This window comes from Amblyomma americanum, chromosome 5 (genome assembly GCF_052857255.1).
Source record: "Amblyomma americanum isolate KBUSLIRL-KWMA chromosome 5, ASM5285725v1, whole genome shotgun sequence".
In the NCBI taxonomy this organism is placed as follows: Eukaryota; Metazoa; Arthropoda; class Arachnida; order Ixodida; family Ixodidae; genus Amblyomma; species Amblyomma americanum.
Window position 1 is genome coordinate 135,790,620 of NC_135501.1, and position 60,948 is coordinate 135,851,567.

At 47.6% G+C, this 60,948-nt stretch overlaps 3 protein-coding genes across 3 annotated transcripts; 2 read left to right on the plus strand and 1 right to left on the minus strand.

Annotated features, from left to right (window-relative positions):
• Nucleotides 1–2,627: 2,627 nt before the first annotated feature.
• On the plus strand, nucleotides 2,628–6,415 carry LOC144132713 (uncharacterized). Its single transcript, XM_077665315.1, has 2 exons — nucleotides 2,628–2,749; nucleotides 5,083–6,415. The coding sequence occupies exons 1-2, from the start codon at nucleotides 2,724–2,726 to the stop codon at nucleotides 5,486–5,488; spliced, it is 432 nt and encodes a 143-aa protein (XP_077521441.1). The 5' UTR covers nucleotides 2,628–2,723; the 3' UTR covers nucleotides 5,489–6,415.
• Nucleotides 6,416–7,172: 757 nt separating this feature from the next.
• On the plus strand, nucleotides 7,173–21,958 carry LOC144134221 (solute carrier family 2, facilitated glucose transporter member 8-like). Its single transcript, XM_077667181.1, has 4 exons — nucleotides 7,173–7,421; nucleotides 8,041–8,319; nucleotides 9,871–10,310; nucleotides 19,419–21,958. The coding sequence occupies exons 1-4, from the start codon at nucleotides 7,173–7,175 to the stop codon at nucleotides 19,771–19,773; spliced, it is 1,323 nt and encodes a 440-aa protein (XP_077523307.1). The 3' UTR covers nucleotides 19,774–21,958.
• A 23,178-nt stretch (nucleotides 21,959–45,136) lies between these two features.
• LOC144134222 (uncharacterized) lies at nucleotides 45,137–58,241 on the minus strand. The gene is made up of 5 exons (XM_077667182.1): nucleotides 58,202–58,241; nucleotides 56,272–56,384; nucleotides 55,506–55,673; nucleotides 51,752–51,841; nucleotides 45,137–45,363 (listed from the first exon to the last, which is right to left on the minus strand). The coding sequence occupies exons 1-5, from the start codon at nucleotides 58,239–58,241 to the stop codon at nucleotides 45,268–45,270; spliced, it is 507 nt and encodes a 168-aa protein (XP_077523308.1). The 3' UTR covers nucleotides 45,137–45,267.
• Nucleotides 58,242–60,948: the final 2,707 nt, after the last annotated feature.

A 60,948-nucleotide genomic window follows, 5' to 3' on the forward strand; every position in this document is an offset into this window, starting at 1 on the left:
CATCGCGCAGTACACGGGCTTCTAGCATTTCGCGTCCATCGAAATGCGACCGCCGCGGCCAAGATCGAACCCGCGTCTTTCGGGTCAGCAGCTAAGCACATGACCACTGAGCCACCGCAGTGGTTCATCGTTGTATGTCAGGCAGTGAAAACGTGGAGGAAACGTTCACTATTTTTTTCTTTTCACTGAAGAAACAGATTTATTAAATGAATAATTCTTCTTGTGCAGTTAAAAAATAGGTAGATCAATTTCCGAACTTCCTCATGCAGTGCAGTTCCGTACTCCATTTCCATCCAAATTAATCGCTTGTTGTTGATGTGCAGTATATTGATATGGATTGCATATACATATGTCCGCAGAAGTTTTAGTTTATTCGTCCAGAAACGTTATCAGTTCTGTTTAGCGAGTGACTTTATAAAACGCCTCATGCGTCTCCGGCAGCTGACGCTGATTTTGCCTCATGGATAGGTTAAAAAAATGAATTTCCGTAATATTGGAGAGGATTGATTTATTTACGCGAAACGTCGATAACTATTAAACTTTAATAAATTGTCTGCGTCCTACGAGATATTCGGGGCAAAACCAGTCTTGTACAAGTTAGAGAAAATGGGTCTTTGACCCCACCGTGAGTACAAGAAAAAACCATGTGCCATGGCGCTCTTTGACCACAGGTGCCCTTGCGCCACAAAAAAGTCATCATCATCATGTAGTTGTGGACATTGATTCTGCCTGATTCTACAGAAAAAGCAAGGGTGGCAGCTTCAAAAGCTACATCACCCTATCCACTTGTGCAAAAGCAAGAACAATTCGCCAGGAGCCCGTTTATAACTTAACGACTGAACGTTTTTTGCACGATTCACGACGCTTTGTCGCGCGCAGGAGACCGCCATCGAGTATATCGGTAACGCTCTGACGTTTAAGAGGGCTTCCAAAGACCTAGAGATGCTGTGAAAGATTCTTCGTAGCCGTGAACCGCAAGATTACACCACTTCTCAGCAGCTACCTTGGCAGCGGCATGGTGGGAACGAATGGCGAAGGCAGTGAAGGAAAGATTGCGGAAAGCCCTCGGACACCAAAGCGTCTCGTTCGAGAAGCCTATACAGTGCTTGCGGACGCGGCGGCAACGAGAAATTCCCGGACATTGGCATAAGCCTACGCAGACCCAGAGGAACCATCGTTCCTGACGCTCTCCCATCTCATCATCAGCTGCAAATGGCTGATCGCTCTTGCCGCAGCAAGGGCAGCACCCATCCTTGGGCGCTGTACTTGCAAACCGGCAAACGATCATGATTTCGTCTTGGAGGCGATGGTTGAAGGAGTTGTGCCTGCCCCCCCTTTCACCTCTTCAAGATCTGCGAGTGCCATCGGCGTAGACGGCCTAGTGATTGCGCACAAAGAAAATGCATAAGACCACCGGTACAGCTCCTGTATCCATTGGAAACAAGCGCGAAGGAGCTATACTCAATTTTTTTTTTGGGGGGGGGGGGGGGGCGGAGAGGATGTAAAGGACCATAGACAGTAAGAGCGTATAAAAAAGCAGAAACAGCAAACGCCGAAGCTGATCGTTAGAGATTTTCTCCCCATATGATTTATCCACGATTATTCGAACCCGAAAGTTTATAGTAGTAGTATGGCTAAATTCAAAAACCACTGCACTGTGGCCACTGGTCGTTGCCCATGTCGCCCACGTGTTGGACGATATGACCTCCGACTTGATACGACGACTTGGACTAGGGTCGGGAAATAAATGTTTCCTTTCTATCGCCATACGGAGAGTAGCGCTACTGCTTTGATGCCCCGTAGAAAGTAATAGAAGAGATAAAGTGGGCCCTATGTGACAGCTTGTGGTGTGTTTAATTGCACAGATCGTCTCTCAGCTCCTGCGTAGGGCCGAGCTTTGCGTGCTTGGAAATAGCAGAAAGGCTTCAAGAACGTTTGGCTTCCACAAATCTACCGCATGACGTGACGATACCTATTTTTTCCCTCCACAACTCAACCTAATAACACGGCAGTGTTCCATTTCAACTGGTCGCGAGGTGATCGAGTAATTTCAAAGTAATTAAATGTTCTGTACTATAGCGGGTCAAACGAATGGAACCTTGGCGGGCCTTGCACTATGTTAGCCTGGAAATGGGCCTTTGAACAAGGTGGAGGCGCATGCAGTATAAACTGCCGGTGTCATTTCTTCGGCCCGAAAAAAGGCGAAATTAATAGGAGTGACTAACTTTGTGCGCTCCGCAAGGAACGTGGAAAGAAAGAAAAATATTTCCGCTTGAAAACGCTACGTTCTGCAGCACATGTAGCTTAGTTTGTATAATGCGGTCTCATTGATAACCGCTAAGCTATGGTTATGCAATCGTTTTGGACAGCGTATGTCTAACAATGGTGTAAGGCAGGTCTTCCTGAAACAAGTTGCTCGTCACTTCTTGGCCAGCGCCAACAGCTCTGACGCTGACCGACTTCGCGCATGGCTGCGCCATGCTGTTATAGAAGAGGATAAGGCCTATATATCCCGCTGGGCGCTAAAATTTTGTCGTGATCTCCTATCGAAATTTCCTTGTTTATGCCACTACATCTTGGCCAATCTCCCCATGTGGGTATGTGCCATGCCTTAAGAGGACGACGAAGAAGAAGAATCCCGTGTGCAGCCGCGCGAGAGCTCATGCAAGAAGACAACGTTGGAATCGAGACGTGGGCGTTACCGCTCCTTCTCAGCGTAATCCATGGACCAACGGAAGAAATCATATGCGTACGTAGAAACTTCCCTATTCTACTTTACAGAACGCTACTCTGAGCAATAGCCATGATCTCGACTTAAGGCGTCGAACGTGTTCTTGCTTCTGTGCCGCGAATGATAGGCCTAATTGTGAGGCATGCTATCGCCACATGCACCGCAAAACGTTCGTCTTCAAATGAAAATTGGTTGTGAGGAAAGGAAAGGACGCAGTGATTGTCTCACATATCTCTGTGGACACCCGAACCGCGCCGTAAGGTAAGGGATAAAGGAGGGACTGGGAGAAGAAAGGAAGAGGTGCCGTAGTGGAATAATTTCAATCACCTAGGGATCTTTCACGTGCACACTGGCATCGCACAGCACACGGGCGCCTTTTTGCGTTTCGCTTCCATCGAAACGCGGCCGCCGCGGTCGGAATCGAATCCGGGTACTCCGGATTAGTAGATGATGTCTAAATGCCGCCTTGAGAATATTTCGTACTTAGCTTGGCGGAACAAATCAAGCTAATTAATTCACTTATTAGATGCGAAAGCCGAGGAAGCGACAATGAAGGAAGCCTTAGGAGACATCTCCGGAATATTTTTACCTCCTGCGATTTCTTAATGCGTTAAAATTCGAGTGCGCGACAGCTTGTGCATTTGATCTGCGTCAAAATGCGGCCGGCACCAAAGCCCGCCCTCCTGCCGAGTAGCGGAATATCGTCACAAAGCCACAGTGGCGGAATAGGTTTGGGTAATCAGCTTTGCCTTGGACTAAAATTGAGGAATATGATCGCATTTGTTCTACAATGTCGTAATCGCTACGGCGGCCTAGAAATGGCACCGTTCGGTCAAGATAGCTATGCCCAACAAATTTGTACAAAAGAGCAGGAAACCTTCATGAACGCATTTTTTTGTTTCAAATAATGTAAGACTTCTCTATAACAACCAATACATCCGCACATCAACCGAGAGTAGTCTTGATTTTTTTCTATTACCGTTTTTGCTATCGTCAAAAGCGTTTCCCGTTAGTTTTCTATGGCAGTCTTAACTGTTGGATACGATCGATGGAAACAAAAGATTTTCCTACATATGAGAAGAATGGCCCATTACCTTGAATGTTTCGATAAGAGGACATCACAATTTTCAAATTCTTGGCCCGACAATGTTGGAGATGAGCATCGCACAGCACATGGGCCTGTAGAATTTCACCTCCATCGAAATTCGATCGCTGCGGCCGGGTCGATCCGCGTCTTTGGGGTCAGCAGCCGAGCACCATAACCACTGATCAGCCGCGGCGGCTAAAAAGATAACACCTTCACTATAGTTTGTCACTCTGGTGGGAACGAAATACATAGCGTAGAAAACAGGCAACAACGATCTTTTCAGATCACAAACAGCATTTCTGTAACATTTTTAGTACGCTAGCACTAAGAGTGGCCATTCCCAGCATTTGTTTCGTGTGTTTTTCTGTCTCAGTTTGAAGCCACATTTGACACGGTGGGAAGGCTGCTCTTGCTCACCTGCCCCCCACTCGGTGTGTAGGTGAGCATGAGCAGCCTACCCACCGTGTCAGGCGGCAGCACAATTAATCGTGAGAGGATGCTCGCAAAAGCAACCTAGATCGCAACCCGATCCAAGCAATCCAAGTTCCCCTATAGAGTCCTGCATCGCTTGAACGGTGCACCACTGTGCCAGGAAGAACCCCATGAATCTATGAATGTCAATTCCCTATTCCGCATATATCGACATTAACACATTATCGCTACTGGAACAACTGCAATCCGTGAACACTGGGTCTGAACACCGGAACCGAAATGAAAACCAAACTGCTTGTGCACCTAATTCGCATTTCGCCTAACTATGCAGATCAACCACTGGAGACAGCTCGTGCCCTGCTTTCAGCATAGTATTTCTTAGATACAGCGGACAACGCCCAGCGGTGCTAATGTCGGTGGAAGACGCGCGCCCGAGCATTCGTGTTAAGCGTGCTGACGGCGATACAGCTTTTTTGTTGGAAACCCCAGATACCACGCCATACAATACCGTGACACAAGGTGCTATACCATACCATAGGGAAGCTGCACGTTTGTAAGAAACCAGCGCGAAAGAACGGGACGGAAGCAAGGGAACTTGTAGGCCATTGCTTGTCCGTGTTCCCTTGCTTCCGTGGCGTTCTTCTTTTGCGTAGTTTTTTTTTTACAAACATGGATCGCCTCCAACTTACCCAGTTCAGCATCCTTGTGCATACCGAAGCAGGCAGTTAAGCATTTTTAACAGTACCGTGATGTCGGCAATGCGGTTAGAACAGCTTCCCCTCTGTGTTCAATTCCTCTGGTGGACGTTTTCATGCGCGACCTCGCTGCCCAGGGCACAGCACACCGTGCCATCCCTCGATGGGGGAACAGCGCACGGCGCAGTGTCCGAGCTCAGCGAGAACGCGCAGTCGGCGGGCAACGCGGCCATGGAGGAGCTCCGCAACCTGCAGGCCCCGGCCAAAGGTGGCACGCCGGTCACCGACACCGACAGCACCATGGTGCGGGGCATCCACGTGCATGGCATGCTGGCCGCCTGCCTGGGCTCCTGCGCCGCCGGCACCACGCTGGGCTTCGCGTCGGCCGCCATGGCTACCATCGAGCGAGAGTCCTGGTACAACCCGGCGACGGGGGACCGCTGGCTGGCTGACGCGCTGCTTCTAGGGGCCGCCGGGGGAGCGCTCTTGTCAGGTGCCGTACCAAGCGGGGCGTGCGGACTAAGGTGTTCCGGAAGATTATGAAGGGAATGCGTGTGCCGTTTTGGTTGCGACGTCTTCGTTCAGTAGTCTCCCCAACCCGGCTGTGCTCGGAGGAAGGGAAACTGCGCCATTTTAGCGCGAAAGCGCTGCTTCACTAGCAAAGCTGAAAAGCGCGAGGTATGTGTGAAGCCTCTACGTTTGACGGGCCGCCAGCGGTGGAGACCTTGCGCAGGTGATCTGTTTATAAAAAATTAAAATTGTTTCTAAAAAAATTGTTTCTAACATTGCTTCTTTTAAAAAACGCTCTAACACAAAAACTCAACGACAGCGTGTTTTCCTAGCACCGAGCCGGGGTGGAAAGGAATGTGTCCACGTTTGAAGTGTTTTTTGTAGTTTTCCTAGTTTTGTGCACGATACTAGGATGTGGTTCACTGTCAGTTCATCTCCACATGCCTCGCATATAGGTTTGTCCTGTTTGATAAGCATGACGTGGCGATGATCATGATGTACTTTTATGGCGCAAGGGCACCTGCGGCCAAAGAGCGCCATGACACAAGGCATTTCCGCCTCTTTAACTTAGGGTCAATGTCCTATTATTCAAGCACTTCACCCTAATTAAACCGGAAAGCCGGCCAGGGTAAAGCTTGTACCCATTGTAGCACCGGTGGGAACATGACGGCACTGGGGAATAAGTATGGAGTTGCGTTCGAGAGGTGTGCGTCCTGTAACAAGCCAACACACTACTTGAGTAAAGCGTTCTTGATTACAACTATCTTCTATTCCTGAATGATCGGTTTTACTAGTGTCACATATAATAAGGAGTCTAAAATAAAATTATGAAGGAAAGAAGTGTGAAGAAGAAGACGTGGATTAACCGAAGACTAAAGAACATGAAGAAGCAGCATTCGGTGAGGTGAAGAGAAGACGACGACAAGGCTTACGTGGACTAACGCCAAGGCTACAAAAGGGCGAGGGAGAGCGAGGCACGGGGGGGGGGGGAACAGAGAAGCGGAGGCTCCGGCGGGTCAGGGACGCTTCGGCTGGAAGAGAGCGACGCCTGCTACTGTTCCGGTGAGCTCGCGTTCTACGGCTTCGCATCGTGGACTTCCTGCCGTTCCTGAGCCTGTTCCGTGGAGTCAACGGAGGACGCGACCACCTGCTACGGCCAGGGATGTCTCTAGCGCTGTTGCCACCCAGCCGGATGGTGCCCCCAACGCCAACACCGGCATCACCTCCACGGGCGCTTGGACCGGGAGCTTGTACAACGCAGCCAGCGACGCCAGCCGTAGCACGTCGAACGCCATCTCGACGCCGGCTACTGGACCCATACAACGCCGCAGCCGCACCGAACCAGCCGTGAGCACGAACGCCGACCGCTAACAGTAGGACGCTAGTAGTAGACGCTTGTAGCAGTGTTCCCGGGTCGTGTGTATTTATAGTCCGTGTTTTGTGTTAGCTTTGTGTGCTAGTGTGTGTGTGTGTGTGTGACACGTAGGGTGTATTAAATGTGCGTCTGTGTGGGTACACCTGTCGCCTAGTCCATTCTTTCGGTCCGAGTGTTCTCCGGGGAGATCCGTGACAACTAGGTGCAATTTGTTGTTCAGGTTGTTGTCCCATGAGGCCTGCCATCTCGCTCTGTTTCTTATGTATAAGCAAACCGGACATTGCCTGGTTAACTTCCTTGCATTTCCGTTCTGCGTTTCGCGTGAGCTGCCTGCCGGAAGTGATGATAAACGGCATCATCTCCGCAGGCTTTCCGCTCTGGGCGCTGGGCAGCCGGACGACGATGCTGCTGTGCGCCGTGGGCCTGACGGCTTCGTGGCTTCTGCTAGCGTCCTCCACCGAGTTGGTGGCGCTCTACGCGGCCAGGGTGTCGTGCGGGGCGTGGCTCGGCCTCACAACCATCGGCGTCAGCCTGTACGTGGCCGAGGTGGCGCCCCCAGAGAAAAGAGCCTTCTACACGGGACTCACCGAGGTCGGTGCTTTCTTCTACGGCAGCGCTATGCAAGAATACTAGACAGCTTTAGAATACCGTGTACAGTGTTCACGTTACCTAAGTAGCGGAGGACGCGCGTCGTCAGTGCGCATGCGCACTGACAACGCGCCGGGTGCCAGACGGTGCCAGGCACCCGGCAACTGCGCGAGCGCTTGCCTCGTCGGGATCAATCAGAGGGGGTGCACTGGCGATGGGCAGGCTCCTGGTATTTCGGTAACCGTTAGCGTAATATGGTACACGGTTTACTAAACGTGCCTACTAATTCTCACTTGGCACGTTAAACGACTCTCCAAACGCCAAAGCCCGCCGCCTATTTGATAGGGAACAACCCATGAATGTTCGCTTGTCCTCAGTAAGGTAGCTTAATGATTCGGCAAGGTGTAGAACTGACTTTGTATAGGCTTGCACTGATCGGCAGAAAGAAAAGACAGGAAGGTGCTGGTGTTCTGCTCCAAGTTTATTCCGTAGCGAAATACAGGGATTGGACAGACGATAAATCAGCAGTTGCGCCCCAAAAAGTAATCGAAATCAGCAGCGCGGCCTCTATGACTCAGCAGTGCGAATGCGCCCTGAATGTGCTCGCGCGTTGCACACCCAGGTGGCTACCAGCACGGGGATCGTGGCGAGCTATGCGCTGGCCGGCTTCTCGTGGCGACAGCAAGCGACCGTGTGGTCCGTGGCTCCCCTGGGGCTGCTGGGCGCGCAGGGATTCCTAGTTGAGAGCCCCCGGTGGCTGCTCTTGCATGGCCGTCGCCACGATGCGGAGACGGCCGCTGCGCGCCTCTACGGGTACGACCTGCCGCCGGAGTTGAAGCGCTGCAAGAGCCCCGACGAAGGCGCCACGACTACAGTGCCGTACGCTGCACAAGCCAGGCCAGTAACATCCAGTCCAGGCTGGAACGACGAGCTAATTTTGTTACATTGATAGTTAGTTTATTCGGTTTAACGTCCCAAAGCGACCCAGCCTATGGGGGACTCCGTAGTGAAGGGCTCCGGAAATTTCGACCACCTGGGGTTCTTTAACGTGCACTGACATCGCACAGTACACGGGGCCCTACAATTTCGCCGCCATCGAAATTCAACCGCCGCGGCCGGGATCGAGCCCGCGTCTTTCGAAGTCAGCAGCCGAGCGCCATAACCAATGAGCCACCGCGGCGGCTTTAAGTTACATTGAGGAATAATTGAAGTTGGTCTGTGTTAATAGATTACTGTTGAAAAAGAGGCGTCTTATAACCAAGAATATATCAAAGAATGAAAGTCAGGTACCTGTACCTTTAAGCAATCCGTCTGCGACGTCAGATTTTCTGCGCGTGGATGCCTTAAGTTAGGCTGCACCTCAACTCACTTTCAAACAGTGATCACGGAGTCCTTCACGGATTTGGCGACACGAGCTTCAATCGAATGACGGGAAAAAATTATGCAATTTTTTAGCGAAAAATCAGTTTCTTGCCCCAGAATAAACATCATCGTAGTTACAAAGGGCGAAAAAAACGAGTCAAAGAGCAAAAAATTTGAGGCAGTTGTCCTCACTGTAGCTTTAATCAGCATTCTATAGCCAACTCAAAAATCTCCTATATACACGGTGACCAGGTAACGTTAACTGAATGTTTGAAAGGCATTAGTGGAGAGTGTGATTGAGGAACATGTTAATCACTTTCATACGGTCGGTTAAATACCATTGAAGGTGTCTTCATTCGTACAGGGTGATCCAGCTAGTGTGGGCGATATGTTTTAAAGGCAATGACAGGGACTGTGCAAACATCATTCTGTGGCCGATTTATGTAGCAGATTTTTCCGCTAATCTCTCATTTGAAATAAGCCACTGGAAAGAAGTACAAAGCTCTGTTAAACGATGAGGAGATCAAAGATTACTGTTGCCGGCTGAGCAAAGGCAGACTCATGAGTGTTGTGTATGTGCAGCTTTGTCTCGTGTCTCCGTCATTTAGCGACACATCTGAGCTCACTTCGTTTCCAATCAGAATCCCGGAGGGATGTAATGGTCATGTAGGCATGGTAGCAGGTACTGGTCAGAACGTACCAAATGAGACGCTGCAATCTAAGGCCTGTATTTCGAAACGCTCACGCGGGAATTGAGCAACTTCATGCACGCACCCACTTCTGCGCTGCCTATTGGCCGAAGAATGCAGCCTTCTGACAGAGAGCCATGAAAGTCTTCACCCTAGACGCGGCAGTTGGCATCGACGCATCCCGCTAATACACGAGTTATGGGACTTTGCAACTGCGATCATCAAATAGCTCTGAGCGGTCAAGTCCTACTTCACATTCTACCCTTCGCGGTTAATCAGTGGTTACGGCGTCAGGTCGCTGAGCATAAGGATGCGGGATAGAATTTGGGCTGCATTTCGATGGAGGTGAGATTCAAAAAGCGCCCATATGCATTGCGATGTCTGTGCACGTTGAATCCCAGGCAGTGGAAATTAATCCGAAGCGCTCCACTGCAGCACTTTTGCTTCCTTCTCTCACTCCCTCCTTCACATCTTCTCTTGAAGGCACGATTAGGGAGAGTGACATTTACTACGCCTTTCCTTTTCCTCATAACTTCATTACTTTTCGATACCACTCCAACGTATACAGGCGGCTGTCCGCGTGCCTGGTGCTCCACCTGGTGCAGGGCTCCACGTGCGCCCACCTGTTCCTTTACCGGGGCACCCAGGTCACGCAGGGCCTGGTGGCGCAGCTGGCCGCGCCCCTGGCGGCCGCCGCCATCACGGCCGTGCACGCGGCCTTCGTGGTCACGTTCGCCTTCTTGACACGCGCCGCGGGACGTCGCCTCCTGCTGTGCGTGTCCACGCTGCTTGTGGCCTTCTGCTTCTGCGTCTTCCCGCCCTTCGAACACCTCGTCTTCAGGTGCGCGCCGCCGAGCTGAAGGCATTCACGGAATTCTTAACTATAATTCGACCCATTTTTGTTCTTTTGTAAAAAAACAAATAGTTGACGTGTGTTTGCCAGCAAACGACTGCATTTATTGCTGTAAAGACTGCCGGATAAAACGGAACAACTCTGTTCAAAGCCACGACATTTATGACAAACAGGATTCCGCCAAATGCATGACGGTGTGCAGTAACATCAGAAGTAAGCAAAATAGAAAACAAGCATTAACTTCAACAGCGGTAGTTAATAGAAACGGCATGTAGTTGCGGCGTCCGTATTTTACTATGTCTTTTTCTGCCGTATAAATCTTCGTTTCAAGTGACAACAGCGATTAGAACGAGGTAATCTGCATAAGGCCAACTTGAATTTGTTCTCAACCATGCCTTCAAAGCATTTAGCACTCGGAACTCTGTCTCTGGTGTAAACGGCGTCGCCTTGATACGTCGTTAAAAGCCCCCGTCGTTCACTGCCTCGTTAGTAAGCGTTACCGAGGTGGCGCACAAGGTCAGTGTGTGAGTACTCGGCGCTCTCGTATTGCGCCACCCAGTGGTGACCTGGTCAATGTCTGCTTGCGAGTGAGCGGTACCGCAGGATGTAAGGCAGAGCTGTCGCCAGGGCAACATGAGCCGGGGCATAACTTCACATGTCATCAAGATGGCAGCTTCCGGGGAACATGTTCATTAGCAAAACGTAGCCACATTCCGAAATGGAAATTAGCTTTCGAGGATCCCCACATTACCCTAGATCCTGAAGACCGCAGCACACGTAGGCTGCCTGTGCAGTATAATAACCCTGATTCGGCGCGGTCTTGGCAATTTACCCGCCGCGGTGGCTCAGTGGTTAGGGCGCTCGACTACTGATCCGGAGTTCCCGGGTTCGAACCCGACCGCGGCGGCTGCGTTTTTATGGAGGAAAAAAATTGGAGGCTTATCAAGGTTAAGCCCAGTGGATGCGAAGCTGTCTCAGTCGTTCCTTTTCAAGTCGCTGTTGTCGCTCTTCGAGGTTTCCATGGCACGTCTCTGCCGTTTAGTGGCATTCCAGCGCTCCGAACTGGTAGAAATGCTGACGGAGTCGCCGATTCCGCTAGTTGAATCACTGGTTGAGGCTTCACTTACCCTCGGAGCGTTGTCGTCGAGACACACATTGAGCGCGCCGCTTGGCTAGGCGTTCTTCATCGGATTCCGTAGCACGCTGCAGCCTTCGTTTTGCATTCCTATTATTAACGTCCTTAGCGTTTGGAGGCATCTTGACCGCATACACGCCCGGCGCAAAGACGCTGGCGCGGTTGCGGGCACAGAGACTGACGCGACGGCGGGCGCGCGCCGCTTCATCCCTGGCGTGACGTCACATATCACGTGATGCAGCGATGGTGGCGCCGCCGCGTCGCGCGCGGTGGCGCGAACCGAAGCGTGGAGGCCTCCGCCGGGCGACGTCCGATGGCGCAATATGAGGCCCCATCTGCAGCCGGTGTGACGTCATCACGTGACGTCACATCATGTGATCTCACTTCAGGGTCAATGGTGGCCACCGCCGGGAGGCGACCGACAGCGCGGTATGAGGCCCCATCTGCAGCCGCTGTGACGTCATCACGTGACGTCATGTCACGTGACCCCACTTCAGGGTCAATGGTGGCCACCGCCGGGCGTCGCGCGAAGGCCCGAAACCTACGTTAATATGCTTCGCATAAAACGCTAAGGCGCCCGGGTGCAGTGCGATGTCAGTGCACGTTAAAGATCCCCAGGTGGTCGAAATTATTCCGGAGCCCTCCACTACGGCACCTGTTCTTCCTTTCACTCCCTCCTATATCCCTTCCCTTATGGCGCGGTTCAGGTGTCCAAAGATATATGACAGATACTGCGCCATTTCCTTTCCCCAAAAACCAATTATTATTATTATTATTATTATTATTAACAAGTGCCCAAGACGCACAAGCCTAGCGAAAATGTATAGCATAGGTAGCTGCAGTATCAAAGGGAACACTCAAAGTGCACAAAAGAACGAATTTTGCTCCAATTGCTGTTCTGAAATTTTGTCTCATGCCTGGAACCATATAGTCGGATGTAGCCCTAATTAGAAGCGGCAAACGTCCCTTAAAGGAGGCCCTCCAGCCAATGGCGTCGACTGATTCGAATGACGCCATGGCTAATCCCCTTAGACCTGCTTACCTGACACTGCAAGCGGTGGCGGATGGGAGGGATTTGACACCATTGGCTGTACGCCTTTCTTTGAGGGGTATTTTCTGTTTCGCTCTTGGGTTGTGTGCTGCTGTAGTGGAAAACATTAGAAAATTGAAAGCCTATAGTTTTTATTGTAACAAAGACAGTACAATTGATACTGAAGATTCAGAAACAGATCACAGAGTGAAAGGCTGATGAAGGGACGTCTTGTGATTAATAATAAAGAGCAAGCAAAGACAAAAAGCAGATGAAACATTAAAAAACGAAGTAAACAAATTAGCATTATTTTGCTCAAAATATGAAAGAAAAACTCATACACAATAAAATACCTTGACATTATTAAAGAGCAAGAAAAGAGCACAGATTATTTTTACACAGGTGCAGTGAGCAAGATAGAAATGAAATATTTTTCCGCCTAAAAAGTATATTCAGGCTTTAAGAAAGGCATTTTGCTAGTTTTCATGCGCAATTACTAGTGGTTGATTTTTAACTTAAGTGAAACAAGAACGCCAGCCAAAAATGTAATAGCACGACATTTCAGAATCTGCTCACTTCCTTCATCAGGCGTGACTACGGCTGAGTCGCAGTTTGCCTTCTTAAAGGGCCACAGAAAGGGGTGTTTGAGTTTGGCTTTAAAATGCTTGCACTATGTAGAGTACAGGGCACCGAGCACCCATGCCGCGTACGAGACCTCAAAAGCGAGCGGGAAAGTTACAACACATTTTTAAAAATTCCCACTTTCGCACCTCGCGGCGACGCGCGGTGCCGGGCTTTCGCGCGAAAACCTGGCATTCGACGTCACGTCGTACAAATGACGTCAGCAGCCGGAGGTTATCATTGGTTCACAGCGCCAAATTCAGACGTCACACGGTGGTGGTTGTTGCTATGAAGTGGGGGGAGGGGGATACTGGTCTCGACGTATGTTGGCCCTTAGGGCATCACTTGGGGACCAGGGTAGGGGATGAAGGGGGAGGGGAGAGGGGAGGGCTGCCGCAGTTTCCGTGGATGTCCTTAGCCGTTCTGGAGTCGCACCGCCGCAGCAAGGTCAGCGTCCAACATGGAGGGGAGCCTCGGTGCACTGGGAGTGTGTGCAAGCACCAGGCGGGGGGGAGGGGAGCCTCGGTGCACTGGGAAAGTGACGCTACCGCAGTTGCGGCCACTCCGCGCGCGCCGCTGCCGGCGGAGGTAGGAGAGGGGCCGAGTGAAGCCTGTACTCCATGTACGCGAAAACTCACGCGAACGCGACGGTGGCAAGCGACAAGCGACGCCGTCGCGCCAAGCAAAATGCATGTGTCGCTTGCCGTGTCGCTCGGATCTACACCCACAGAAAATTTCGCTCGTCGCCCGGTAGTTGCTTACGCGATTAGCCAATAGCAGCTAAGGCAGCGTACGTCACTGCCGATAATTTCGCGCGCTTTCTCGAAAGTGCTCCATTGTTGGCAAGTTTTTTCTAGTGCCCGTAGGTACACATTTGTGTTACCATGGCACACGCCCAAGCCTTCAATGAGAAGCTCATCGACGCCGTAGAGCGCGAGCGAGTCCTTTGGGACCTGCAACAAAAATCTACAAGGCTCGCAACGTAGCGGAAGCGGCGTGGCGCCGAGTAGCCGCAGCCGTCGGTGCAACAGGTGAGTGGTTTTGTAAATAAAGCACTCAGTCGGTGCCATTGACTACACTAAATGCTGACCGTACGCCGAGTGTCGCGCTTCGCGATTGCTGTTTTACGACGTGCAAGTTGTGTAACGTCGACCGATCTTTATCGTTCGCTAGAAAATGCACTCCGCCGGGCAGCACATTTGCATGACAAATCGATACAGGCTTTCACTTGATAGCCGATTTATTTTTGCGCTTTTCATGCCTCCGCAGTTCCTGATGTGAAGCACCGATGGAAAAATTGCGCGACACCTTCAGAAGGGTGTTTAAAGTGCTCACCCAAACGAAAAAGAGCGGGGCTGGGGCGGACGAGGTCGAAGAGACAGCAACCTGGCCTTTCTTTGAAAGGCTGTTCTTCCCGAGGGACACAATGGTCAGCAGACCGTAAGGTCATTTGGAGGTTATCATTACATTTCACTGAGTGTGTGCTGTCATGTGCAGTTTCGTGCCGCCGCGGTGGCCGAGTTGTTCTGGCGCTTGGCCGCTGATCCGAAAGAGACGCGGGTTCGATCCCAGCCACGGCGGTTGCATTTCGATGGAGGCGAAATGCTAGAGGCCCGTGTACTGTGTGATGTCAGTGCACGCACATAAAAACCCGAGGTGGTCGAAATTTCAAGAGCCCTTCACTGCGGCGTCCCTCAAAACAGCTGGGTCGCTTTCGGACGTTTTTAAACCCCCATAAACGAAACCATGTGCGGTTTCGGCAGTCCTCCATGATTTACAGTTTTGCACAGAACAAGAAAACCAAGGCCCAATGTCATTTCCTGCCTGCCATGTGAAAATTATTGTGGCAAATTATTTGTATTTGCTGCTTTTTAAATAATTCGAGCAGACCATTGTCTTCAAATGCATTAAACTTTCATTAAACTTTCAAGGGCCTCATTTCCCTGATTGAAATTGGAGGTACTTACTTATCTTTTACCTTACTGTAGGCCCTCGGGCAAGTTGGAAGCACTGCCGTATGGCCATGCGAAGCCTGTATATATTGTGCCCGAAGATAACTGCGACGACACGCCACAAGTGCGGAGGAGATTTTTCAACAAATGTACTCCAGTGAGTGTGCCTCGATCGTTACCGTCCAATCCTGGGGCAAGCTCAGCTCCAGCCTTAAATGCCAGTGACGAGCTTGTGGCTGGAATGCCTAGCACAGGTTCACATAAAAAAGAAGCAAAATAGATAAATATGATAGCCAAATAGATATGCTCGCAGAAATCCTCCAAAAAAAAACAGTTGGCCTTGACCATTTCAAAGCATACCTGATAGACAAAATGAGGCAAGTGCCAGAGAGGCTCCAGAATGAGATGTAGATGAAAGTGTTGCAGTGTGTCTTACAGTTTATACCAGAGAAGTGATTTAGTTGGGATATCCTGTGAACTACTGGAAGCAATATGAGGGGGAACACAGGAGCATGGGGCCTCTGTACTTTGCAAAGTGCAGCCACCAATAGACTACAACTGGTGGCATCAGGGTCATGCTCTGGAAGAGTAGGCGGCCATGCTTACTTTGGGTGCGCCTTACACTGACGATCCTCGCCTTCTGTCCTTGGCAGTACTTTGCAAAGCGAGGAGGCCAAACGCTCCCATGTTCCCTTTTATATTGCTTCTAGCTGTACATCATGCATGGAAAATCATATGAAGGAAGCTAACAGTCGCAGAAAGCAAGCAAAGCATAGGGAACTTGATGCATACACATTTCTTCATATTGCAGTATTGCTAATTGAGAAATTATTACTGTAATATTGTTATGCCGGAAAGATAACAGATTACAAATTCGAACAAAGACAAGCAATTGCCACCAGTGCGATCCGAACCCACAACCTCCACGTCGTGTACGGTCGCGAGTTTGGTTTCCATTGCTGGTATATGCATGTTTTTGATCCGATTTGTAATCAGTTACCTTTCAGGCATAACGAGATTACAGTACTAATTTCCAAGCGAGCAGTATCACAATACGAAGAAATGGAGAACAGTATATGTATACAAACTCCCTAAGCTTTCCTTGCTTTCGGTGACTGTTGGTGTCACTCGTTGTCAACTGCTTAGTATACCCTGTACTATCACACACAATTTTGCGCAATAATCAAGACATCAACACTGTGTATTCTCACAAGGCATTATAGTCAACTGCATCATTATACAGTGAACCCAGCATCACTTTGTGCAATTGTGATAGCCCCGCCGCGGTGGCTCAGTGGTTAGGGCGCTCGACTACGGATCCGGAGTTCCCGGGTTCGAACCCGACCGCGGCGGCTGCGTTTTTATGGAGGAAAAACGCTAAGGCGCCCGTGTGCTGTGCGATGTCAGTGCACGCTAAAGATCCCCAGGTGGTCGAAATTATTCCGGAGCCCTCCACTACGGACCTATTTGTTCCTCTCTTCTTTCACTCCCTCCTTTACCCCTTCCCTTACGGCGCGGTTCAGGTGTCCAACGATATATGAGACAGATACTGCGCCATTTCCTTTCCACCAAAAACCAACCAACCAATTGTGATAATTCTGCAATGGAACAGTCGCATTTCTGAGCAATGCTCATTGTTTCATGTTTCCCATTTCATCATCTTTGACATTATAGCGAGATAAAACTCAAAAGCTAAGCAGCAGGTGCCGCTGAAAGGAGGCCCCCAGCCATTGGCATCATTAGCCACTGATGCTGAAATGCATTTGCCGCTTTATTCTTGAGTTGTATCAAACTATAGCGATGCTGTGATAACTATGAATGCTACAGCTTCTATACATTTGCATAATCAAGCTTACGTTCCTGCATGTATTTCTTATTTACAGTAAACTCTGAAATTGCAGTTGTAATGATTGCTTCGATTACTTTTTTTTTAATTGGTTTTGGGGGGAAAGGAAATGGCGCAGTATCTGTCTCAAATATCGTTGGACACCTGAGCCGCGCTGTAAGGGAAGGGTAAAGGAGGGAGTGAAAGAAGAAAGGAAGAGAGAGGTGCCGTAGTGGAGGGCTCCGGAATAATTTCGACCACCTGGGGATCTTTAACGTGCACTGACATGCGCCTTAGCGTTTTTCCTCCATAAAAACGCAGCCGTCGCGGTCGGGTTCGAACCTGGGAACTCCGGATCAGTAGTCGAGCGCCCTAACCACTGAGCCACCGCGGCGGGGCTCGATTACTTAGGAGTCTGCATTTTTGTGAAGTAAGAGGTGGCTAAGTTTTCTCATTTTAGTGTGTGATTAGTAATACCCAACTAAAGTGATGCTGTGATAATTCTGAATCCTGCAGCGTTTACACTGTTGTGCAATATTCAATGTTACGTTCCTGTATGTATTTCTTATTTTAAAGTCAACTTTGAAATTGCAGTTGCAATGACTGCTCTGATTACTTAGGAGTCTGCATCTTTGTGAAGGAAGAGGTGTCCAAGTTTTCTCGTTTTAGTGTACGATTAGTAATACCCGACTATAGTGATGCTGTGATAACTCTGAATACTGCAGCTTTTACACTTTTGTGCAATAATCAAGGTTACGTCCGTTTATGCATTTTTTATTTACAGTCAGCTTTGCCACTGCAGACATTGCAGTTGCAGTAGTCATTTTCAATGCTTACATGTCTGCATTTCTGTGAAATAAAAGGCGTCTTTAAAGTTTCTCGTTTTAGTGTGTGAATACAGTGATCTGTTACAATCACAAAGAGAACAGGGTGCTTACAAATTCATTTCTTTCCAGCAGAAAAAGCTGCAGCAGCAGCTTGACTAGTCGTGGTGTCTAGAAGGTTACTGCTTTCGAACTCCCCGATTACTGAAGAGGTTGGAAAACATAATGAAACAAAGTACATGGAAATGTAAAGAATCAAGTGTGCAGAGCTTTTATGGTACAAAAATTAAATACACAAGGACATATTCATAAGATGTAAAGGTACATAATCTGAATGCAGAGGCTCACATGAAAAATAAAAGAAAGTCTTCAAACGCAACAAAAATTTCCGACATTTACACAAACACGCACTTGAGGCTGTAAATTATTGATATCCAACAAAGTTCGCTAGGCAAAACAGACAGACAATGTAATTCATAAAATGCAGATGGTCAAACATAATTGCGCTTGTGAACTGACCGAGGACAACACAGGAGCGACACAAACACGGGTGTGCAAACTGTCAACTGAAGTTTATTGCAGTTTGCACACATATGTAAGCTTTACATGTCAAAACATAAATCCAAAAACACATTTAAAGCAGCAACTTTCCTATCGTATCAACAAGCATCAAAAAAGGCTGTCCCAGCAGATCGGTTTACGTTTGATATTACTTTTCCAAGAATTGCTTTTTTTGTTTGGAAAGCAAACATGAAGGGTCACTTACACAAATACCCTCTTTTCCCGATTCCAAGCAGTCAAGCTTCCCACAGCTCCCTGATTGTCTTATCTCTGGTATTATGTTTGACCATGTTAACTACCAACTAGCCCAATTTGAAACCCTCTCAATGGAGGTGCATTGCTGCATGGTACTGGTACCCACCTTCTTCGGTGACTTCAGTTACCCTATTACCTTGTCCCTTTTGTCTGTCCAGTACATCAGCACAATCCAGGCAATTATTGAGCCTAGTACAGGATCACTACCATAAAAAGGCCCTCCTTTTGACATCAACTCCTGATAAAGTAAGAAGTATAAATCTAATCGTAAACACCAGAAATATCGCGCAAATAATTTATTCTTTAAAAGCGCGCACTACACTTGAAGTAGCGAACAAAATACGTTACCACTGGTGGCAAATATGCCTCCGCAAAATTGGCGGACGACGTGCTACCTCACCCTCTGCTTCGCGAACTCTTATTTATTGCGTTCAGTATATGAAATAAAAAACCTCAAAACAAAAAACTCGCTAAGTACAGCCCACACACAGAAAAAGCTGCGAGTTCACTTTGTATGCAATTGTGTGCATAGAATGTCAAAGGGTTAACTCAAACCAGAAGGGCATGTGAATGAAGCATATCGCAAAATGAAAATACCTCAACAGTTGTCACTCAGTCTCGTATTACATAGTAGCACCGTGCCTCATATTTTTTTTATTATATGAGAGGTCTACTACAACTGGTAGCATGCTCCGTTGTGACAACACAGTGCCAAGGACAAAGAGATAGCGAAGAGACCAAAAGCAAGTCGTCTTCCTCTCTCTTTGCGTCTTCTTTATGCAGTGTTGTCAAAATAGAGTCGCTGTTGTTGACATTGTTAAATTTAGCACACTGGTGGCACATGTCCACGGATTCACGTAGAACCTTCTCTGTTCTACACACACAATACACAGGCAGTGGTCGGCAGCTGCGACCCGCAATGACATCAGCTGGCACGCCGTGTACTCGGTGATCCTGCTGGTGCTCAGCTACTCTGTTGGCCTGTGCCACCTGCCGCCGCTGCTCACGGCTGAGCTATGCTCGGGACCCGGCTTACTGCACCACATGGGAGCCTCGGTTGCCTGGAGCTTTCGCTGGATGCTTGCCTTCCTACTGCTGCACTTCGATCGCGAGCTGCTGATGATCGGGCGCGCCGTTCACGCGCCGCTTATGCTGGCTGTGGCGCTGATGATGACCGTCGGTGGCTTGGTTGCCTTCTTGCCGGAGACGGAAGGGCGGACTCTGGGTGCCATCGAGAGCGGCGAATAAGAAACGCGCGTTCTTAGAAGGTTGGTCGTGACGTCAAGGACACGTCATCGTGCCGGAGGCCACTCATGGGCACACGGTCGTGCTTTATTTGCTCATTGGCATCAATATCGTTCAGCACGTTCTACTAGAAGAGGAGGAAGTCTCACGCGATCTGAAAACTGTGTGCAATGCTTGAGCACTTGTGGTAGATTGGGCGCTTTTTCGCGCGCAAAGTGGTCACGTGACTGCACTATTTCGTGCGTTTCCTGTTGACGCACCTTACAACGTTGAAGTCAGTATAAGCACATGAAAGTAATAAATCAATATTAAAGATTTTGAAATAAGTCTTGCCCTTCTTTACCTCACTTTGAGCTTCGCGTGATCTGAAAGCGGACGGCGATGACGAGTGAAAAGCATGTGAGCACCACGTCTTGCGTGAACAGAGAACACAATATTATAAACTTCAACGATACAGAAAAAAACATTTACAACAATGTAACACACTCCATCCACCTCACAACTACGAAAGCTGACTTAGCGCACCGCTCATATTCGTCTTCCCCTAAACCGGGGCATGTCCGCTTCCCTTCACAATGCCTAACTTGATCACACTCTTCATCTGTGCCATAACGCAAGCAGTTCACTTAGAGCCAGCAAGGCCTTCCTTAATCGTTTTTTCTTGGCGCTCGTTCTGATTCTGCACATTTCGCAGTTCCTCTAGGTACTCTCTGGTCCACCTACGCCAGAAAGCTTATGTGATCTGCTGGCGTCAGGTCCAGTCTCTGAAGGGATATGTTGATTTGATCAGCTTCGTTTTTTCTCACGCTAGGCAGCAACGTGAGGTGTCTTCCTGTCAAGAAGGAAGGAAGAACAAAGAGGTTCCGGTTCTTTCTGTCCATCGCATACGTGCGTTAAAGGTATGGCGTTCAAGACAGCTTCAAATTTGGCCACGGTCGTTGCTAGCTCGTCGAAGGACAGAGCCTTGAAGCGATAACTTTTTTGATAGCAAATTTTGTTGATCTCACGAGTCGCTCATAAAAGCCAGCCCACCATGAGGTGCGCTCTACTATGAACTTCCATTCGATTCGTGTCATTGAAAAGTAGTCAAGCACCTCTGGCTTCCGGATAGAGCTCTAGAGGTATAAAAGATCTCGGTTGGCTTTTTTGAAGGAAAGCACATTGTCACTGTAGATGACTCTGCGTGCACCTCTTTTTGAGGTTAAACACCTGAAGGTCATCAAGAGCGACTCCGCTCTCATGTTCCTCGCTGGCTCTAAGTGAACTGCTTGCGTTATGGCACAGATGAAGAGTGTGATATAGCGCTTGTACAGAGAGTTTTCTCCTTTCACCAGGAGTGGTCCTGCAAAGTCCACTCCTGTGACCTCAAAGGGTTGAGCCTGGGTCAATCGGTCACGTGGAAGTGGTGCAGTCACTTCAGTCACTGGATGTGCCTTGTAGCGTTGACAGGTAATCCGTACTCCTCCATGTAGCACTTGATGTGCTTGACTCACGAGCAATTCTGCTAGGTGATGTCGCCACACAGTTTCACTCTCAGCCAGTGATATGTGAAGGGCAATGGTGTGCATGCACTGCGAGTCAACTATCTTTACTTCTACTGGTCCCTGAATGCACCACCCAAAGGCAGTCTCCGACTGCTCCATCTAGCTGCTTGTTTTCCATCTAGCTGCTTGTTTCTTCCAGTTACAAGTTCCCAGTAAAGGTCTGACCCGGTGAGGAGGTCGATGCCACCTTTTTCGTTATCGCAGGTCCTGTTGGCTGCAGCCAAAGGTCCAAGTAGTTCCTTGATCCTGTGTTCAGGAATCGGGATACTTTGTTCACATATTATGGTTGTATCAAGAAGTTCAATCTGTTGGATCTTCTTGTTTTGCACGGTTAGCAACAGCAGCACTCTGTTAAAGTCTAGCTATGACTGGTTTCCACCAAACACGCCCACTTTCAACGTTTCTGTTCCAAGAACTCGACACCCGATGCTCGCTTCGTAATGAATGAACGTTGGCTACTGCCGTCAGAGAAAGCGTGTAAGTATAGCGCTTTCGTTTCACTGGCACACAACGCCGTTGCCGTTTGTAGCAGTAGTTCTCGTTGGCGAGTTTCTTTCAATGTAGATTGCAAATTCACTGGGACTGTTGTCACTTCGGTTGCATTCGCTTCGATTTTCGGATGGGTAAATTGTGATCGCACATTGTCGTCGCATGCCGCCCTGCACAGTAATCGCATTTAATGATGCTTCTGCACTCATTAGAGCGGTGATTTGGCTTCGTACAGCGGAAGCAGTGTCTTCCCGAACGTAGCATTTTCTTCTAATGAAATGCCAGCACGACAGGCGGACGGTTTCATGGTTATTCTTGCAACAAAATCTTGTTCCAGTGCTGTTCTTGTAACTCCCAGTTGGGTTTAACATCTTAAGCATTGATACCTGGTGCTTTCGTGCTTCTTGCTAGTACCTTGCTGAGCAACCAGGTTCTCTCAGCTTTGCACTTCAATCCTCAAAATGTCAATTACCTTCGAGAATAAAGAGAGAGTACCTTTTACAGCTGTTTTTGTTGGCTGTCCTGGAGCGTCGTCACTTCGCAGCAGATTCAGTTCATTCCGTGTCGGGGTCTGATTCCAGTACGCATTGGAGATGACTCCGCGTATCGCTCCGTCCGGTGGCGATATGTAAGCTTCGACTGCGAAGTCCTTGGCTTGGTGTGGGATCTGGGTTACGCGAACTAACACGAGTGCTCCAGGCCACGGAGGCGAGAGACGAGGGTACTGTATAACCATCAGAGGGACTGTATGTCTTCGGCGCTTTGCACAGGTTCAAGGTCCAAGAGCTTTCGCATGTGCGCTGGTACGATGGCGTCTTCACCGCCGAAGCATTTTTTTCAGCAGCAAGATGGCGTCGGCATAGCACTGCGATTTGGGCGGAAAGCCCTTGATCGTTCTTGCTGCTTCGCCAGTCACAACCGATTTTAAATACCCGACCTTGTCCAAGGTCGTCAGTCGAACGTTGTTGTGAATCATTTGCTCATACTGTTCCCAAAATTCTTGCCAGGACACACCTTTGCTGTCAAAAGTTACGAGCTCTAATTTTGGAAGCTTCACCTGGCAGGTCATGGTTGCTGCGCCTGCGTCGTTGCTTGGTGATAGCTCTTCTTTCAGCTGCCTCTTGCCTTCAACTTCTTTTATCTCAGCTTTGAGCTCCGCAATGTATGTAACGATCTTGTCGTCATACTCAATGGTTTGGGTATAGCCCTGCTCCGCTTCTTGCGCTGGCAGTAGATCCTCGACAGTGGCGTTAGCTTCGTTTAGACGGGTCTGCAGAGAGCTCTTTCTTTCCAAGAAAACACTGAGTTCGTGTTCGCTGCCCGTGCAGCTTTTCATGCAGGAGTCAATTTCCACAATGAGTCGCGTCATCTGTGACTGGAGGGTTGATCTCTTCGCTTTGTGTCTCTCCATGTCGCTGCACTCGGTAGCACTGGGTGGCGGCTTTGGAGTAGAAATTTGCTTTTTCTTCATTACTCGTCACCATCGCATCCAGGTAGTCGTCTTCGTTAGGTCTCGGGGTATATCTTGGGTTTTGGCACCAGTTTATATATATGTCGCTTTCATTAAAAATAGACAACTTCGTTGAGCGAGTACAGATGACATTCATTTATTTCAAGCTACATGACACAGTGGTGGTCTAACTGTGCCATTTTGCTACAATTCTACTTGTCTGCGCCTCGCTGCGCCCAATGAAGTGCAACTTGTGCCAAGTGCACCAATGCGCCACCTTTGCTTTGGTAACACAACTATAACACAACCGTAAAACGCTTATAGCTTCTATATGTTCTTGGTCTGGCAACCAGCACCAGGCACCCCGATCGGCTTTCTTGTCACCTGTCTGTCAGTTTCCTGCGCATTCGTCCAGCTTTGAGCAACGTGAAATTGCCTTCCAACACACGGTTCGGAGAATGACCAAATGCAAGTATGGTTTCTTCATTAGGCGCTTGCGTTGTTATAGCGTAAGCTGTTATCGCAAAGTTCAAACGAGCCGGTTATTACATTACAGCAGCCCAAGCAAGTTGGTGAATCGCATTGTGCAATCGCGTACTACCGCATTGGTACTGAAGTGACAGCGAAGCAAACGTCATGAAACGACATAGTCTGCGGCATATATAGCGTGAATGAGTAGAATTATAAAACAATGTCTTCGGCGTTACTTTCATGGGATTCGCACCGGGCAGGTCGGCATCTACGAGTGAAAACATTTCTGGTCTTGTTCGCTCGCAGCCGCTGATCGCTCGACATCGTCGCGGGGCCTTTTCCGGTTCACCTCAAAGCTAAAGCTGACGGCACTTTGGAGTTAATCACCGACGCTCACTAGCCGCAATATTTTTTTATCGTTGTTGTCGCTCATTGCATTAATTGTATACGAAGAAAATACGCATGTATCGGCGGCACCGTCAGCTGCGATGCGAGCACAGGGGGTTGCCTGCCGTCGGTAGCCGTGTACTCAGCTGAGGTTGAGAAGTCTCAGAGCTCTCGTTCGTGTTTATAAAGTTTGACAGTGGATATCGTTGTTCATAAAATGTACAATTTAGGCATCGCTTTATTTAGCGGAAATTATTTTGCTTTAAATAGAATCTGCAGCCGATGTTTGCGTTGCCGGCGGTGGACGCGCGCAAATTCGCGGTAGTCTGGAGTTACTCTATACATGGTTTGCATGTGACATCACGTCCGGCGGGGCGTGCTACGGCGGACATGTTGGTGCAGTCTGGCTGCGTCCCAATACTCTAGACGTCTAACAAGACGTCTAGTGTGACATCTAGGAAGCCGTCTACATGTCCATATATTGGAACTTGTCTGCTGCTCACGCCGCCTCGCAGCATAATATTGTAACTAAAGCTTATGAACAGTTGTCACATAAACAGACCTACAGCGTCCGCTGCTATAGCAAAGCTCTCAACTGCACGATTTTCTCCTGCGTGATTCACTGCTAGGAATTGCACGTCCACGAAGATTAATCAGCCACTAGTTTGCGCACCAAATAACGCAATTGATTGGCTCACATTTTTCCTTTCCTGAACTCCGGGTACATTCCGACACCCGCAAGAGCACGACTCGCTTACCCGCGTACATCAGCTCCGCCATCTTAGACGGAAAGTTAGCCTGCATCGATGTAGACTTGGCGAAGCATTCATCTTAGACGGCTTCGTGAGAAATGGAACGTGTCCTACGATGGTGGCTGTCTGGCTAGACGTCTAAGTAGCCGTCTACTCGGAGGTATTGGAACGCACCCTCTGTACGGATTTGACGGAGTGCGGTTCGCATGCGTTTCCTCGTGTTCGCTAGTGGTAACGCGTGCAATTTTGTTGCCTTTTGTGTGACATGCCGCCACTTCTCAGTAAGCAGCCTGTAGATGCTACCTACTACTTAAATCTTACAGGGTCTGAGCGCACTCAGTATGCGGGAAACGTGCGTCTCTGTGATAACATCGACCCCCTCATGCTGCGGCCGGGAATAGACACAACAAGCGATGTCGACATATTTCCGGAGATTTGTTATGGCGAAATCGTCAATTACCTTGTTTTCTCCACACACTTTCTTGCCCTTGAGGAAATGAAGGTGTTGAGGAAGTCCACCGAGGCGCATAATTATTTCACTTGCGGCTGGGTGAAGGGTCTGTCGGCAAAAGGGCTGCAAGAGGATAAGGTGCTTCTACTTGGAGAGGTAAGCCGCGGGACTATGATCTTTGTAAGGATTAGAGTAAAGAAATAACGTTTATTCAATCCACAAGTGACTGAGTGTAAGTACTCACTCAGTAAAGTTTTAAAAAGAACTGTTTGCAAACTGCCAGGCTAGTGATTCATTTCTTGGTATGTACTGTACCTGGAAGATTTCAGATTAAATCACGAATCATTCTATTTTTATGGGCATATGAAAGGAACCATTGCTGGTTTGCCTTAGTTTGGCAACCTAACAAGCTATTGCGCAAAAAAGAAACGGTCACACATAGAGAGATTGTTACCGCTCGCTACAGATTTGCCAACCAACAATTTAGGTGTCGCGTCGCGCAGTTTTTATGGCCTACCTTAACTGATCAACCTCATCGCTGTTGCTGTTTTCGACGGTCTGGTAGCGCGACAAGATCGACAGTTACGTGCGCCTGTGCAAAGATGTGCCCAATGCTAATTTGGACTGGCATATTTTCCTTGCAGGTGAACCATTCACAAAGGTTGCAAGACCAGCCTCTACGTGTATGTATTCTCTGTAAAAAAAAGTGGGGTTGTGCTCACACCCCACTCCACGTGTAAGGCAGGAACAGGACAGGCCTATTCTCATTTTGGAGCCCACCTTTATATAGTCGATATTGGTGTGAGAACGAAAAACGCCACCAGCTGCACCTCAAAGAGCAACGTCTGGCTTCCTGCCTAGGTCGAGAAGGAACAATTCAAGAGGCTCAAAGATATTAACTTCACTTCGTCAAGGGTGAAAAAGCGAAAGCTGGATAATGCAATCAGCAGCCGCATCTCAAATGAGACCAAAGCGAAGAAACGAATGGATGGATATCCCACCACTAACAGAAGAACTTGGAGAACTTTACAGCGCTTTCCAAAATACAAGTGTTGTACCTGCACTATTTTCTGTGCTTCCAGAATATTACGAGCGTTTTCAGGAGCCCGTACGGACACAACCTGCTCACTTAAGAAAGTTGTACTCAGGAGAACTTGGCTGATGATCTTGACATGCTTGTGGAGAAGGCCAACAACTTTCTGTCCACATTTTCAGTCAGAGAGGACACAGTAAAATCAGTTGAGGCTGCAACAAGGCAACAGAGCAACTCACCGGACTGGTTCCTTTACAGAGCTGGCAGTGACAGCTTCAGTTATGAAAAGGGTGTGTCACACAAGTTTGAGAGCCCCAGCGTGTCATTGTTGAAGTCGTTATGTTGCCCTGAACGAAACTCTGTCAATGTGCCTGCTGTTATGTGGGGTCTGAAACATGAGCAAGACGCTTTTGAGGCTTCTAAAGCTAAAGAAGCCATACAGCACCACGGCTTCCAATGCCGAAGATCAGAGCTGCACCTGAGCACTGCTTATCCATTTGTTGATGCATCACCAGATGCCATAGTGACATGCAGCTGCTGTGGTAGAGGTGTTGTGGAGTTGAAGTGTCCATTTTTGTTGAAATATGGTGAGGATGTCACCACCAAGAAATCGTGTTTGAGTAATATCAGTGGAACACTTAAGCTTGACACAAGTCATGCTTACTACTATCAAATCCAGACTCAGATGAAAGTGTGTCAGGTTGAATTCTGTGACTTCGTGGTGTGGGGACCGAATGTGCTACATATTGAGAGAGTAAGGTGTGATGAGCAGTTTTGCACTGACATATTTGCTCGTGCGAGGCAGTTTTCTCAGAGGGCAATTTTACCTGAACTGTACAGCCCCTATTACACAAGGCAACAAAACAGTCTAGAGGACAAGCCATCCGATCGTGTAGAAAACTGTTTCTGCCGTCGACCGGATACTGGCAGAATGGTTGCTTGTGACAGTGCGTCATGCCAGTACAAGTGGTTCCACTTCTTCTGTGTTGGACTGAAGCAAAAGCAGAGAGCAAAACAAGGGCTTTTGTCCTAAATGCAATGAAAACAAGACTGATTAGTCTTCTTTTTCTCTTTTTCTTAAGTGCAGTTCAGGCTTCCAGTTTCTCTGTTGCCAATACCAAGAAAATACAAAGGAATACAATACAAAGGAACCCTGCCTTCTTCAATCCCTCTGTGACATGACGCTGTGCATCTTTACACATTAGCATCAATGACAGCAATGAACAAAACATACAGCTGACAATTGCAGGAATACAAAAATGTGTTGAATGTGCATTGTAAAACCACTTTATTGGCATCCATCTACAACCCTAATCAAATAAGAAAAATGTATACATCTCAAGATGTTATAATATGTGTAGTGGTAAAGACATTAACAGATTCGTATGTGCAAGAGGTGTATATATTCAATGCAGGCCACAGAGTATGGCATACCTATGACAAAATAGGAAGAAGGGGACAATGTTGATTGTGCCCCTTTTCTTTATTGTTGATGGTTAACAGGAATATTTCATCTTTGCCATGCTGAGACTGCAAATGTACGCATCCAAAGAAAACAAATGGAGCAGAAACAATGCAACATTGACAAAAATCTGAGGGGCAACCACACTGACGGTACAAAGCTATGCAAGACACAGTGCCGTGGATAGCTTTGCACCTAAATAATCCGCAATTCGCTGATGACATTGCCTTGCTGAGTCACTCAGGAGGTGTGAACTGCATACCGCGAGGCAGAGCAAAATGGTGGGTCTAATAATTAGCATGCAGAAAACCGAAGTAATGTTCAACGGTCTATCAAGGGAACAGCTGTTCACATTTGGCAGCGAGGTGCTGGATGTCTACTTAGGGCAGGTAGTGATAGCTGATCTGGATCATGAGAAGGAAGTAACTAGAAGGATAAGAATGGGGTGGAGCGCATATGGCAGGCTCTCTCAGATCATAAATGGCAGTTTACCAATATCCCTCAAGAGAAAAGCATATAACAGCTTTATCTCACTGGTACTCACCTGCAGGGCAGGAACTCGAAGGCTAACGAAAAGGACTCAGCTTAAGGACAATGCAGCGAGCCATAGAAAAAAACATGATAGGTGTAACGTTAAGAGACCGGAAGCGGGCAGAGTGGGTTAGGGAACAAACACGAGTTAATGACATTCTAGTCGAAATGAAGAGGAAGAAATAGGCTTGGGCAGGGCATGCGATGCGAAGGCAAGATAACCTCTGGTCCTTAAGGGTAATGGAGTGAATTCCAAGAGAAGGTAATAGCAGCAGGGGGTGGCAGAAGGTTAGGTGGGCAGTTTTGTGATCGCGCTTCCTTCCTGCTGTGGAAATCGGTGAAGAGACGTGACTGCAGGACTGCCAGAGGGAACGACAATAGCGTCCTCACGTGTTCGAACAGGAATGCCGGAAGCAGCGACGATAGCGTCCCCATAGCAACGATAGTGTTCAACAAGAATGCCAGCGACGACCATAAGCGTATTCGTTCCGGTCACCAGTGCAGGATCTTTCGAAAACCCATAAGCGTATTCGTTCCGGTCACCAGTGCAGGATCTTTCGGCACCTGCGGTGAGACAGCCAGCATTCCTGTGTCATGCAGCTGCACTCCGGACGCACGTGCGCGGCCACCTGGAAGCCACGGGGACGACAACGTGACCGGGTCCTGTTCCCTTTCCCTCGACCGAGCTGCGAAGAAGCTTCAGGACCGCCCTGCCGTGGGTTGTACCATCAATGCCATCGTGTGATTGGACATCATTCTTCGAACTGTATTCCCCAGCTAGGGATCTGGAGAATACAAAGAGTATTTAAGGAGCTGCTGGTTTGATGCCAGAGAGAGCCCCCTTCTTGAGAGATACCAGAGACTCCTGACTCCTATGAAGCTCTTTACTGAGAAGCACTCTCAGTTGCCCATACTTGTACATAATGTAAATAGTCCTTGTATAAAGTTTTCCAAGTTTTCTTCTTCTGATCGTCCTCGTCTCTTCTCCTGCCCAGTCACGCTACCTGAATCCCAACTGGTGGCAGTGGTGGGATGCTGCTACCCGAATTCCAACAGCGGACAAAATTAAGTTTGCAGGCATAGGGTGGGCACAGCTGGCAAAGGACAGGGTTAATTGGAGACATGGGGGAGGCATTTGCCCTGTAGTGGGTGTAGTCAGGCTGATGATTACGAAAGGCTAATGCAGCACACTTAATTGAATCCACCCCTAAGGTGAAATTACATGTAAAAAAAAGTTTTTGGGTGGGATTTAAACCTAAAAGTTCCATTATCATTCCCCAGCCAAGAAAGGCACCTGGTCTTCATTGTACTGTAAGTGATGCTATTATTGAAGGACATAGGTTGGAAAGGGCACAGCAGACAGTCACAATCTTGTCGAGAGGTGTCAAATCATCTCCAGATCTGCAAACAACATAGTCAATGGGCAGTGTGGCTTTCAGAATAACATACTTATTTCTGATAAGCCCGATAACTCTCTCAACGTGGATCCTTACATTTGCTAGTTTCCTCGTGGTCAGAACGTCTGCTGCGGACAGTTGCTTTTTTCCCTTTGTGAATCTTGGTACATGAAGTTTAGCATAGTAAAACCCGACACTTTCGGACACATTGAACCCTCGGTCCGCAAACACTACATCACCTGGAAGCAAGTTATCTTAGAAGTCCACAGTGCTCAGTTATGTGCAGAGGGCTAGGAAAACGATAGGTAGAAGGAATTCGGCATGTAGACACACATCTGCAAGCCATTTAGACACAACATAAACAGTGACTTCTTATTTATTGGGGCAGCCATGCAGCCACTGCTGTTTGAAACAAATGAGGCAGATTTGTTAACACTGCATATATATGCTCGCTCATACAATAAACTGCACATCTCCAACCAAAAAAAGTTCATATCAGACCCAACGTTTCGAAGCTGGCTCGGCTCCTTCATCAGGGGTGACAAACAATTTAAGTTTTTGGTTGGAGATGTGCAGTTTATTATAAGTCTTCAAACCCAACCAGACAGGCAAGTCTGTCGAATGTTTAGTTTTCAATGCTCGCTGATTTATTTGACTCCTTTCACACAGAGAAGTCTAGTTATTAATTAAAATCTCATTACTTCTTCAGAGAGGCCTTCTGCGTGAACGGGGCAACCAACTTCTTTCTGCAGTCTACTTCTAGCCACTTCCAACACATCAAGAATACCTTCGGAATGCAATTCATTCCAGATAAATCATTCTATGAAGAAGTTTCCAAGTTTCAACATAAAGCCATAAAGCTGCGCCGATGGGTACAGCGCAGCCCTCCATGGCCACGGTATTTTGTCAGCCTCGCAAAGAAAGTTTTCATCGGGAGACTACATTGTAAGCAAGGTTATGCACATTTGGTAATTTCTCTTCAATACACACTTACGTGCAACATACCCTGCCAGGTAGAAAAAAAGTCTAGTCACTTTTAGCAACGTGCTCATCGTGGTCATGAAATGACATGCAATATGAATTCTGTTCTTGTTGGAAGGCCATGACACTGCATTTCAAGGCTGCTTATCTGGGCATGCTCCATATCACATCCGCCTGCAACGTCTAGCAGAGAATCTAGCACTGTCTCAGGATGATTATTTTGCGATACTCATCTTATGAGCCCATAAAATGAAAGGCAATTGCCTAGGATTAAACATTGGGTCAGTGTATGGTGCTGGTTGCATCTTCAAGACTGCCTTATGATTCCGAATAGATTATCAAGAGGATCTTGGCTAAGCTTTGAAGTCATCAGACATTTGTACTTCAGCTTTTCTGTCAGGTATGCCAACAGTTGAAGTGTGCTGAAAATATTCCAACGAAGAACAGCGGCTGTTGAGGTGCTCAGAAAACCACGACCACTTTTTACAAGCCTCTCCCAATTGTCAAGGAATGTTAAAAATGTCTTCATGCCTGAACGTCACCATACGTGAACAAAAACGTCAAGTGACCCTAAGAAGCGCGCAAACCAGCGCAAAACCGCACAACGGAACAACAACCAGACCCGCCACGGTGGCTCAATGGTTCAGGCGCTCAGCTACTGATCCGGAGTACATGGGTTCGAACCCGACCACAGCGGCCACATTTCGATGGAGGCGAAATGCAAAAGGCGCCCTTGTGCAATGCGACGTCGGTGCACATTAAAGATCCCCAGGTGGTCGAAATTATTCCAGAACCCTGCACTACGACACCTCTTTCTTCCTTCCTTCTTTCAGTCCCTCCTTTAACCCTCCCCTTTCGACCCCAGTTCAGGTGTCCGCCGATATGTGAGACAAATAATGCGCCATTTCCTTCTGGTAAAAAAATCATTTACTTTAATTCACAACAACGAGCCCGCAAGTACAAACGCGGCGCAACGACAGCGACAACAAATCCTACCATGAACTCTACTGTGGCGCCGCCTTGTGTCGGCAGAAGTCTGTCGACATTCGCGGGGCCACCCCTCCCCATTGAGCTGCCACTTAGTGAGCACACTACCCAATATTCTAGTTCACTGTAACAGTGCTGAGCATTTTTGTGCTTCCAAGATAATTGTGAGTGAGTGGAGATGGCACATTTCCAAATGAAGTAACAATAGGAATCGCTGGTAAGAGCATAGGTGAGAGAAGCATAGCAATTTCCATGGCTATGACTCTGCAATAAGGAGTGTTTGAAGGAAATTTTTTAGCATGTTCCGAGGTCGACGCCTGAAACCAGTGATACGCAACGGACATTCAATGAGAGTGTGATAAGGAGGATCCATGAACTCAATGGACCTTTAAATCACCATCAAAGAACCCTGGTTTCACACGACGGTCCGTTCACCTGTGCATCACGTGCTCATGTGTCACAACATTGGGAGGCACGCTGTCGGCTCACAGACTGGACAAGCAAGGAAGTTCAGGTGCCTCTCCTCTCGCATTAGCAGTGGTCCATGAAAATGTGGGTGCTAGCTCTGGCAACCACCGCTCTTCCCAATATTTCGGCTGCTGCATGTTGCTGAGTGACGTTGTGCCGGCGCAGTTTTGATAAGCTGCACTACATTCGCTAAAATGACCTCGTGGTCGGATGAAAGGATAATTTATTTTATTCCTCTTGTTAGAGAGTTTCCGACTCTGTGGGATACAAGCCAGGATGATTATTTAAACACACAGAAGAAGCAGGTGCTGTGGGCTCAAATACGGGACCAAATGAAGGAGACATGGCCTGCCTACACGCCACTGTTGGTCCGTATGCTTTTATTTTACTGTGTTTGCAGCATGAAACAGCTGCATTCTTCACTCAAATGTTGTGTCACTCATACATACTCTCGTTTTGTTTGTTTTATTAGCCGCTTCATTTTAAACACCTGCGTGGCTACCTCTCGTCGCTGACTTCTATATTTACACTGTTTGTCGTTGCCTTTCTCATACTAGCTCCGTTTTCTTTTTTTAACATTGGCTTGACTACTGAGGCGAGATGCGCAAGCTGAGAAAGCTCAAGTGAAATGCACAGTGGCACGGGATGAAATAAGAAATCACCACAGTTTCCACATCTCAGTGTGTAGCGGCACTCAAGTTTATTTTGTGTAATGCCAGTTTGCAAATTTACAAGTTTTTTCCTATTCATTAGAGAGGCCTTGAATGCCCAGTTTGCGAACAAGCGATGAACATACCGCAAAGGGAAAAATGTCCCAGTGAAAGAGCGGGCAGGGCCCCAAAGAGATGTACGTGGGGAGATGATTTTTTTGTACATTTCAGTTTTTGGACACTGTGCCCCCTCCCTCCCACCGTTCTTCCAGTGACGTGTGTGGACTGCCACAGAAAACGGTAAACGTGTCATTCCTTTCTTGCACAGAAGGTTGCTTGAAAGCCAACGCACGTGCTCATCGCATTGCCTGCGGCAAGTGCAATCCGCTTCCGTAGAAAAGGACTGCATGCGAGTCCAGCGATGCTGAGGAATTTAAGTGGTGTTAAGCTTATTCGCTGGAGAAAGCTACTGATCGTGCTATAGAAGCAATTGGCCATTTAATAAACCACACTTCACCTTCCTGATGTTGTATTATTTGGCCTGCATGGGCAATGCGAATGGTCTGGGCATGCAGTACATGTCTATGCACAGTTGTAGAATACAGTCCTGTGCCAACATGCGCAGACTTTTGCTGGATGGTACAGCGCCTTTGCCTGTGAAGTACACACACATTTGCTGTCACATATTCATAGCTCCTCGAGCAATCATCGGAGCAACGCGCAAGAGAATTTGGGCAAACTGCTTTTGACTGATGCGCAGCAACAGTCTGAATTTTGCCTTGCCAAACAGAAAACGTTCTTTGTAAAGTTAATTTTGAATCCCGCGATATTTGCGGTAAATCCAGTCCCTAAATCAGCACAACCTTTTTGTGGTCATGCTGTAGGTAAAGAGCTCGTCGTCGTCTTCATATAGGACAAGAGCGAGGCGCCGCTCTTTGGTAAAGTCGCGAGGAGTGTTGGAAACCCATTGCTTATGCCTTGCGCGCCCTAACCGAAAGGCAGTGAAGATAGTCGCAAATAGAATAGAAAAAGAGGCTATGGCTGCAGTCTTCGGGTGTGAAAAGTTCGATCATTTTGTATACGGACACAATGTTGTGCTAGAGACAGAACATGGACCCCTAATCTCTATCTCGTAAAGGCCAATTGGAGAGATGCCTCCCAGATTGGAGCGATTTTCTTTGGTCAGATACCACCACAAGCTGCAATTTGTTCCAGGAAAATGCTTGGTTGTCGCTGACATGCTGTCTTGAGCATCCGTCGAAAAACCAAATGAAGGCAACACCTATGAAGACGTGGAAGTTCACACTGTAAGTGTTCTTTCATCACTTGTCAACGAAGCAACATTGAAGCGTTTGGCAGAAGAAACTAATAAGGAAGACTACTTGAGAGAAGTCGTCCACTGCTTGCAAAGCAATCGTCCAGTCCTTGGGACGCTAAAGCCCTTTGAAAGCCCTATGTCTGTGGCGCGCATGCTCGGAACTTGTGTGCCCTTTCCCCTTGTGGGTATAAAACGAGCTCGAATAAACGTCACGTCGGCGTTCTTGTGCGGAAATGGTCCCGACTGTCACTATGCCGATACAGCTAACGATACAGTTTTGAAGGAAGTTGTGAAGGGAGGTGCCACCAAACAACACATTGCACGAAGGTACGGGATCAAGCCGAACAGGCTCTCAAATTTCATCAAGAACAAACGCACAATAATGGATGCATTTGAGAACGTAAAGTTCAAGACGTCTGGGAAGCGAATGCATACCAGCGCTTACCTAGAGCTGGAGAAGGCTCTGCTGGTTTGGATTAGGGAGGCCCGCAGCAACGAAATCCCTCTCAGCGGAGACATTGTTGCGATGAAATCCCGAACGCTTGCAGCAATGTTGGGGATCGATGACTTCGTTTCGTCAGATCGATGGCTATTGTGCTTTAGAGATCTCCATGAGATGGTTTATAAGAGCATGAGTGATGAAAAAGTATCCGTTAACCAGGAATCATGTGCCACGTGGAAGGACAAAAAACATTGTGAATATCTCAGCGAATACAAGGCAGAAGACGTATTGAACGCAGATGAGACTGCACTCTTCTATTGGCTTCTACCAGACAAGACCCTGAAATTCAAGGACGAAAACGGTGCTGGGAGCAAACGCAGCAGGAGAGGGTGTCGACACTGATCGCGGCAAACATGACTGGCAAGGAACGATACCGCCTACTTGTGATCGGAAAAGCCGCCAAGCCGAGATGTTTCAAAGGCATAAAGACGCTGCCTGTGGACTATGAGTCAAACAAAAAAGCATGGACGACGGCCGAAATCTTCAAGAAGTGGATAACCAAATTTGACCGCAGGTTTGCTGCTTCGAACCGCAAGGTGTTGTTTCTTGTAGACCACTGCAGTGCTCACGTTAATGTGCCAGACTTGAGTGCAGTACGCCTCGCATTTTTGCCTGCAAGCACAACATCTGTTTTGCAGCCAATGGACCAAGGCATCATCAAGAATGTTAAGGTCCTGTACAGGCGGCACCTCCTTGAGCACATGAATTTGTGTATGGATAACTCCACAAACAAAGAGGTGAGCCTGCTCACAGCCATCCACATGTTAGCGTGAGCATGGGATCGTGTGAAGCAAGAAACAATCGCAAACTGCTTCAGGGCTTGAGGTTTTGTGGCAGCTTCTTCAGAGGATGCCTCTGCAATTTCATCGGAGGAAGCGTCAACAAGCGAGCTTGACGGCACTGATTTTGGTGATGCTCTCGGGGATGTCAAGTTTGAATATTAAGTCGCCGCAGGCAAGGCGGTCGAAACGTGCGATGCACTGACAGATAGCGAGATTGCGGGTATTCGGCCTCAGGAATCGACCCAGCAAAGCGACGACGACGTTGAAGACAAGCCGCAACCTAACGCTGCCGATGCAGCTGCAGGCCTTGATCTCGTGGAGCGCTTCTTTGCTGCTGCACATTGCCGATACTTTCTGAGGGAAAATTTACTAGCCAGACAGCTTGTGTAAGGAGCTACTTGTTTACCCTCTGCTTTTTTTTCCTTCAACAATGGTGGTCCAGCCATTTCAAGCTCTGGAGCAATTTTTGGAACAGAAAAGACTTCATTTTTGAGCACCTTTGTATCAAAATGATCATTCTGGAGCAACCTGGGAGCAGCACGAATGGAATAAAGGAGCCACTCAGAAGAGTTTGTGTATAATGAGCTCACGTTCAGCCATGTGTAGCTAGGAAGAAAAAAATACAGGTGCTCACAAAAAACAGTGACAAACATTTTATTAATGCTGGCACTGTCTTGCATTCAAGCTCAGCCAAGCATGCTTGGATACGTTCACTTGAACCATTCTTTTTTTCATGTTAGAAGTATCAACCCTTTTTGGAATTTTTTACAAATTCATGAAGCTCGCAAAGAGAATCAACAAGGCTGAAATTCCCTTGTTCCAACAAAGCTTGACCTTGTTGGAACTGCTCCAAGTTTTCTTCTTCAACCCCGAAGGTATGACTTCAGCCCGCTTCAGGGTTGACTTACACAATCCAATGTTTTGAAGCAACTGACATAATGCGTGAACATGGAGGAAGGAAAACTCAGGAGAGGCCCTCGCTCTCCGAGCTGCACACCAAAAAGTGTGTCGGAAGTCACGCGCGTTCGCAAGGACTACTGGGAGTCTTTGGCCGAAGGCACAGCCAATAGTAACGCTACGCACAGCATCATTGTCTGTTATCATGCGGTCGCAGTCCTTCTCTGCTTAAGCATTGTAATCTTGTAGTAATCATGAAAAGTTCACAAACAATAACAAATTACTTTTATGGAGCTGAGCAAGAAAACAACGGTGCAAGGAGGAATCACATTGAAATTTTATTGGGATTTGCACCAATTCCTAGGCACACTTCATGCCAATGACAATAGCCTGGCAAAAGAAACAGTCTGTCGCCAGCAAGCCACTGCTTAAAAGGTAAGAAAAATAAAGCTGCGTGTACAGGCTGTCAACTGCAATCACACCTTCATGGTTTTCAGTCAGTACTATTGTGACATATGAGAATATTTTGTTCGCCAAGAAAACCAGTGCAAAAAATATGCGCATGTACATGGAGTACCATTCTGAAGCGGCATCTTTTTTTACTAGCTCTCATATGATGATGGCACAAGCTTAATGTGTTCATCACAGTATGCTACATAGCTTGTATATCATTGTCTGGCATGGCTTGTGTTTGTGAGTAAACTCCGGCTACAATTATATGATCTGCTTCACTTGGCTATAGTGCATGGCTGATACTAAAGCATGTAGGGATCCTTCGGGCCATGCAGACTAGATATGCAGCGGCCCATCGCCCCTGGCAGCCCTGACGAGATTTCAGGAGCAACTGTTTATTCGGGACCAATAAACCCAGCGGAGAAGCAGTTGATGCCTAAGCAGCAGCCCACTTCCATTCGCCCAGAAAGGCCACAAACGAGATACGTTACTGAGTCAGCTTACTGAAGAGCAGCGGAAGCTGCGCATCGCTTTGGAACACTCAAAGCAAAAAGTATTTGAGTTCGAGGAAAGGGCAATGAAGGTACAAGAAGAAGCTGCTGAGCGGGAAGAGTGTATGATTTTGGTACTAGAAAAGTGCTCCCAGAAATAAAATGAGCAGTGACTGGTGCTTTGGTTTACGTTGTATGGTGCTTTGCTTTCAGTCATGGAAAGAAGCCACATGCTGAAAGCAGTTTAACATTCAACACATGATAAAATATTGCATGTCACAGCTGAACACATGGGCTCCATTTTTGTGGGTTGTGGGAATTTCATTATGCATGTGAAGGCCATTGCTGACCACAAGTACAGCTTAAGGCACCTAAATGTGGGGAGCCCTGGAAGGTGCCACGATAAAGCACATCGAGAGTGACTTCCCACTTCGAGAGTGAGCTCCCAACTGCAAAGCGAGCCATCAGGGCAGCCTGTGTTCTGCACTACATCTGTAAGGCTTTAAATGACCCCACAGAACAACAGTGGGTATAGGAAGAGCGCGAGTTTGATGCCTTGTATGCACAACCTGTGCATAATGCAACTGAAGCCAGCAGCCGTGGGAATGAAGTGCCGGCAGTCCTTGCCACAATTTCCTTATACCTTGAGCTTTGTGCGTGATGGCCTTAGTTGCCTATGTGCCATAAAACACAACACACACACTAGTTCACTAAAAAAGCAAGCCTGTGCAGGAATCTGAGGAGTGTTTACTTTGTTCAGCAAAACCCTGCTAATTCGGATCTCATGGGAGTGAGAAAAATGTCCAATCTATCCAAATGTTGAATTATCAAATGAGCAACAAAAACTACATGTGAATTTTTTTTATCACATACCTTTACTTCGTGAAAATGTCTATAATGCTGGTTTGTTTCTTCACGGAAAGCGGGGAGTGAAAACCAGTTTTAGGACGTGGGACAACCCTTCCAGGGCGAGCATCGTAACAGAAGTGATCTGCACCATGCAAAGCGTAACAGGCTTGTGATGACGACAAAATCAAACGTGGAATGCGTCAGGTACCTCATTGCTAATGAAGGGTTCAAGTTTGTTTCGACCAGAAAGTTAGCTTCAGACCCAGTAGTCGTTTTTTGGGCAGTTAAGGTGGTCTGCTGGAAGCAATGATCAGACAGACGATAGAGCAGTACTCGCTAGTGTAGAGAAAGCCTTGAAAACTGGCTTAGAGTGCTTCCAAAGATAGCAACATAATAGGAACAGAAAGGCAAGCACTTGGAGCCCTGAGCAGTACACTCAAACCTGCAGTCGCCCAGCGCGCGGACTGCTTTCCACCGGAGGCGAAAAGTCTCCCAGAAGACCGTCTCAGGACAGAGAAAACGTTGCTGCCAGCACCAGACAGAGCAGCACTTGCAATGTTAAAGGATATTTGGCTCGTGTTGTTCAAGAAAAATTTATTGCAGCAGCTGCACTGCTCTTCTTATGCGATCAGCCTCATCTGTGCCCAATGACAGTTTGATCCGTCATCAGGACAGAGGAGGCCTCCTTTATCCTTCAACGCAGTTTCTGTACGTTCTGTACGCTCTGAAGAACTTCGTCGAGGTGTTGCTCAACAAAAGGAGGCTTTTAGCAAAACCCCTGCAAGTTGCAGTCAACAATGCAGTTGATGCTCTTGCAGAACATGGTGCACTGAAATGTGAGCTTGCTTGCAATGACCACCACAGCCAGCTTCTAAAACTAACCTGCAGAAAGTTTTTCCGGCCTGTTTTTGTGAGCTATGCGTTATCAGTGACTGACAGGAACGACGTACTGAAGCCGTTCACATCAAGGTTTCTATCCACTCATCACTCACGAAAATGCTTCCTTAATATTTCTGCTTATATATTTCATAAGATACGACTTGTGCTGAGAATGCGCGTTTTGTACAAAGAAGCACACTAATAATTATCGTCGATAAAGCTGCAAACTGAGGAATTCATCTGGGTACTGCAGCAACGTTCGATCTGTATACCCGGCCGCCGCTTTCATAATTTGCTTGCTGATGAGCAGCTTTTATTAAAGTATATGTGCACATGGCTTAACAAAAACAACTTAGCACTTTCATGATCGTGTCCGCATATCACGCATGCTTTACTAAAAGAAGAGGAGTATACACAGTAGCAGAATTGCGCACCGCGCTTGCGTGCAACTTCTGCCGTGTCGTCTGCTCCACCCAGGGCTGCGCGCGCCACTCGGCAGCAGCTTCGCATACTAGCGCGAACGGCACCTAACAACGGCATTCCCCGCGGTTGAGCGGGCATGAAAAAATAGAGGAGGCTATGGTTCAAGCCCACGTACTGGCGATCCTAGCCGCATACTATATATTTTAGTAGTGAGGTGCTTGCATCGTGAGTTCAGCGTTTCATTGGAACTGCACAGGAGAGAGTATGGCCCGTAGGAAAGAATACCTTAACCCAGACAGCGCCTCCTCCATCCCATATTCAACGAAAACTTATCTTCAGAGGTCTGCCTGGCGCGCGCAGAAATCATGTGCACCGCAGCAGGCCACCGACGTTACTCAACCGGACAGCATCTTTGCCAGCCATGCGGAGGTCTCGATAGCAACTCCACAGAGTGAAGCGCAGCAGCCAGCACAGACACAACCCACAGAGGATGCCGAGACTACGGCTGAAGGCCACTTGTATACTGAATCGGTAGGTGAAGTGGCGTCAACATCAAGTGGGGAGTCACAGCCTCCCATCGATCAAGAATTATCAGAAGTGCCGCAGAAGACTATGTCAAAATATTCTTAAGCAATCGAAAGACCACTATAAGCTTTGTAGGGCTCTCCTCAAAGCAGATTGGGCTCGGCAATAAGGGGGCCCCTCAAGATTCCGTCCTATCTCAAATGCTCTTCAATTTTGCCATGCGAGGACTGTCCCACAGGCTGCATAAAATTAAGGGGCTAAAGCACAGCGTTTATGCCGATGATATAACCATTTGGACAGCAGTGGGAATGAACGCTGACATCTCATACCGGCTGCAGGCAGCGGCAGAGGTAGTTGAAAACTATGCTCTGGAGAGAGGGCTTTCCTGCTCCCCTCTAAAATCTGAGATCTTCTCGCTTAACACCAAAGACCAGATGAGGAAAGAGACTCGCTTCCCTCACCTATACGGCCCGATAGAGGTTGTCGTTGGGGGCAGGGTAGTACCTAGGGTTGACACTGTAAGATTCCTAGGATACTTTCTCCAGACGAACGGACGTAACATAACCACTACCAAGAAGCTTAGCACCTATGTCGCCCAAGTTATAGGTATCTTTAGGCGGATCTCCCTCGGTATCTCACCTAACTCCTCAACGGAGAAGCTGATATGTATGGTAGTCCACAATGCCTGTGCGGAGATCACCAGGGCAGTAAGAGAAGCTTAAATTGGGAGGCTTAGCTCCTCAATAGTAGGCAGGCATATCCTTAATGACCTAGGGGAGAGCGAGAGGAAACCCCCGTATACTGTAGAGCTAATTCCCTTAGACATACGGAAACATCTCAGAATTGCCAATATACCTAAGAACATGCACCCGGAGCATGATAAAGAAAGGAGAAGACATAGAGCTCGAACAATAATGAACAATATTGCCCTGGACCCGCCGGGTAACATAGCCTTCTGTAACGCTGCCTGTGGGTCCGATGGCGCCGCGGTCATTGCCGTCGTTGATGGGAATGGGGAGAAAGTGACTGTAGCATACTAGGAATTCGTTAGTGGCAGAGGAGGCTGCTATATCCCTAGCGCGCGTCAGTATCAAAGCCAAGATCATCTTGTCTGACAGTAAGGCAGCTGTTCACAACTTTTGTAAGGGGGTGGTCTCCAGTCAAGCCGCCAAATCACTAAGAAGGTACCCCTCAAGCAGCGAGGTCCCTCTCATATAGGTTCCTGCTCATGAGGGCATTCATGAAGCTCCTCATAGCTTTGCTCAAGAATTATACATCCGAGCTGCTCTGGATAGGATAGGAAAACACTCTCACTTCCGGATAGGTCACTTACACCAAAGGAGTGCAGGGCCTGGAGGAGGCTTCAGGTCAACAGATTCTTTCCGTACTCTACACTACACGATGAAGACACTGGGGTGCCTGAGCTCTGCAGTAGCTGCCACAGAATGACTTCGCAAAATCACTTAATTTGGGAGTTTCAGGATTCTCCTGGTGCTAAATCACAATGCATCCCAGACCTTACCACCTGGGAAGAGCTGATCCGGAGTCACGACCCGGATCAGCAAAGAGTCCTCATCCGTCAGGCGGAGACAGCTTTCTGTAAGACTCTCTTCGCGGTCTCCGGTGCTGAGAGCCAGTCTGAAGGCACCCCCTCCTAATTGCTGCGCCCCGACCCTGAGGCCCTATGATGACGGGAATAAAGTTCATCCATTCATTCAGTATTAGCATTTAAAAATGCACCAGCCACAGGGGAATGGAGTAGAATCAGAACAGACCGGGAATATGACTAGAATGACTAGAACGGAATTCGAATAGAATTAGAATGTGTTTGCATTGCTCGTACGCAAGTTCATAAGCGCCACCAGTAATTTTCTTACCCATCTTAAGCTACACGAGCCTCCTTAATTGTGATACATACCAAAGCGACTCAGGCTATAAAGGACTCCGTAGCGAAGGGCTCCGGAAATTTTGACCACCTGTGCTTCTTCAACGTGCGCTCATATCGCAAAGTACATCGCATATATATATATATATATATATATATATATATATATATATATATATATATATATATATATATATATATATATATATATAGAGAGAGAGAGAGAGAGAGAGAGATCATATAAAGTAGTCAAGAATTCTGTACTCCGGCATTGTTAACTGTAATACATTTAACAGTGTCAACGTCATACACCTTACCCAGCTTGCCCCCCCTCCCCATTTTTATTCGCAGACGTTGGGCTTGATGACCGGAGGCGTACACTCCTTCCACTGCGCCTACGCGACGTACAAGAATTACTACGAGAAATGATGGACCATCGGGCGACGCTGCCGAAACAGTGGCTTCTTCTGGCGCACTGATCGTCTTCGCTTCACCTAATTTATTGTCGCGATTAAATAACATAGCGCGCAGCCACCCGTCGCCAGTGTTTCCGTAACGTCAAAAGGGGAAGGTTGACGAATGAACTTTGACTTCCGTCTTGTGCGAGGTGTTAAACGCACAGCAGCTGCAAGACCTCTGGCACACAGAACTGTGTGCTAGCCCACAAGAATACTTTGACCACTTACAGTAGTGAAGATATTTCGAAATGCCATAGGCCCTGCTTACAATGTAACGAAGATGACAATGCATATAGGAAATAGCAGTTGGGTGGGGCGTCATTTCAGGAGCCCATTGGCTTTTGCCACCGCTCTTGCCCGGTTCACCAGCAAAAGCTGGTCTTCCAAATGCGAGCTGGACACTGCCACCTCCCAGTTCTCATACGTTGGGTTATTGATTCTTGGAATGACTGAATTCTTCTGGCATGCCCATACCATGTGGTATGGGTTAAAAGTTTGGCCATGATTACAATTCTCGCCGACATAAAAAGGTGGTTTGTGTGGCTCAGTTTGAACATTGCTCTTTGAAAGGTGCGGTATGTGGCGTTTTGTCACCGATTGCAAGTGTGACGGTGGGAATAGGCTCATGGCAGCACTCGCGAACGCCAGTTGCAAGGCGCCATATTGGCGAAATAAGATCCACTCCCCCACGCACTGCGACGTTCCTCCTTTCCTTTTCCTCCTCATCTTCTTCGATGCTGCAGCGACGGTCGCCACTTACGTTGGGTTGAGGCTGTTGTAATGTGTGACGTGGCTTCCGTTTATTCTGCGAGCAATGGCTCTACCATAACGACACTGATATGCTGATTGCTCTCGGTAATTTGAGGCACACATCTGTGGCCCGGCAGTCCGGATTAGAGTTATGAAGGAATATTAGAAGGCTGGGGAAGGAAAATGATAGATGGAACCATAAAAGCCAGGGAGAGGGCAGAGTAGGTCAGGAAAAAAACTCGGAATAATGAAATCCTGTTCAAAATCAAGATTAAAGGAGCGTGGGCATGGAGTTTAATGCGAAGGGAACAGAACCGATTTTCCAAAGGGTAACGGAGTGGATTCCAAGAGAAGGCAATCGTAGCAGGGGGCGGCAGAAAGATAGGCGGGAGGATGAGATTAAGAAGCTTGCGGGGAGAGAGTGGCAGCAGCTGGCAAAGGACAGGGTTGCAGGGAGAGACATGGGAAAGGCCTTTGTCTTTCAGTGGGTGTAGTGAGGATGGTTATGATAATGATGATTATGGTGAAATTTAGAAGGCAGGAAGCCGCCTGTTTCAGAGCGGATAAACGATATCTTGAAGTGAACAGTGTGACGTTCCTATCCTTAGAAGTGCGTAGGACAGAACCCTCCGCGTTGTTATCCGGACCTAACAAAAAATAGTGCTCTACATTCCCGCACACACCGCACGAACGACGCGGCAGAGACGATGCGAGACCAGTGTTGTTCATCCACGCTGGGGTACGAGCCGAACCCGTGCGAATCCGGTGTAGCAGAGTGGGGTGAGGTTTCTTTAGTTTCTTCGTCACACACGGCTGCTTGAATGGACCCCACAGGGATCTGAAATCGCTCAGCACAGTTTCTTCGAAGAAGGTCTTGACATTTTGAGGGACTTTACTTGAGGGATTCACAGACAACGCTTCATAGGCTAGGCTGTCCGGACACTCCCTCGTTGGCTGAGATACATATATGCGCAAGGGGACTCGTTAGAAGCCTATAGAAAAGCCTCTGCTGTGTAGATTGTGCATCACGCGCAAAGAACTAAGAGACAGCACTTCAGAGGGGAGTCCACTCTCTTGCCTTTGAAGGGCAGATTTTGGATCTGTCATATGCCACCACGCTGAGCCGGACAAGACATATGGCCGCCTCTACAGCAACGCTGTCAGCAGTTGCGGAAGACACGACTCGAATAAGAAAGATAGACCAGGCAGTGTTCAAAGATTAAACATGAAATGCCAATGTGCTATAGGCGAATACAACTCAATGACGAAGCGGCTTTTCGCCGTTAAAGAACCCTCTTCCAACCTATGGAGTCGGCGGATTCTCATGAGCCTGCTAGCGTGACAATGCAGGGAGTGGTAGATAAAAGGGGATAGTCCCCTCCCTCCATGCTCCGGGACAGTGCCCTCTCTGCATTGTCAATCTAGCATTTGGCCGGTCGCCCTTGGCTGGAATGAGGTCATTTGACGGGAAACGCCGCTTCGTTGTTGAGTTGTATCCGCGTATAGCCACGCTAACGTTGTCCTCAGAACCATCGGTGAAAACTTGGAGGTGGTTAGAATAATCTGTTTCCAAATGCTCCACTACGGGCAAATGCGTTTCCGCCAAAGCCGTACTCAGCTCAACGAAACGCGAGGAATGTCAACTTGCAGTGGAGGCCCTCACGGCTTCGTTTCCGAAAGGTAAGACCTAGGCCACTAGCTAAGTGGTTTACACAGTGGCTCATGAAGAACTTGAGTGTTCCCGGCTACCCGCGGAACTCTAAGGGCTCTCCCTATATTCTTTGAGTGCACAATTTCTAGACGTTAAAACTGCGATACAAAGATGGGGAAATTAAAGGCACTTGGCACATTACGCGGCTCATCCCCAGGGCTTCGTGAAGTCTGACCATGGGCCAGGTTATAAACCACCTCGCGTGCGCGCGCGCGTGTGTGTGTGTGTGTGTTGAAGTGAAGGAGCGTACGCCCTTGAACTCTGCCACAAACAAAATTACTGCAAGACTAGCCTTTCGAGTTAATGAACGTATTGCAGACCGCGTAATGTAGATGCAGCGCCTGCACATTACCACAAGGCCACGTAGCTTATAGAGTCTCAGGGCTTCTATTTCGAAATTAGTAGCTGTAGACAGGCGCACTCTGCGCACAGAGAAGGGACGCAAGCAAGTGACGTCATCGGGAGGCGTCTGGAGGCAGAGGCAGCGACTGCATCCCGGCCACTGGAAGGGCGCCGACTCGTCAGAACCAGCCGGTGTCCCTCTTCGCGTAGTATTTCTTGTAGCTGGTGTAGGCGAAGTGCATGGCGTGCACCCCACCCGTCAAGAACCCGATGATCTGCGCCCAACAAAAACTTCACTGTCAGAATTTGTTTATTTATTTATTTCAGGTTCTCATGGCCATGAGGGCACTAGAGAGGGAAGTGAGCAGTTACAAAATAGTGAACGAGAACAATGCTCAGAAAACTGCTTATTTGCAATAATAAAACTAAAGCATGTACATGAAATTTTGTGGCAAGAATGTACTGGATTACCGGGTAAAGAAAATGCAGACTATACACTGTTTTCGCGGACAGGAGGCAAATAGCCTTTATCCGGCCAGTGCCTCCGAGAAAGAAACGGCCTCTGCACTCCTCCTGTGACGTCACGCGCATTGCCCGGTTGCCAAGGTACGGCGACCGTCGCTATTTGGGCCTTGTGGTCTAAATACATGGGAGAATATGGTCAACAGGACAAGGTGAATGACGTCAGTGGAGGAGTGCAGGGCCTTTTCTATCTCGGAGGAACTGATTAGGTGCGCACAGCTCCTCCTCCTCTCCTTCTCCTTCTCCTCCTCTCTGGTATGTGCGGTCATCGCGACATGAAAGAGTTAGGGTAATCCCCCAAAGTGAAGAAGATTTGTAATGAGAGAGTAAATTCGCTCAAGCAATTTGAATGCGCTCTCGCCAAACCACGTTCTAGCCATCCCGAACAGCTCAATTGGTCGATCGACTGGCCCGGTGTGGCGGTGGTCCCGGGTTCGAACCCCGGGCCAGGATGAATTTTTCTTAAACTACGAAGTTTCTGTGGAAGGTGTATAGGTTTTCTATGCAGCCGTATGGCTGCGTTTGTGTGGATGCTTATGAGTATTTACTCCATCATTAGAATAGCTATCAGTATGCTACGCAGGCGTTTGGGCCACGAAGTAGCTGCAAAGTGTTTTGAGTCAATATGTCGCTATGAATCGAGATGCAAGGTCCTCCGGCTACCACTCTGTTCTTGTCGGCTGAAGCAACATCGACGCATGAGGAAAAAAAATTAGGTACAGAACCACGCGAACTGCGTCGTCAGCCGCGGCATGTGTGTGGGTGCAAGATGTTGCAGCTGCACCTCTTTCCATTGGATAAAAAATACTATCGGCATCTTTGCATAGCAAGCGTGCACCGCAGCGGTGGCGTATTGGTTTTAGCACCCGCCTTACATACGGGAGGTGCGGGGTTCGATCCCCAGTACCGCCGGGTACCCCTCTGTGTTACAATGGGTACAAGCTTTCCCCTGGAGTATAGTGCACTACTTCATTCGGGCGAAATGCTTGCGAAATAGATCTTTGCGGCGCTTTGAGTCGACGAAAACACCTTGTTCTGTGGGCGCCCTTTGGTCCCAGATGCCCTTGCGTCATGAAAATCCATCACCGTCATGTGTTGCACGCGTCAACGGAAAACGTTTCGGCCCACTGGCGGCAGATGCTGCGTACGTTGGTGGCGAACGGACGGTCACAAACCAAGTACCGATGCTAAAGCTGGCCTAAGAGTGGAAAGAAATGTCGGCAGCAAAAGTTACGCAGTGCCGGTTGAAGGAAAAATAAGTTCAGTGCAGTCACGTAAGACAATAGCTTGAAATTTATTAAGGTATGAGAGGATATGCATGCTCCACCTGCTGGTACTAACGCTGCCAGGCGATTTGGTTGCGAGTCAGTGTTTTACAGTTTGCTGCTGATAGTATGTGTTCATGTGACTATGCGTCAAAGACAAGAGAAGGAGGGGAAATGAGGTGCTCGTTATGACATAGGCATGAAGGAAGCCAATCGACACCGATACCAAAGAAACAATAGGGAGATGCAGATTTTTAACATCCGCTACTGATGAATCGGAAATTGACAGCGTAATTATTGTATGGCTCAATGATGACTGATAAGAAAGTAGAAGAACAACAACCACTAGCCGCCGCTGTGATGCGAAACCACGACCTCCCAATGACGCGTCCGGTGCGCTACCAACTGTGCTACGGCGGTAAATATCCACTTAACTTAAGGGGGTATTTATGTTGCGTGTAAGCTAACCTTGAGTGCTCACCAGGGCCAGCCTCGCTCATAGTGACTTACGTAGTACGGCCTGTATTACCGCAAATGTGACGTGGAACGTGAAAAAGAAACATTTCGCTATGTCATTACCCAACAATTGTGGACAAAATCATTTTTATGAATGTTTGAGAACACATTTTTGTTCATATAATGTAAAATCTCACTATAGCAAGCAATATTCCCGCAGATAACCGGACGGAAGTGTTGCATTTTTTTATATATTACGTTTTTGCTATTGTCAAAAGCGTTCCCCATTGGTTTTCTATGGCAGCCATAACTGCTCGATGCGATTGATGGAAACATCTAAAAGAAAGAATTTCACGCATATCAAAAGAATTGACCATTGCCTTCAATATTTCCATAAGAGTATCGTACAATGTTCTAATTTTCATAATTTTTGTCCGAGAATGTCGGACATGCTTGGCTTCATGTGTACCTACTACGTGACAGCGAATTAATCCCCGAAACATGCGAACGGTCGAACATAAGGTGCGTTAGAAAATAACCATGCATGCAGATAAAAATTGCTCCCATTAAACTCGGCAGGAAAGTGTGGTGAGAACTGCCTACGTGCCGAGAGAAAAAAGAGAGCTCAATGCACAAACGGGTGGGCCTTGTTTCGTTTAGTGCATGCCAAGGCATTGCGTTCGTGAACTCTTGCAGGAATTATTTCCATGCGTTTTTTCATCACTTTCAAATTCCGCCGCACTATTGAGCTCAAGAAAGCATTGGACTAGAGCTCACTTGCCCCACCTCGTCGCTTATACATTTGAAAAGGACACAGTTGTATCCCCTGCTGGAAGTCAGACCTTGAGTGTCGTAATTGCTTCTACCATGTTTTCCGTTATTCGGCGCGCAATTGATTCGTGGCCGTAAGGCCTTCAATTCGTATTGTGATAACACGGTGGAAACTTCTATTGTCACATATCCGCGTCGGAATTCACGAAACGAACGGATCTCTGTGACTATTCCAAATGTATTCTGATTGTGTCCACGATGGGCCTATTCGACATATGTGCAACAACATCGCACTTAAAACAGTCAAGAAATAACTATTTTCGCCAGCTTTCAGCAATCCTAAATCGTACATCATCACCATCATATAAGCTTAATTGTACGTCCACTGCAGAACCAATGTATCTCGCAAATCGCTTTAATTAACCCTGCCTTACGGCCGTTGGGGCCGCCATGTGCTCCGTCAGCTGCACTCCACCGCCGCTTTGCACCATGTACGTCACACGAAAACCGGTATTCAGATTTTTATTACTATATACGTCAGCCAACGGCAGAGTGTGGAAGTTTCTGCGGCACCATCATCCACCCAAGTTCAGGCAATCAACTATTTCACCGAACGGCTTCACTGCTGCTTTAAAATTCTTTTACCTCAGCCGGGAACGTTTAAAACATGAAAAATGAATACGGAAGCTCCGAAATATCGACTTAAGCCACCCGTGACCTGTTGCGTTCGCGCATGGCGATGGGGACTGGCCTATAGACACGACATGGCAGCACCTTCCAAAGATAGTGGCGCTCTTAATAAAGCCGCCTATGTACTATAAATATTATGCAGAACGCATTTAAAATTTGAGCGTGCGAAGAAAACTATGCAAGGTGGTATTACAAGGTTAAGATTATTCAGAAGCTGTTATAAAAGCGGTTATAATATAAATAATTTACAGTACAGTAAGCAAGAACAACCTACAAGTTGTATTACCGCAGTAGATCCATCCAATTCTAGTTGTGTTTTTTTCCCCTTTAGAATGATTCGCAACACATCAGAAAACATCAGAAAGCCACGTGGATTGCACCAGCAAGAGGTAAATAAGTCATCATTGAATTTTTTTTCCCATACTGTTTCGGTTTCAACAGCCAGGACTTCCGCGACGTACAAGACGCGTTCAGGTCACATGAGGCATATAAAAACTGCAATATGGTCGCTGCTTTCTGCGGCTTATTTCACATCAATTTTACGCAAACCAACTGAAGAAATAGAATGACAAAAAATGAACAAGCAGAGATTATATCGCAGTATTTGCACGCCTCACGGGACCTGAGAGCATCTTGTATCTCACAGCCGCTGTTCGGCTTTTGAAACAAAAACCGGAACGATACGAGAAAAAAATCAATTATAAATTATTCAGCTGCCGTAGGTGAATTTCTACATCGTGTCTCATGCATACCATTGTTCAGCGCATAACTCCAAAGAAAAATTTGCACGTGAAAACTTCGTGTCTAAATCTTTCACAGCAGCAAGAATAAGACAGCTAAGTGTGAAATCGGCGTCGCCTTATATGATTACACCGTGAAGAAAATAAAAGTTGCGCATTCTAATTAACTACAAAATGAACTCGAAATCGTTTTTTGCTGTTAGTAGTAAGTAAAGCTGTCGATGATGTCCTGGGGTTGACAGATGCGAAGCAAGCAGTAATGCTGGTCGACTTTGTCCGGGTAATCAAACACCGGTGGTAATGTAAATAGGTCGGGTACGAACAGGACTTTTTTTTTAGACCTGTGTTCGAATGATAAATATTAAAAAAAGGGCTCAGTCGTGACAAATCGTCCTACGTACCTAAAAGGATGATAATTGTAAGGTATGATTCATGAGCGTTCTGCTTGTGGAACGATTATTATTACAAAGAATGAAGCGAACGGTGTAATTTTGCGTTGTTTCAACTGCGCCTATCAACTCGTTAATTAGACAGTCCACTATTGAAAATGTATACTCTACCTTAGTACGAATCAAAAATTAATAAGGTATATTAGTTGGTACCATAATATATGAAAATTTTAACTCTCCCTGAATGCGATCGGAGTTCGTGAAAATGTGGTCAATATGATCTATTCAACTGAGGCTTGGGGTAAGCGCAATACAAAGGTGCTTACTCGATGTGAATGGTTGTAATGACGCATTGATAATACAATAGAATGGTAGATTTATGACTTTACGACGTGATAACCGCACTACTTAGCACTTAGTAGCATCCGACATGATGTGCCGTTTATAACACCCGCAAGAGATTTCGTCGAGGTCTGGTTGTAGCAATGCAGTAATATTGTCAATGTCAAGCGAAATATGTGGTCTATAGTCTTTAATGTCAATTCATTTAATCCGAACATCTGGCTTATCTAATCCGGCAATTCGTAACTGTAAGCATTAAGTTTAGGAAGGGCCTGCGATTAATATGTACCAGCGATGACGGAAAAATATGGTATTGGTTTTATGGGGGTTTAACGTCCCAAAGCGACTCAGGCTATGAGGGACGCCGTAGTGAAGGGCTCCAGAAATTTCGACCACCTGGGGTTCTTTAACGTGCACTGGAATCGCACAGTACACGCGCCTCTAGAATTTCGCCTCCATCGAAATTCAACCGCCGCGGCTGGAATCGAACCCACGTCTTTCGGGTCAGTAGCCGAGCACTGTAACCACTGAGCCACCGCGGCGGCCTGACGGAAAAATATATTTGAATGTGACTGAAGTAATAGCGCTAAAATACCCCGGTGCCCAAGTGGTTCGCTCGGGTTTGAAACTGACACAGAGACAGCCTGTGCCACGGCCCATGTACAGCCTTGGTCAGAAGTCTTCGGGCCGCATGATTCCGTACTGAACCCTTCAGTGGAGCCCCTACGGCAACCCTGAAAACCAAAACGTCCCAAAAGGTGAAGACGAGGGTCCTTCTCACTCCAGATAGGCTTAGAGCTTAGGGGATGCCACAAGCTGCTTACAGCAAAAACTAAGAACAAATCATGTGGTCCGAAGGTTTTTGGTTGAGTGTGTACAAGGGCTAAAGAAATCTTCTCAACATCAAAAAGAAATGCGTTGCTAAGATGAGGAGAAACAAAGTGACAAAATGTGCCTCTTTTCTCTGGGGGTTGAAGGGGGTTTGATAGCAATGGATGCTAAAAAGGCACATTTTATCTCGCTTAAGTTGAATCTTCGGCAAACCCGAGTGCATGAGGCTCGGCTTGAAGCAGAGTTCACTCTGGACAAAAAAAAAAACTAGCAGTGGTTTATCGCTTGGTAAACCTAGTGATACGACAGAAAGTTCTGTTGAGCATGGTTAAGCATGGTTTGGCGCTGGAGTCCGCCCGGCGCGCCCCCAATCTATGGCGAGACTGAGCGACCGAGCGCCAGCGAAGCAGTTGTTACACCCCCGCTAGTCACGTGGTACAGCAGCGGCGAGGATCCGAGCGAACGCAGCTGCGCGCCTCTTGCGCGACGTCACTTGCCACAGCTCCGCTCCGCCGGCTCAAGGTCAAACGCGCACCGAACTTGACCTTGAGAGTTGGAGTGCGAAGAGTAGAGCTTTCGCTTTAAAGAAGGAACCACGCTAAAAGCATTGGCATCGGTGCCTATGGTTGAAGCGTTGTGTAGTCAGTATGTACTCACAGGCTGCACCGCCACCTGGTGGCTGTCTCGCACAATATACAGCGAGCTGACAAGGTAGCAGGCGGCACCGGTTCCTTGAAAGACGATGTACTGAGAGTGGGTCGTGGGGGAGAGACAGCAAAACATGCACTGAGCCCGTGTACGTGGACGCGTACTCCGCTCGTATACAAGCACCTGAGTGCTGTTTTAATGGCTACGATCGGGTTTACGTTAAAGGGCAGTTCTCTGGGTTAAAATACGCGCTTGCTGGTTTGAAGAGGCTGTTCGAGGCACACTTTTGTTTCCTTTCAACCCCAGGCCACGTTGCGCGTGACAACATGTGGAGGCACCATAATGAGGGAAGGAAGAGCCCTGTCTTCACAATATAAAGCATCGCCTATTTAGTTTCAGTCGCAGTACGATTGTCCGAACCCCGTAGAGTATCTGTTACGGGTCCAATTAAACTTATTTTGGAAATGTGGCGGAGAGTTTGAAGGATGCTTCAATCCCGCCACCGGTTGGCCCGGTATTGCACTGCCTCCGGAATCGGCCCTGTCTTTAGCGCGTCTTTACTATCATGTCTTTCTATCCCATCTTTCAACTCCCCTACTATCTGCACGTGGTAGCGATTGTGGCTCGGCTTGAGCCAGTGGGCAGGCCTGTGCACTTTCCTTTTCTTTCTTCCTGGCAACAACTTCTCTTTCCCTTTCAGTCGCAGTCTCCATACGTTCACACATGTGTAAGCTTCGGCACTTTAAAACTCCACAAGCCAATACCTGCTTATATGCTCACTTCCTGCAGTAATGAAATAGTGGACACCCGAACCGCACCGTAAGGAAAGAGAGGAAGGTGGGAGTGAAAGAAGAAAGAGGTGGCCGTAGTGGAGGGCTCCGGAATATTTTCCACCACCTGGGGATCTTTAACGTGCACTGACGTCGCACAGCACACGGCCGCCTTTGCGTTTCGCCTCTATAGAAACGTGGCCACCGCGGTCGGGTTCGGACCCGGGTACTCCGTATAAGTAGCCTGACTAGCGCCGTGATCACTAAGCCACCGCGGCGGGTTGGGCAACATACCAGGCCTCATTTAGGGAGGGCTCTAGAGGATTGCTTACTCCTTTTTTGCTCCCTTATTAAGCAGTTTGTGTATATAGTGCAGTTCATTCATCGCGGGATATGCTCAGAATAAGGCTGCGTGGCGTCGTTCTTATGCCGGTCTCAAACTCACTGCGCCCCTTCCTTACGATACAGTCATTCGTGATTTCAAGGCGATCGCGTTAGTTTCGACCAAAAAGGACCATTAATTTTTTTTAACGTGACGGCAGCTTAATATGCGATAAAATAATTCCCTTGAGCCTTCTTGCGGAAGTAAACGCAACTGTGCACATTCGCATATGAATACCCGGCGGAAGAGCGACGGGATTCGCAGCCGCGATTTCACTCGCTACTCCCGCCTAAAAACATTAAATGTGAACCTACCATTAATCCAAGCATGTGAGACCAACTAGGCAATATTTGAGGGTATTTTTTTTTTCAAAATGTGCCAAATCCACCAATGGACAGGAACAGAGGCCAACGCGTTTTTTTTTTTTATTCGAAGAAACGCATCGGAACGTCTTACGCGATATACTTTAAAATGCCAGTTTTATGAATAATTTAATTTTGATACTTTTTCAGGGGAAATATATCTGGGTGAACTTACAATTACAGGGGAACTTCATCAAAATTCGGTGTCTGGGTTGGTTCTTTCGAGGAAAAAAACTCTTTTGACGCTTAATGTCGGCACTGCCGACTTTACCACTAACATTGGCTTCGCCCACGGTGCATTCACGCGTGAAAATTGATATTGAAAATTGGTTTTGGGGAAAGGGAGCGGTGCAGTATCTGTCTCACACATCCGTGGACACCTGAACTGCGCCGTGAGGGAAGGAATAAAGGAGGGACTAAGAGAAAAAAAGGAAGAAAGAGGTGCCATGCGTGTGAATAACTTGTGTGTATAGATTTTTGTTGCTGCTGGATAATGAAGTTCACAAGAGCAAGGTGTCGGCTAGTGTGTATACTGCATACCTAGAACAACAGCGCCGGGAAGAAGACGACGGACGGAGGTAAAGACAGACACAGCTGAAGTATACCACAAAACGACTCGAACTTACATTTAGGACCCGCAGCGGTGACTTAGTGACTTTAGAGTTCGGCTACGCACCCCAAGGTCGCAGGCTCGAATCCCTGCCTCTGCGGCCGCGTTTTGCTGGAGGTGAAATACAAAACGCCTGTCTGCTGTGCGATGTAAGCGCCCGTCACAGAACTTTGGGGCGGTGTAAATTAATCCGGATCCGTGCATTACGGCGTCCCTCACAGCCCATGTCTCGCTTCGTAACGATAAATCCTGCTATTTACGATATAAATTTTCTTAACACTCAGAAACATTTGCAACAGAGTGCGCGAAACCCCCTAGGCATGTGAAATGAACGCAGAACACTGCTTTCTAGGATGGGCACCTCCGCGCTTAACGTGAGCGTTGGTTCCGAAGGGCGCCCGTTTTCGGTTTCTTAAAGTGTGCTTTAAATGAGTTGAAATAAGCTGAACTGATTGCACAGTGGCTTCGTCCCACCGAAGTGAGTCAGAACGGGCATAAATGAGACCTTGAACTTTGTGCAGATCCATATAGAGGACAATTGAGGATCGACAAATATACGTTAATTTTTCTTCAAGGAGCGTGAAATTTCTTTTTGCGTCATTCAGGCACGTTCCTCCCCCAAATAAAAAAAATGAGCCGACGTTGAGGCAGCGATCGAATGTCGAGGTCGACGGTTCGAATCTTTGCCCCCAGCTAGACTCTAAATGAACTAGCAAATTTATGCTGCACGAGACGTCAGATCGTACGCCCCCACACTGTACACACCGACAAGCGATTGAGCCGCAGTTTTATGAAGATTCGTAAAGACGTGGAATTGGGGGTACATAGGTTGCCGGTTCGAATACCTGCCGCGAGCTAGGCACTGCCTAAACAAATAAGTTTATGCTGTACGAAACTTTCAACCGTATGTCACCATCCGAAACATTCTGCGGCGAACATTCCGGCCACAAATATTACACCAATGTTGGGACTAAGTGGCCTGACTTTGACGCTTGCTAGACAGGGATCGACATACCGGATCCACTTTCAAGTGGATTTTTTTAAATAATAATAATTGGTTTTTTTGGGGGGGAAAGGAAATGGCGCAGTATCTGTCTCATATATCGTTGGACACCTGAACCGCGCCGTAAGGGAAGGGATAAAGGAGCTAGGGAGCGAAAGAAGAAAGGAAGAAAAGGTGCCGTAGTGGAGGGCTCCGGAATAATTTTGACCACCTGGGGATCTTTAACGTGCACTGACCTCGCACAGCACACGGGCGCCTTAGCGTTTTTCCTCCATAAAAACGCAGCCACCGCGGTCGGGTTCGAACCCGGGAAGGATTTTTTTTTAATTTCCATTTTCGGAACATCGTCTTGTAGAAAAAGCACGTGGAATAATTTTCCTTTACTTCGCTTTAATTCGTAACCGAAGGGACTATACCGGATCGAGATAGTTTGCCTGCATGTTGTTGTTCCCGGGCATTACGCTGCCGCCTGTTAACACTTTATTCTATGCAACCACCTCGGTTACCGTGGGAACCACTGGGTTACGATTTGCGTTATAACAATAACGCTGAGACCCGAAACGCGAGTAGTAGAGCTGAAGGCTCTTAAAAACGAATTGAATACCTTCCTCCCACTGGGCAGCAATTCGTACTCACGTAGAACAGGCGCGGCAGGTAGTAGGCCGATGTGGCGCTCATCATGCAGGACAGCATCATGTAGACGCCGTTGAAGCCGAACGTGCAGGCCGTGCCGGCCAGGAAGCGCACCGCCTTCGAGTCCCTCTTGCCGGTGGTCATCAACACGTACAGGGCGACGCCGCCCACCTGGCGCAGCCATACGGCGGAAGAAACGAGCAAAGAGATCAGCACGTTCAGCCCAGCAGCAATAAACAAATTATCAATTGTATTTCCTGAACTTCGTCCACTAAAGTCGTCATACCCAACAATTCTGGACAGAAGCACTTATGAGCGGGAAATCGTTTATAAACGCGATTTTTTCATATGATGTAAGATTTCACTACAAGAATGAAGATATCCGCAGATCACCCGACCGCAGTCTTGCATTTTGTTTTCTATTAACGTGTTTGATACCGTGAAAAGCGCTCCTTCCCCATTGGCTTTCTACGCCAGTCTTAACTGTTCGATGCGCTAGATGGAAACATTTGATAAGAAAGATATTGCAATGCATCAATAGAATGGACAGTTCACCTCAATAATTCTATAACACTATGTTATAATTTTATAGTTTTCATTTTTTTTCCCAGGATGTTCGACATGGGTAGGGCTAATGCGGTTTTTTCCGCTCAAAATTGCTGCTTCCCAGGGGTGCAACCTCCCTCTTTAATCCACCCGGACTATTGGCTGACCGCCTTAAGAGGTCAGGCGAGGCCCGTTTCGTCAAAGTGCAGGATGCAAGGCTCACTATCTCCATGAGGTTCATAAGGCCGTTAGGCCTCTCTAGGTAGTCGTGGAATCCAATGCTGAACACAGGCCTCCTCCTGATTCCGAGTGCAGGCGGCTGCCAGGTGACGAAATCTGGAGAAGAAATACGCGACGCTATAGGTGAAAACACCGTTACGCGGCAGTACCTGTCCTGGGAGCTGCGTTATTTTGTTTTCTCTTTTATCTTTCTTTCCTGACGCCACCTGTAGGGCTTTGTGCAATAATAATCTGCACCAAAACAATGCATTCTATATTCCTGAATGCAATTAACTGCCATAGTTAAAACATACTGAGTTTTGCGTCGCCAAGTTACATCCAGTTGTGAGATACGCCAGCTCAGACAACGACGCCCTGTTAACTTCGACAAGTGTGGGTTCTCTAATGTGCAAACCAATTCCAACGCACGTAAGTATACTACAGCCCAGATGTTGCTTCTTGTGCTGATATGGCGCCATTTGCAAAAAATTACACATCAACAAGTGACCATCACCAGTGACGTCATCAACGGCCATGTAGCCCATTAATGGCAGTAGATCATAGGACCCATTCAAGCCTTTACACACAGGCTTAGCTGCCTCAATTACATAGCATCAGTTGAAAGGCTTCGGGCCACGTGGTTTGGTTTGAGCGATACAGTGGAGTTCTTCAGCACCCCTAAGGAATAAATGTCGTAAAATGTAAAGACGAGGCCCTTTGTCACCCTGCAGGTATTTAATTGTAGCGTCAGGGGTACCATAGAATCCGCATGGCACAGATGAGAATCAACCATGAGGCATCAAGACTTCCGGCCAAAGGGTGTATTACATGACTCGCATGACCCCCTTGCACAACATGAACCCCTTTAGAGCTGGTGCCTAAACAAGTCACTTTACGTGAACACTGCTGTTGTGGACGAGCACCTCTGCCCAAAACCGAATTAGTCCTAACACAGTGAGCAGCGGAGCTCCCCATAGCCTCGGAACCAAATGGCAGGTGCTCTCGTGAGGGCTTGTCTCGAGGAGAGCGTGATATCCCTAATGAAAACACCACACGTCCCAGGGATGTTCCACAAACTTCGCATTATACTGTCAGCCAAGGCACCTCATATGCCTATGATGTATATGCGACAACTAGATGCGACAACTTGAGTCCATGGGTTGCAACGAGTTTCCTCCTTATGCAGCCTGTTTACTGAGCACAGTGCGAAAGCGCGGTTATAGTCATCAGTCCATGTGCTTGCAGTGGGGCGCAAAGCATCGTTGGAGCGTCTGTGACATAAAAGACTCGATTTTAAAACTCTTTCTGACAAAGGGCATTTGCATTTTCGTGCTTGGAGTTCTACTCGATCGGTCATGCCAGATATCCATAGGGTGTGCCTACTACGTACCTTTCACCGGAACACAGCTTCCGTCGTCGCAAGAAGTCCTACGTACCTTTCCACAAAGTGAGTCGCGAAATATTTATACCGTCTCATGGACGTGAATGACTGGTATAGGGAGCAGTGCAGCAATGCAACACCCGGCGAGATTTTAACAAAATTGCTACAGAATGTGTCATGACTTAGGGAGAATAAGCGTAGCTCACGCCTGTAAGCGTTTTTCTTCAGCTTAGTGACAGCGTACCCAACTCACGCTCTCTTTCCATTAGACCATTTCCTCGCGGGCACCAGTTTGAAGGCTGTAACAGTATATAATTTGTGGTAAATACGACAGTTCCAAACTGTTCCACAAGGCGGCAGTAACTTATGTATTCGCCGCATGCGCCGCTCAGCACGGAGAAAGAAAAAAAGGCCAAACGCTGTAGAGCACCCACGCCTGTTCCTCGCGAGGGTTCACATTTATCGGTTGGTAAAGCGGCATTGCGCCCGCGTTTCGCTTGTCTTCGTCACAAACCACAGATGTCTACGAAAAGGAGCCAGGTAAAGGCCGTACCTGGATCAGCAAAATCGGCAAATTCGGTGAAGTTAGCCATCGCTCCGCCCTAGCCGTAGAAGGCAACCTCTTCTTCTTCTTCTTGTTCTCCTTAGTAAGCATGGGAACCTCTTCACTTCTGCTTCTTCTTCTGACAACTCTGAAAAACCCACGCGAGCGCGAAAAGATTCACTCGTTTATGTGCAATCTCATTCAAGATTCCTTCGACCCTTATCGAAAATTATATCATCTTCATCTTTAAAAAAAACAGCGCGAGGAAAAGGGCCCGATGTAGAAGAAATAAAATGCCCAATAGGGCGTTCACTTCCCTCATTTGTCATACTCTTCACAACCCAACTCGGTCCGCGCTCGTCCTGTTGTCTCTGTCTCGTCCACTCCTTTTGCGATGTTTTTAAAGATGAACCCACACCAAATAGCCCAAATGTCTACTCAGTGTATCATCTTCCCTCCATATTTGCCCCACTAACGCTGACGTCGTTCATACGGGGCGTAAAATACAGTTCATCTGAATCAAAACACCATCGTTTTTTTTCCTCCAATCCGCCACTGCAGCGAGTCATGGAGCCGTTCCTTTTCAACTCCATTTTCGTCTGCGCAGCGCACACGGGTATCACTGGAACGCTGACAGTTTTCGAATAAATAAATACAAAGTGTTGGTGCCTTTACTGGAACCGACGTGCCTTAAGATGAACACGTGCCATGTCTTAAATTAGTGCATATGCCGTGATACATTTTAACGTAGTGTGTCATGCATAGACGAAACGGTAGGAGCAAATCGCATGCTGTTCCGAAAAAAAAAAACAGACCAACCGAGCACATACAGACACTGAAACGAGCAAAAAACTGAGGTTAAAGAAGTAATCTGTGGAAGAAAGATGTAAATGGAAGCGACCTATCTGCAACCTGATTAAAAGGGTAGCCTCAGTAATCTTGCAGTGGCATATCTCACTCCACGATGCACACAGACAGACCGTTGAGAAACTGCGCAAAAAATTCAACAAGACAGGCGCATGTGTTGCACGCAGACTATTACACCTGCCTCGAAGAGCAGACGGATAGGTTTCCACGCTAATGTAAGTACGCGCAGAAATGATTGATTGCAGTGTAAAAAACAATTGTTCAGCTCACGTCCAACAATCTCGGACAAAAATTTTGAAAATTGTAAAATTGTAAGATAGTGTTCTGGAAAAATTGAAGGCAATGTTCCATTTGGTTGATCACTTCTTGTTACTCAAAGGAAGTCAGTGTCACCGCCCTCAAGCAGACCCTCCGTCCCTCAACACTAGAATCGCGCCGTGTCGTTTCCCGCCTATGTTTACTTCATACATTTTATCATAACACAAGATCACGACAGCCGCTATTAACCGTCCCACTACGAACGTCCTCCCGGCTCAGTCACGGTGACCCGAAATAGCACGCAGCAGTGGCCACACGTCTGCTTACAACAACTCATTATTTCCCAACGCAGTAGCACTCTGCAATTCACTGTCTAACGACTTTGCTTCATGCACTGATCAGTGATCGCTAACAACTCCACGAGAAAATAAAAATTCATCTCGTATTGATTTTGATCGCTTCTGCGCACTTTGTAGCGAATATTATTTAATATGTCTTTGAAGAGTGGTGTATCGCCTGCTGTTGAACCGTGACATGAATACAGCCACAGCTATGTTTGTAAGTTTAATTTTGTTTTATGCATGTTCACATCACTTTCACCGTTGCAAACCAATATGTCCCCCCTTATGTAATGCCTTCGGGCCTTAAAGAAAACAGTAAATAAAATTTAATGAAATTCTTCTAATATGCAGCAATTTCTTTCTTTCAAGGTGTGTCCATCGAACGCATCCAACATTTAAGACGACCACAGAAAACCAATGGGGAACGCTTTTGACGATAGCAAAAAGTTCATAGAAAAATATGCAAGACTTATGTCGGGTGATCTGCGGATATGTTAGTTGTTACAGTGAAATTTTACATTATATGAAAAAAGAAACGCGTTCATAAACGGTTTACTACTCAAATATGCTTACGTCCAAAATTGTTGGGTATGACGCATCACGTTTTATGGCATGTGTTCAAAGCAACGATAACATCTCCGTAAAAAATCCGCCTCACTGGGTTTTTGAACAACAAAAGTTGAGAAATGTCGACCCCGAGAAGTAATTTATTTTCAACCCAACAGTTCGAGACCAACTCGGTCTCTTCTTCAGGGGTGACTGAAATTCGAACCAGGAGCAGCAGGGATCGGCCTTCGCTTTCCCTTTGTTAACACGTGGCGAAGTCCATAAACGCAGGCGGAGGGGACTGCTGGATGTCTTAATCATGCACTGGCTCTTAAAGACTCTTTTGGGGGGAAAAAGAAAAAGAACTGTATTAGAGAGCTGAGTACATGAAGTGTCCTTACAGGACGGTCTACGACTCTCTTCACCCATAGCCGATGTTTGTAAAATGTCTTCCTCCTCTCCCCGTCGGCGCCAGCCTCTACCGCTCAGGTCGTCGAGTGCCGGAGCCATCTCTATTTCACAGCGGACGTGCCACTTAAGGCCGTGCGGTGTTAATGTGGCGTCTCGGTTTTTTTCCCTTCATGTAAGGGGATACTGTTCGCGTTCCACTTCTGAATGGCGCCGCGATGTATGGCTGGGCTTCAATCCCGTGACTAGGAGGGGGGGGGGGGGGGGGGGTCGAGGAATATAGCCGAGCGAGTGGCTTTTTCGAACTGTTCCTTTACATCCAGTGCGGTCTGAACA

Bases quoted from the DNA above. Each gene is read 5' to 3' on its own strand.
- LOC144132713 (XM_077665315.1), top strand. From the start codon at position 2,724: ATGGACCAACGGAAGAAATCATATGC. The intron at 2,750-5,082 runs GTACGTAGAAAC...CTCGCTGCCCAG, and splicing joins CAACGGAAGAAATCATATGC to GGCACAGCACACCGTGCCAT.
- LOC144134222 (XM_077667182.1), bottom strand. From the start codon at position 58,241: ATGGCTAACTTCACCGAATTTGCCGATTTTGCTGATCCAG. The intron at 55,674-56,271 runs GTGAGCCTTGCA...TGGCTGCGCCAG, and splicing joins TTATGAACCTCATGGAGATA to GTGGGCGGCGTCGCCCTGTA. The intron at 45,364-51,751 runs GTGAGTACATAC...TGTTGGGCGCAG, and splicing joins ACCAGGTGGCGGTGCAGCCT to ATCATCGGGTTCTTGACGGG.
- LOC144134221 (XM_077667181.1), top strand. From the start codon at position 7,173: ATGATAAACGGCATCATCTCCGCAGGCTTTCCGCTCTGGGCGCTGGGC. The intron at 7,422-8,040 runs GTCGGTGCTTTC...TTGCACACCCAG, and splicing joins TCTACACGGGACTCACCGAG to GTGGCTACCAGCACGGGGAT. The intron at 8,320-9,870 runs GTAACATCCAGT...GTTGAATCCCAG, and splicing joins ACGCTGCACAAGCCAGGCCA to GCAGTGGAAATTAATCCGAA.